The sequence below is a fragment of the Corvus hawaiiensis genome, chromosome Z, assembly GCF_020740725.1.
Source record: "Corvus hawaiiensis isolate bCorHaw1 chromosome Z, bCorHaw1.pri.cur, whole genome shotgun sequence".
Lineage (NCBI taxonomy): Eukaryota > Metazoa > Chordata > Aves > Passeriformes > Corvidae > Corvus > Corvus hawaiiensis.
Window position 1 is genome coordinate 63,054,448 of NC_063255.1, and position 72,089 is coordinate 63,126,536.

Here is a 72,089-nt window from a genome sequence, read left to right on the forward strand (position 1 = left end):
TTCGTCTCTTAGCGCTCTGTTTTCTATCCTGCATTCAAGTGTTAGACTGACGATGCTCAGCAGTGGCTGAATGACTCCATTTTAGAGTTGCGTTGTTCAAAACCTTTCTAATCTGCATCAGATAACACTATTTCAGGATCTTAATTCTAATCTTAGAAAAGCAATCTTGACACATTGTGATACATGTAGACTTACCTTAGTATTTTGATCTGGCCCAAATGATTTCTTTTCAACTCCTACATTGCATATTGCATTTTTTGCATTAGCATCTGTTACTCTATGTACCATCTGTCTTTATCGACACTTAGGTACACAGATGTGCTGTCACTGTGCAAAATGTTAGAGATCAGTTTAACCTTCCTTTTCCTAAAAATTGTCACAATATCAATTATTCCTTGTCAACAGATAACATTTGCTCTTATTTGTTTCAAGTGGGCTTTTGTAGGCTTTTCTTGTTCTAAAAGCTGTGGTTTTAGTGAAAAAAAAAAAAACCAAACCAGCTTATGGCGGTAATGATATCATCTGAGTTCAAGGTTATTTTCTATATCCTTATATTTGTTTTAGTGCCAGTAGGCTATTCTGTAAAGAATCAGAGTTTAAAAAAAAACACCAAAAATGCCCTCATGGAGACTTGCCAAAAAAAGGTAATATAATAGTATCTTAAAATGGATGCAAGTTACTGCAGTGCTTTCCAAACTTATTTCTCATCCTTGCATATAGACTTATGTAGGCATACATGCCATATTTAGAAAGATGAAATTGAAGGAAAGTTTATCATAAATAACTGGCCAAGAATTATGTCAGAGAAATAGGAAAAACTGTTAAATGTTAGCTCTATGTGTAAAAAACATAGTGGTGGGATACGCATGATACTATGGAATAGGGATACAATATGCAATCTCTTTGTCGCACTCAATTTTCAAACTCAAGTTGCTTTAAACAAAAGCCAGTATGAAACTCCTTAAACAAAAGGTATGAATTCAAATTTATTTTAAACTATAATAAATAATTAAATCCTGTTTAGATTCTTGGAGAGCCTGACCTCTGACATTCCTATTATACAAGTCAAGGAGATTGAGATGTACACTTACCTAATATAAATCATAATATGTTATAATTTTATAAACAAATATAAATAGGTTTCCTTGTTAGAACAAATGAGTAATTTTTCACAGAGAATATTTCATTTTGATTTATGACACTGTAAAGGTCTTTTCAGGTAAGTAATCAACAGTAATAAAAGTATGATACTTCACTGACCTGTAAAAATGGCTGTATTGTTCAATATCACAGTATTTCAGAGACAGAAGCATAAAGATCTGCTGGAAAAGAAGAAATTCCTCGAAGGAATTTCACCAAGGAATTTCATGCTTTCTCTTCCCTCTTAGTAAGGTAAAACTGTATTAGCTGTGGCCACATTGGAGAAAAAAAGCCCTACAGATTAAACCACAGTTTATAATATTCATGTTTTTAGCTGAAGAGTGAAGAGAAAACCATAAGGATATTGCTCATGTGAACTTGAACACTAGATCTGACTTCTAATTTAAAGCTACAATATGGCTCACAACAATGTGTTGTTTTTCCAGGCTCCACGCACTTAAAACGTGTGTATGCCTGAACAAACACATAGTTTCTCTAAAAATATATGACAGAATGCTTTCCAAAAGGTAACAGAAAACTTGAACTAAATATTTGTATTCATTCTTCTCTCTTCATCTTTAACATTTCTATACATTGTCTCTCCACTGGCTTTAATGTGGAGACCAAAGAAATAGGAAATAGGCCCATTCTAGTGATGTAAATGTGCTCTGCTGAGAAACACTGCTGGACAAAACCTGATGGAAGTGGACTTGCCACATCTGTGTCCCTAACTGTGCCGCAAAATGCAAGAAAGCATGTTCCAGGAAAAAAGGACATACAGGAAGATAAGAACAAAGCTGTAGAAAAACAGGTATCCATCACTCCAAATTAATCACATGTCCCTAAGTCCAGTCCTATCCAAACTTAAAGGAAGATAACTTTTAAATAGAGGAATTATCTTACATTTAAATTCTTCTAAAAATACTTAAATATTTTTGACCTTGTTGATAATGGATCTTCTGTAATATTTTGCAGAGCTTTTGTCTTGTATAACAGAAAAGAGAAAGCAGACTCTAGAAAGCTTGGACAAATTACAAAACAGAATAGCCAGTGTCTTACCTAAGCTTCTCCCTTTTTGCCTTTTTTAAAAAATTGGCTTTGGTTTATATTTTGGTTGTATCTTATGTACTTATATATTAAATTGCAAAGTTATTATTTTAGAAAATTTGACTGAATATTGAATATTGCCTCAATCCATGAAGCTCCTGTGGCAGTCCCAAAAAAGCATTTTTTTAAGACAATGTGTTCATCTTCTCACCTGGTCTCACTCTCAGCTCAGTCTAATTTCCCTTCCATTCTCCCAGCAATTTGATTCTACAATGGGCTGTGCTTTCCCATTTCTCAAATTTCTGATTTTTTCCCTTTTCTGTGCCAGTCACAGTACTGCTCCTGCATTTGCTCATTCTTGTCCTCATACACACAGCCCCCTTAGGCCTCCTACTGATGAGAAATGAATAGCAAGACATAAAAGCACTGCTTGCTTTTTTTTTTCTTTTTTTTTTCCTGTAGGAAACCTTTCTTTTCCTCACACCCATATTTCTCAGGAAATTAATACCAGCTTGACAGAAGAACAGTTTATAAAGAGATTCAGGGGAATTAAAACTAAAAGTCTCAGTAAACCTCCATACTGTATAAAATTATAACATCTAACCCATTACACAGGCAACCTCTCACACTTAAACCTATGAATCCCTAATAAGAAACTGAATATCCTGATCTTAATCTTGCTTATCTTTCTTAATACTGTGTACATACGTGGATAGATAGCACATAAATTTCTCAAATGTAATTTCTTTTGTACAGTTTTCAGTCTCTTGCTCAGCTGAAAGTCTGAAGTATTTCTGAGATACATCATTTGAATCTGAGGGATCATGTATCTCATCACAGGTGTTCTGTAGAATGATAAGAGACACTGCAAACAATGTTCCTGGGGCCAGACAGAGGAGAAAATAACCCAGGGGAAAGTTTCTGAATAAGTAGTATCAGCATGAACAGAAATAGATGTAAAATGAAGACTGGGAAAGAGTGAAAGAGAAAGCTCCACAGAACAAGTAAGGCATTCCACTGCACATGTAGAATAAGAAATCAGAGGGAAATTATTAGTAATGCACAGAAAGAAGAGAAAAAAATTAGTCCATGGGAAAGCACAACTCTAAAATAACAGAGCTCTGAATTACCTGATAGGTGAACAATATCTTCGCTGATAAAAAAGACGTTGCTATCTCTAGCAGATAGAATTTTATCTTATTTCCCTAAATTTTGAAGGTTTACCTAATAGTCATATGGTAACATTGTTACATGAAGTCTATATACTTAATGAGAAAGGCATCTGCTTATGGAAACCACCTTTCATCGTTTGGGAAGCACATGAAATTTAATTTGCAGAGGAACTTTTAAACCTACCTATTGCTACTATTCTCCATTGTAGCTTAAGTTCATTTTGTAGCATTTACTCTCATTTTGTATTTTCTACTTTCTGTTTTCCTTTTTTTCCCTGAAAAATAGTTTCAGTGCTCAGCCACTGAAAACAAAGAAAGAACCCCATTGTCACTTGTATTATTTGCATTATATGCCAATCTACAGACACCTAGCACTGTAGATGATAAGGCATATAGATTCAAGAGCATAAAATCATAATTAAAATGGGGGGTGGGGGTGGGGAAATCCAAACCAAGAAAAACTTGATCAAGGAAACAAGTAGGAGAAAAAAATCAAAGTATAGAAACAAACAAAAATCCTCCAGAGAATGCTCCAATATGTTCCAACAAAAATATTCCAATAATGCATATTTTCATTTTTAGGTAGAAGACTGGCAGCTGTATTTGCCATTGACCTCAAGAGTCACTGCCATGGTCAATATGTAAGTGGAAGAAAATTTTAAATTTATAATTATTAGGTAAATTTATGCATTGATATTGGAAAATACTTTGCTCCGTAGAGCTGTTGTATAAGGTCCCTACAGCATACTGCAGAATGCACAACCAGTTTACTAAAAGCCATCTTTAGTGCTACAATTTACTAAAAGCTATCTTAAGTTTATTTGCTATCATGTCACTGCTAGTTTTTTGTATCTAAGATGTAGAAAATGAAGCTTATTGCATAATTTAGAATTGTGGGAATAACAGCCACTGTGAGTACATCTGACTATTAAATGTACTCAAGAACGTGTTCAACTTTACATAAGAACATACAGATAATCAGTACACTGTTGTATTTGTAGCAAATTACAGCACAGGATTTCAGGACAGAAATTTTGTCAAATTCTTCTATAGCCACTACTGGATTTCTTTTAGTTCATCTGATGTGCCTGCTGCTATGCCACTGCATTCCACAGGGAAGTTATTCCTCGACATCTTCTGCTACATATGCAGCATATATGTATATATCACCGAATCACAGAATCCATTGGGGTGGAATCAAGTTGGTTGAGATCATCAAGTCCAACCTATGACCAAATTGTCAGCAAGACCATGGCACTGAGTGCCACATCCAGTCTTTTCTTAAACACCTCCTGGGATGGTGACTCCACCACCTTCCTGGGCAGTCTATTCCAATGTCTAATCACCTTTTCTGCAAGAAATTACTCCTTATATCCAGCCTAAACCTCCCCTGACACAGCTTAAGGCTATGTCCTCTTGTCCTGTCTCTATTTGCCGGGGAGAAGAGACTGACCCCCAACTGGCTACAGCCTCCTTTCAGGCAGTTGTAGAGAGTGATAAGGTCACTCCTGAACCTCCTCTTCTCCAGGCTAAACAACCCAAGCTCCCTCAGCTGTTTCTCATAGGACTTACTGTCTAGACCCTTTTCCAGCTTTGTTGCCTTTCTCTGGACCCAGAAAATAGAATATCATAAATCCCAAGGGTCACATTCCTGACCACATATGCCAACGTGAAAAGAAAGGTTGTAATGTTTTGATCAGGATGAAATTAGAATGCTAATGAAAAGGGTTAGGTTGGTTAGTTGCTAGTTTTTTTGTTGCTGGTTTAGTTTAATTTTTTTTTCTTGTTCATGTTTCTTGTGAGGTATATATATGAGACCTTAACTTTGAAACCTAACCTTACTACTAAGCATCAGTTGCTTCACAATTGCTACTACTAAAATATTTGCAAAACAAATGGAGACAAGAAGTCTTTAGAGTAGTGGAAGGAGAACACAGTGGCAATGATATTATTATTATTATCATTATTATTATTATTATTATTATTATTATTATTATTATTATAGTCAAGGCTTATATTCTTTAGAAACTGGTGTGGCTTTCTGTTGCAGAACTGATTATTGGCATTAGCAAGTTCTTTGAGTGAGACCTTGGTATTCACATCCTCTGGAGTGGAATGGGGTTTTTTAAGGACACTTTAGGGTATAGTTAAAGGAAAATGCATAGCTATAATATAACTGAATATAACTGAAAAACAACTAGAACAAATTTACAATATATAATTTGTTTGACATACCTTTGTGTGCATACCTCCACTGTCAGTTATATTTGATCTTTTTTCCAGGCAGAAGACTGAATTTCTATTGTGTATGACTTGTATGTTGCATAGAAAATTGATAGAAAATACAATTCAGCAGTGAAAGCAGATCAACAGTGATCTGATGATGTCTACGCCAATAAATGTTCCAGATGAAATATTTTATATACGACTCTAAATAAAATTGTGTGATAAGGGAATGAACACAGATGATTATGGCTTTTTTCACAGTCCATTAGTACTTCAGGCCTTATTTATTCCTCAATACAATGCAGAAATTATTAAAAGATGGGACTTGAAACATCAAACTTCAAAACTTTACCATGCCAATTTCTCCTGCTTAATGGTACCATTAAGATTACCTGTCAGAAAATAGATGGGCAAGGTAGGGCAGGGCCGGGCAGGGCAGGGCATGGCAGGGCATGGCAAGGCAAGGCAAGACAAGGCAAGGCAAGGCAAGGCAAAAGAGAAAAGATACCAAACATAGCAAACAAATAAAAAAACCCCAGTCTCAAATAAATCACATACATTAATGTGCCAACATGCCATTTTGTATAGGTTTATCTATATGCCCTTGTCTTTTTGGAAACTCAAAATGCACTCACAGTTCGTGGTAGACAAACTGTAGTCTCTTTAAAGCATTATATTTTTTTCTCCTTATCCAGCTTTAGTGCTACTGTAGTGTCTGTAAGGGACTGTTAAAGATGGACTTATTTTGCCATTGCCTGGCTCCATTGATAAGATCTGTAGTTGAAGACCCGATGCAATAATGGGCCATGATCATCTATCAGTAATGGGCCATGACTGTCTGTGGGAGCAGCAATGAACACACCCCTGGCATTGCAAGTGAACAGCCTGCATGTGCAGGACTGAGCATATCCCAGGAATGTCGTGAACCTCGATGCATGTGCCATTCTCATGGCCCCCACACTGCAGTGAAACTGCTGAGTCAGTGCCACAAAACGCCACTTAGCCAAGATAGAAATGAGAGGGCAGCAAGTCCCAGCAGAGTTCTACCCACCAACAGAGGAGAGAAGGATCTTCACAGGATGCTGCAGATACTTGGTGGTGACTACCTTTCTCATTTTTTGTAATTCTTCACTTTTCCCTACTTTTCTATCTTTTCTTCTCGCTCTCCTCTTTTAAAGTGAATAAACGTGAATTATCATTTTGATTACAGACATTTCACCTTGTTTGTGTCTTAATGTGGCTCTGGGAATATTCAAACCATCCCTCTGCTCCATGTTCATGGTTTAGGATACATTCCTGGATTGGGACAATGCTATATAATCTAAAGTAAATATCCCCCATAGCTGCAATCTAGAAATAACAGTCAGCACTTACTTCAGTTATGGACTCTTTGTTTCTCTTTTTCTGAATGCTGAGTAAATACTGATTCTAGCTACAAGAGAATGCTATGGCATTTTGATCAAAACGAGCAGATGTATTCAAGTTCTTCACCTGTAGTGGCATAGCAGCTATTATTGAATTAAAGTTCAGAACTTATGGGACCTAGCAGTGTAATGAAAAAAAGATGAATTCTACTGGCTAACAGCTAGAATCTAAGCAAATTCCACAATTTGGGGATAAATAACAAATACTAACCTGATAGTTTATCTATTAAAAAAAAACCCAAACAAACCAGAAAAACTCTCTCCCTCTAAAGCACATGAAGCTGGGAGATGATGACAGACCTGGTAGGGGGTGATTTTTGGTTGGATTTTGGGGATTTTCTCCCTATGTTTCTCCTAATTTTTTTTTTCCATGCCATTTAGAATGCCAAAACATGTAAGGTCCTTCATTTGCAAAGTAATTCAATTATTGGACAGTGGAAATGTCAGAGTAAAAACATTAGATTTTAATTTTGCCACCATAATTGGCTCTATGAGTGAAGGCAGTGTAGTTGAGGTCCTTGTTAAAGCAGATCCCTTGGAGCAGATTCATAATGAAATGACACTGAATGACCAGTTTTTAAATATCTATCTATCTACCTATCTATCTGTTCATCCATCCATCCATCCATCCATCCATCCATCTATCCATCATCTATTTATCTATACATGACATATATATATATATATATATATATATATATATATATATATACACACACCTTTGGCAGGTTTATTTTAGAACAGTAAGAAAATATATAAGGAAAAGAAAGAAAGGATAAGAGTAGATAGTGTAGAGGAAAGATATCACTACTCACAGATTGAGCAATGAGATTTGATTGTTGCAATTTTGATGTCCATTGGTCAAAGTGATGGTTGAAGTCTCACCCCATCAGGACTGGGTGAAGCCTGTGAAACATAAACGTTAAGATATGCATTCAGGTTCAGAAGCAAATGCCCAGGTACCATCCTTGGTAAGGGAGTGGTTTTGCACTGTCTGATGCAATACTGTGCAATACTGTGGGTTATGCACAGTCCTCTGCTAGAGAGCCCCAGAAATAAGTCCGGGGGCCCTTTGGGGGGTCTTTGATGCTTTATGACCCATTCTAGATATGACAGCTGTTTCTCACGCCACCGTAGTTGAACCACTTGCGCCTTATGAGAAAGGATGAATACCTTCAGGCCTACACACATGACTATTCTAATATCTCCCCTCAGGGGGGAAGTTACACCTGAGCGACTTGTGTTAGGGAGTAAATTGACATGATAAAAAGAATTATCTCATCTTGCAGAATATGCTTGTTTTCAGACTTTCCCCTTAACTGGCTCAAAATCCAGCTTGTTGCTAAGCAAAGGTCAGTTTGTTGTGGTCCTGCTCTGGTGGTGGTGCACAGTCCCTCTGCACCTGGGCTGTTCTTGTACAGGTCTCAGGTTTTGTCATCACAACCCCAAAACCTCTCCTCCTCCCCTTCAGTTTCAGGGGTGCAAACCTGGGTGCAGCAAAGCACCCTGCTGCTTTTGCAAATTGCTGATGGTTGGTGTCATTAAGCTTTAACTTAACCTTTTCATTTAATCTTTCATTTAACCATTTCAGTGTCTCATATATGAGGCAAAAGATACTCAAGAGAAATATTTAGCATGACCATCACTATATTCAAGATCATCAATAAGTAAATCTCAGTCAAAATAATACTTAATATATTCAAATTTACACAAAGCCTAAAACTCTGGGACCTTTACGCTGCCACTATTTTTCAGAAAAGCTGTATTGACACAATTGCAGAATTAAATAAATGAACCATCTTCCTCTTTTCATTCTCTTTCTACTTTAAAACAAAATCAAACCAAGCCAACACCACATAAATCCTCAAAAAAACCCCAAAACCCAAACCTCTCCAAGTGGTAAGTGAGTACATGAGTATTTACATTCCTCGTTCCTAAATCTGGAACCAGTGATGACATCACAGAAGGTCAGGTGCAGTAGCAATCTTTTATAAGGGGAGAAAGAATATAGGGATCTATGATATTTTATAGATTAATTTGACAATTTTTTAAACTATTGTGCACAGGAATCATACAGTATTTTGACTGGGAAATTAATGCATGCTTTCTTTATAAGTATCAATATTCTATCCCAATTCAGACACAATAACACTGGCAATATCCACCAATCATTAGTGAAGTTTCCCTTTTCAGATTCATAAGACAGTAATAAGTCACTGCTAGTGGGGGGAAATAAAACAACCAGAAAGTAGAACAAAACAAAACCCACAAACTGAAACTGAACAAAAAAGAGAACAACCCCAAAAAAAGAAAAATCCAAGGAACCAAGAAACCATTCTCCTGCTACTTTCCATTTTTCTGTAGGCATTATATTCTGAACACCAGTATAACCTAGCAGGTTTTACAATAGTCCTATTGTAAATATTTTCTTGTTTGCTATGATAGAGTATTACAAGGAAAATTTCCTTGTCAGGTTTTCTAGCAAAATCACAGAAATTTATCACCAAAAAATTTTTTTTCAAAATGTTATGTGCAGTAAGGAGTATGAGTCTTTCTTCTCAGTAACAACATTATAAAGAAAATTTATAAATAGCTTTACAAATAGTCAGGTGAGACTGACTATGGGTACTGCATTGAAAAACTTAAACAGGTTTTTTTATATCTGTATGGTGATTCACTATTTTGAAGCATTAAAGAAAGGCATAATAGTAATAAAATTCCTTCTCTTTTATTAAACAAGAAAGGGCCTTGCAAGGAAAAGAGATTGGAAAAGGGGAAGGGAGATTAAACCCTGAAATTTTAATAAGAGAAAAAATACCTATAAAGGAGGAAAGAGGGAAAACTAAGGGGATAGAAAAAGTAGAAAAATTGATAACTGGGGAAGCAAGACGAAATATTTTTAAGCTCTTGGAAAAGCACAGTATGAAGTCTCTCTATATCTTGGATAGTGTCACTTCATGTTGTATTTTTCAAAATTGTATTGTTTTTCTAACATTCTCAACTTCATTAACCATTCTATTTGAAATGGATGAGAAGTCCAGGAATGAACTTTCCCTCCTTCCCCATCAGAAACATGTATAACAACTCTTAAGCATCAAAATGGGATTATCTTGTTTTCCTTTTTTTTCTTTTCCTTTCAAGGAAAACTCAAAAAAACCTGCATGTTCACAGACAGATAATCTACCAATCTAAGTTGCCTAAAACACCCTACGTTATCTTGGGCAACTCTCTTGGTAACATTCTCAACCAATTTGTGCAGGAAGCTCTGGTGCTGAAACACAAGAATCACTTTTCAGCTCTCAAATCTTCTAATGTCTTCTGGTACACACTGTGAGTAAATTGTTATCTTGTGCTTTGGCAGGTCGTCATTTCCTGTGTGGGTGGTTACGCTACAACTAAGCCCTTCGTTCATTCAAATGACATTTCTTCAATTACTATTTTATTAAGTAACATTAATAAAACAATAATAAATGTTAGTAAACAATGCTTCTTAAATGTCAAGAGCAACAGCTATTAGCATAAGACATACACCCTCTCCACTCACACACAAGCTCTCACTCTTAAACATATCTACAACCCTGCATGGCTGTCCAGCAGAAGTCAATCTCCAGCTGTGCCAGTTTGGTCAAATTTAGAGATGCATCCTCTGAGAGAAGGCACAACCACCCCTCCCCCACCAGGTTTGGGAAAAATAAATTTTCCTCGAAGGAAAGTGAAAGAGATAAAATCTATTTATTTAACAAACACATGGGAAAAGGATAATAATGCTAAATAATAAAACCTCTCACTCTGCTGAGAGAAACCTGGGAAAATTTCAGAGTCCTTCCATAGATCTCTCTCTCCCCCTTCTTGGAGCTGGGACAGGATGCTGGGCCCACCTCCAGGGCCAAGGCCTCAGTGGAAAGTCCTCCCAATGTATCCTGATGTTGAAACCGTCCAGCAGAGAGAAAAGGAAAAAAAGGAAGTCCCAGGAAAACAAAAGTTTAGCTCTCCGAAGGAAAAAGAGCTGAGGCAAAAAACTGCAGAAAGCTGGCTGGAAAGAAAAGCAAGCCGAGTGCTTCCCTTCCCTCTCGCTCTCCTGCTACAGATGAAAAAAAGTCTCTATCTCTGGGTGACCTTGAACAAGCTGCAAACTGCTTTGAAAAAGTTTTGCTCAGTTTTTCCTTCTCAGGCTCAATTTAAAGGCATAGAAAGGTAAAAAAATTAATTTCTGGGCATAGGGCAGTGATAAGGGATACACATCATAAAGTCACCCCAAGACACCAACACACATTCCCCAATGGATGACAGGCCCAGATCAACTGTAAGGATGAGGTCATAGAGCCACTGCCTAAATCTGTGCACTATATTTTTCTTATGATCTCCAGGCTGCAGGGAAGCCAAGGATGTGGCTCTGCTGTCACACCACAGCCAAGCCTGTTGGCAGGTGATGCCAACAAACCCTGGGGTCTTTGGTGCATCTTCCCTATCAATCAACCCCAAAGATTTACCACATAAAGTTTGTGATGCCTGATCTCCTTTCTGTGGCTGTCCAGCCAAGCATTTGTCTGATGTCATCCAATCATTCGCCATGTCACTCACTCTTCCTGGTATTTAATTGGTTTTCCGTTTTTATGCTCAAAATCCTGTTATGAGTAAACATACTCTATAGCCAAAAAAAAATTATTAGTAAGACTGAAATGTAGATTTGAGAGTTATTATTATTCCAGATCTCGGTAAAATAAGAAAGAAAAATGAAAAAAAAAAAAAAAGAAAGGTATGCTACTATATAGGAAAATATCTACAACAACAACAAAATTTATTATTATTATTATTATTATTATTATTATTATTACACCTCCTACCAACTCTCAGTGTTGCTAGTGTCACATTCACTTTTCAACTGCTCTTCTGTGATGCTCAGGTTCATGGAATCACACTGGTGTTGTGAGAAGTGGAACAAGAGAAGAGCTGAGCAACAAGAAGTCATCGACCCGAGTTCTTCAACCAGAAAGATGATGTTGCTATGGATAGTTTCTCCTTCCCCAATTTAGGATGTGATTGAAGTCACCTTAATATGTTTGCTAATATATTTTAAGATCTTATTTTTCTTCTCTGACCTTTAGGTTCTTGTTATATTCAATTTTATTGTATATGGTATATGTATATGTCTTTTGCATATGTCAGACATATTTATTTTTCCTTTTTGTTTCTACCTGAACTTGATTTTTTCCAGTCCTGATCTGAAATTATTTAATGGCAAAATAGAAAACTGTAACAGTAAAATCTCTATTGCCAGTCCTGGACCCTTTGCTCAACAGCCTGTGCTTGTTCACGTTTATCCTGTATTTCAAATTCTCAGAGCCATAGCCCCTGAAATGTGGTCTAGATGCAGCTAAGTTTGACCTCTTTTGTTCTAATTACTGGCTCAAGAAATATAGAGGATCAGATATATATCTTTTTGCCAGTGCAGTAGATGGGCTTAATGATCATTTACCCTTATATATTAATGTAACAGGAGTTAATAAATTCCTGTATAAAACCTTCAGGTGTATCAAATACCATAGCTCTTGAATTGCCTTACGATATTAGAATCCTTATGTAATCTAATGCTACACAGAAAACCTAGAGACGCTTATATAGGGGAAAGTAATTTGTTTTCAAGGGGCAAAAATTATACTGGTTTAAAATTTCATCAATTCCTTATAGATTTTTATTATTTTTTAATTACTTTCATGGGATGTAACAAAAGTCTTCAATTTTTTTACTAGTCTCCCAAGTCTACAGCAGTGTTAACTTAGGACTACACACTGATTTTTTTGCAATGCCTGTACAAAAAGCATATTCTTGATCCCTTTCAATCACTTTCATTCCACTTGAGCATATTTACTGTGCCAGCCTTGCAAAAAAGTGCATCACAGCCAGCATCCTAATTGTTTACCACATGGTGATGAAGCTGGCATTCTATTTTCTTCTCTTTTTATTCATATTAAACTGTTTCCATGCAGCTCCTTACAGTGAGATAAAATTTTAAATTTACATGGACTTTATGTTAGTTTCAGTTATTTTGTGCAAAGATAAAATTTTAAAGATGTAGATGTTTTCTATGTTCAGTCGGTGACATCCAAGATATTGGGCAATCCAGTCGGAATAGTCATTATCTGTTTATTTTCTCAACAGAATTTCTGGGATAGCTGAGAAGTGAAAGCAAGACAGGTGCTGCTCACATTTTTTAGACTAAGCAGTGTAGATACCATCATTTGGCCATATGACAGTGATATTTCTTGCCAGCATCTCAAATGATTCTCTGCCTAAATAATTAATAAGTTTACTATTTCTTGGGTGCAGGATGTGGACACTAAACATTTAATAACAAATGCATTTGCAGGCTATTAAATTAAAGAATAAAAAATCTTTGTGTTTTACTTAAGCTAAAGGAGCATGTGTTTTTGCAAAATCACAGAGGAAAAAGTACTATAACCTTCAAAAGTAATAAAGATGTAAAACCTCAAGGACCAATAATAAAAAAATCCTATGCAATTTGACAATATAAATAGGATACTAGCAAAAGCTATATCCTTCTATAAATTTTAGTCTACTGCTTTTAGTGCACAACTTTTAGTAGAGAATATTATTTCTCCTTCTATGCGTTTATGATTAAGTTTTTCCATACTACAAATTTTGCTGTGCTTAACAAATTAAAAACTCGTAGGTGCTGACACAAACTGTGCCTGTGAAAAAAAAATCTATACGCCAGCTATTATGGACATTTACACAGTGCTTGAACTTTCAAGTATTAACCTCAGTGCCATTGTCATGTGAATTTCCATTAAGTAAGTCAAAAAAACTCCTAAAAATGAGAAATTAAAAAAAAATTAAGCAAAGGAAATAATGTGAGGAGGAGCCAAGGTAAGGCATGCTGACAATATTTAAATCAGATGAGGAACTGTCTTACTGCAAGATCCTTATCTGACACAACAATTCCAGGAAGCTGTCCAAAATGGATACATGTTTTACTGAGTCCGTAATAGGACTTCTCACTCAGTTTGGTCAATTCATTTGAGTGTTTGTGTCAACAGAATTGCAGAAGTGCATTGCCACTCATCCATGCAGTGATAGCACATATTCACCAAAATAAAACCACACAATCTAACAGACATAGACCTCTTTCAATAGAATAACATACCCATTCATTTTCAAAAAAATCCATGTTGCTGATGCAATAATCTTATTTTAGAACTATCAGCTGTAGATAAAATGGAGACACGAAGAAGTATCCTGCATAATCCGTTATGATTCAAATAGTAATTTTTACGTAATAATAATGTTCAACCATCACCCTGACTCTTAAAATGCTTCTTAAAACTTTAGTGACTAATATAAGAAGCGTGTTTGGCTAATGCAGTAGTTGGCAGACATATGCCTGAATTTAAAGTATGTACTATAATATTGGCAGCTGTTCAACAATTTGGAATCAGCATTATAAACAGGGGTATAAAATATGGTGTAGTGATGGTTACTGAGTCAATTTTTAATTTTTACAAGCTACCATGCATGTAGGTTGCTTCACTTTTTTCCAAATGCAATAGTCGTGTTCTGTCCTTCTTGCATGAATTTTTGCATGCATAAATTAATCATTTGAAATTGTCTGTAAGAATGCAATGTTGCCTTGCTAGAAATCCTACAGAGGAGAGAAGAGAAAGAACCAAATACTATAAAAAACACTAACTGATTTGGAAAGAGAAATGGCTATAATAGTTCTATGCATATCAAATCACTAAATGTCCTCCATTTACTGGAGGACAAAAATAAGGACTCAAAAATACTGGACCTAGTAGTGTAGCAGTGGTGGTTGTCTTAAATAGAATCATAGAGTCATCAAGATTCAAGGACACCTTCAAGATGACCCAGTCCAACTATGCAGCCAGCACTGCCACTATAACCACTAAACCACTAAACTACATCACTATGTGTCAGATCCAGGTGTCTACCTACAGGGATGGTGACTCCACCACCTCCCTGGGCAACCTATTCCAATGCCTGACCCCTCTAACATTGAAAAATTTTCTTCTTATATCTAATCTGAGTCTTCCATCTCAGGTTAAGACCATTTCCTTTTGTCCTTTCATCATAGGCATGATAAAAGAGATTGGCCTCCACCTCACTTAAACCTCCTTTCAGGTAGTTGCTGAGAGACATGAGGTCTCTCCTGAGTTTCCTCTTCTTGAGACTAAACACACTCTGCTTCCTCACCCATTCCTTATAAGAACATGATATGAAAGGCCCAAAACTGAACACACTGTGCTCAAGGTGTGGCCTTACCAATGCTGAGTAGAGGAGAATGATAATTTCCCTATTTCTGCTGGCTACACTATTCCTGATGCTGGCCACTATGCCACTGACCTTCTTGGCCATCTTGGCACTCTGTTGTCTCCTGTTCAGCTGCCTGTTGAGCAGCACTCCCAAGTCTGTTTCTGCAAACAGTTCTCAAGCCATTTTTATCAAAGCCTGTAGCATTGCCTGGGGCTGTTGCAGCTCAAGTGCCAGACCTGGCACTTCACCTTACTGAATTTCATGCAGTTGTTCTTAGTCCATTGCTCTAGTCTGTCAAGATCTCTTCGTAGAACCTTCTTACCCTCAAGCAGATCAACACTCCCAGCCAACTTGGTGTCATCTGCAAATTTACTGAGGATGCAGTACTGATCCCCACATGAATAAAGATGTTAAACAGGACTAGCCCCAAAACTGAGCTCTGGGGAACACTGCTAGCGACCAGACACCAACTGGATTTAGCTCCCTTTACAACCACTCCCTGGGCCTGATTATCCAGAGATAGCCTATTTTTTACCTTGTTTGTTGCAGGTTCGGTTTGTAACCGGGAGGAAACACCAATTTAGTGTAGTGGTTTGGTCCAACATACTCATTACTGTTTATCTTCTGTGAGATAAGAATTAGGAGAAATGCAAAACAGGCACCAAACTTGAAAGAATATAAAGAAGTTTATTAACAGACTTAAAAGAGGGAAAAAATTATACCATACCTTCAGAACTCTCCTCCTCCCCCCACCTTTCTCCCTTCTCCCACTGCCAATGTAAAAAGACAACTCTTAAGATGTTCAGGCTGTTTACCACTTCCATAATAACCTTGTTCAGTCCATTTAGAAAGAGAAGTCTCTTCTTGCTCGTGCTATGAAAACATTATCACAACGAGCCAGCCACCCACTTCCAAATATTGTTCAGTCCACTTAGGAAGAGGAGTCTCTCTGCCTGCATGTGAGTCCCTTCCCCCAACTTGCAGCTTTTCCCACAACTGATTTCGGGGGTCCACTCTTGAAGTTTTTTGGGGTACAATTTTAAGGTTGAGCCATTCAGAAACAAAAGTTCTTTCCACCCATCTCTGGGAGCATTTCATCTCTAAGAACAGAGGCCCTCTGCCTTCCCTGGGAGCAAAGGGTCCTCCTCATCTTCATCTTTAGGACTATCTCTGGGAGCATCTCTAGGAACTGAGGTTTTCTCCTTTCCCATTTGGAGCAAAAGTCCTCATCTGGTCCATCTCTCCCTGTCCAAACTTCTCATGAAATTACAGCTGCGTCAGCATCTGCCTATCTCAGCACAGGTGCTTTTGCTTGCGAGTTGAACACTCCACCCCCCCATATCTTCATGAAATTACAACGGGATACTCTGATATATCATAGCTTCACAACAGACTTTCAGCTTTAAGCATCTCCTCTCTCTCTTCCCACAGGTTTTCAGCTCTTCACAGCAATAAAGGGTTAATCTCACCTTGGCCTTGCAGCTGTGTGTCTTATCACTGTTGGTCACCTGGCCTCTGCCGGACAGCGGTGCCGCTTTGCTGAAATCTTGGCCGCAGTGGAGGGGGGGGGAGGTTCTGATCCGCTCTGGCTGCCCACAGCCCTGCTGGGGGGGTCGTCCTGGAGCCGTGGCCCGGCCCGGCCTGGCCTCAGCAGGGCCTGGCCGGGCCCACTGGCCCCCGCTTGGGCCCCGCAGCCACCTGTGCCAGCACCGGAAATGAGAGAGAGCTTGGGGGGGAGTTTGTCTGTTCTTAAGTGTGGATCACAGAGGTGGTCACAACTTTAGGTGGCTTAGAGAATTGTCCATATTCAAACTGGCCAGCTGATAGGTTCTATCAGGTCCCAGAGGAAGCTGTAAGCACCCCTTAGCAAGGACATCCCTTCCGGGACTATGCTTGCTAACCCATGACAATCACCCAAACAAGCCTCAAGCAACCAGCCTATTTAAAAGGATGCTTGAGGAGACTTCACTTTACGGAAATCTATACAGACAACAGTGACAATCTTTACCTCATCTACTAAGCTGGTAACTTTGCTGTAGAATAAGACCAGGTTGGTCAAGCAGGACCTTCGTACATCAGTGTTGGCTGGGCCTAATGCCCTGGTTGTCCTGAATATGCCATGTAATGGCATTCAGAATGGTATCTTCAATAACCTTGCTTGGAACCAAGGTAATGCTGACAGTCCTGTAGTTTCCCAGATCGTCTTTCTGACCCTTCTTGCAGATGAGTGTTACATTTGTTATGTTCCAGTCCTTTGGAACTTCTCCAGTTAACCAGCACTGCTGGTATTCACCACATGATTCAGAGTGGTTTGGCAAGTTTTTAACCCATTCTCTCATTACTGGGGTGGGTCCCATCAGGGTCCATAGACCTTCTGAGTGTCTAAATGGCATAGCAGGTCACTAACAATGTCCTCCTCGATTACAAAGGCTTCACCCAGCTCTCTGTTCCTTACTTCCACCTCTCAGGGCTGGGTATCCTGAGGACAACTGGTTTTGGTATTAAAGACTGAGACAAAGGCATTAAGTTAAGTATATCTGTCTTTTCCTCATCCCTGACACTACACTACCCTTAACATTCAACAAACAATGGAGACTCTCCTTGACTATATTTCTGCTGTCAATGTATTTTTAGAAAAACTTCTTTTGTTATCTTTAAGTGCAGTGGACAAATTAAGTTTCAGTTGGGCTTTCACCTTTCCAATCTTCTCCTGACATGATCTCACAACATCCTTATAGTCCTCCCAAGTTATCTCCCCTTCCAGAGATTATAGATTGTCTTTTTTTCCCCTGAATTTCAGCCTAACTTCTCTGTTTAACCAGGCTGGTTCTTGTCCCCGATGACTTGTCTTTCTACGTATGGGGACAGCCTGCTCCTGAATATTTAAAAATTCCTTTTTAAAACACATCCAGCCTTCCTGGACTCCTTTGCCCTCCAGGCCTGGCTCCAAAGGGACTTTGTCAATCAATCTCCTAAACAGGCCAGAGTCTGCTCATCTGAAGTCTAAGGTGGAAGTTCTGCTCATTGTCCTCCTTACTTCACCCAACATAGATAACACCAACATTTCATAGTCATCTTGCCCAAGACAGCCACCAACCACCACATCACCTACAAGTCCTCCTCTGTTCACAAACAACAAGTCTAGCAGGGCGCCTCATCTTGAAGGCTTATTTACCAGTTGTGTTAGGAAGCTGTCTCCCACACACTCCAGGAACCTCCTAGATTGCTTCCTCTCTCTTATGTTGTATTTCCAGCAGACATCAGGCAAGTTGAAGTCACCCACAAGTACAAGGGCTGGCGACTGTGAGACTTCTGCCAGCCACTTGTAGAGCACCTCATCTGCCTGTTCATCCTGGTTGGTAGTCTACTACAGATTCCCACTATGACGTCCACCCTGCTAAACTTTCCCAGTCTCTACTAAACCTTGTCATCTTCATCATCATCATCAATTTTAATAAAATCAAAACACTCCCTAACACAGAGTACTACCCTCCCATCCATTGCTCTGCCTGTTTCTCCTGAAGAGCTTATAGCCGTACATTGTAACACTGCAGTGGTGAGAATCATCCACCACATTTCTACATCACAAATTTCCTGCTGTACAATGGCTTCCAGCTCCTCCTACTTGTTGCCTAGACTGCATGCATTGGTGTAGAAGCACTTCAGCTGGGCTAACACAGGCATGTCATCCCTAGGCTCATCTCTAATGAGCCTCATTTTTTTCCCCATTTGAACCTAGTTTAAAGACTGCTCAGTCAGCTCTCCTAACTCCCGGGACATAATCCTTTTCCCACTCTGAGTCAGGTGTACCCCATCCAACATAAGGAGGGCTGGTGCCATATGTGCTGACCCATGCATGTACAAAAATGCTGTTAGTGAGGATTTTTTGTTATTTTCTAAGTCCGTGAGAGACTTTTCTCTCTCACAGAAGAGGTAGTAGGGAATGTAAGCAACCAAGCCACCTGCAACCTTGAAAAGTCTTGTTTATGGTATAGTAGAAAAATATTTTGATAATGGATGTTTTAGGATTTTGGCCAATCACCCCCAAGGGGTGGCTGGTCCTTTGTCCAATTAGACTATGAAGAAAAAATCTATAAAAGGTTTGTAAAATAATTAAATAAATCAATCTTGCTGCACACTTCCTGCCTGCTGGATCTTCTCCTCCTCCTCCTCCCTATGGCTGCAGGACACAGTGATATACCATAGGAACCAGGCCTGCGGTAATAGACCCATGGTAGAAAACCCCTATGGCACCTATAGCACCAGCCTCTTAGCCATCAAGTAATCAGTCAAGTATTCCTATTCCTTTCAATATTTTCCCCTAACGCTGAAGGAATTTTGAGGAGAATGCTACCTGTGCACCTATTCCTTTAACCAAATATCCCTGTGCCCTGAAGTCCCTTTTGATTACCCTGGGAGCTCTTCCTTCAATCTTGTCTCTACCCACCCAGAACACTAACAGAGAGTAGTAGTCAGAAGGCTGCACTAAGCTTTCCCTTACCTGGGCCCCAGAGACAAAGAACACTTCCCTGTGGGTTGGGTCTGTTCCACATATCGGACCCTCCCAGGGAGTCTTCTACAACAATTACCCTTTGTTTTTTGCTTTTCAGAGCTTGTTGCAAAATATTTGGTTGCCTGAACCTGCTTAGGCAACCTATTAGATGGCCCTTCATCTAGATTGTTATTTTTCTGGCCCTCAGTTTCCAGAATCTCATACCTGTTCTGGGGGGATGTGGGGAGGCAAGCCAGGAGTGGATTCATCTGCCACTCCAAGAAGGGACCTACCTCCATTCTGCCCCATCTCCTAGGTTCCCTCCTGCCTGCTGTGGAGAGAAGATAGGATCCTCCACTTCATGAGATGTGTTTGGCCAGTACATTTGCCTCAGAGCAAGTAAGGAACAGCTCCACCAGGCAATCTCTTCAGATCCTCTAATGCTCCTTAACCTTTCCACCTCCTCTTTGGGTTGTACCACCAAATTCAGTAGATTCTCTACCTGCTCTCACCTCACACAAGTGTTACCTCTATTGCGCTCTGATGCCAGTGCCAGGCTCTTGGACTCACTGCAGCCTGATACCTGGACCCTGCATGTTTCCACAACAGCTCTGTTTTCATTGTCACGTCCTTTCTGGTACATACAGATGGCTTAGCACCCAGCAGAATAGGAGTCATTTTTGAACTCTGCTCTTGAGCTGATGGGAGGGAGACCACACTGTGCTGCTTGTCCTGCCAGTGTGAAGTGCCATGCCCCCCCCCCCCCCCAGAATGACACTCCCACTCTGTTCACTGTGATCCCTGGAGCCATTTAAGTCTCCTTCCATGCTCCTGGCACTGACCACCACTCACCTGATTGTCTGCTGTGAACTTCCAGGTCCTGACAGGGCTCTGGGCTGCTGCTTGACTGCCCCTGAACTCAGAAACAGCCCTGTAGGGCCCAATCTAAAACTTAACCCTGGACTTTCCTCAGTCACTGCTGCTGCTGGTGTTTCTGTATATATCGTAGGAGAGAAAAAAACCCACAGTGCTTCTTCATTAAAACACCTGACTGTTTTTGAGGATTCTACTAGAACTGTGGAAACAGAACCAGCAGATTTTCTGTTATACAACGGTAAACCCAGGAAGTCTCTAATATGTGGAGTAGTTTTGCATTAAATATGCAAATTGCACTACATTAATCCACATAATTTGGAAATGTCACAAAAGACATTTTCTAGAACACAGATACAATTAAATTTCTTCCAGAATTTATAAAGAAAATACAGTAATGGAAAACATACAGACCTTTCAGTATATTTTTCTTATTAAGTGTAACTCTTCTGGTGAACTATATTTAATATAATTTCACAGTATTGTGAAAAGCATATGAATACAAATGTTTATTCCTGCCTCCTTAAGGATAATTGAATATCATCCTCTCTTTTTTTTTCAATTTTAAATTTTTTTTCTTAATATGAGGGCATAAGAAATTAAGATATTGTCTAAGGATGCAGGAAATCTGATTAACAGATCAAAAAGACCATCTGTGGAGACTGAATTTAACGCCGGGGGTGATTCTCCTTTCTATAATGCTTATGTAAATCAATTTAATCCAGAAGGCTGAATGAATTACTCTGAAAGATGGCTTTTCTTATTTGTAAATATGTATTTTCAAAAAGTGTGCTGTTGAATATTATTCAAGGCTGTGATTCAGAATTACCATAAATATATAAAACATCACACAGGTAGAGAATGAGTCATGCTTCCAAACACAAGGGAGAACTATGTCAGATCTACTACAAAATTACATTTTCTTTCTGAAAGATCTTGTAATTTGATCTGTCAGTAACACTTCTGATAAGAGCATTTTGCTTTCAATTTTTTTTTTCCAGTTTAGTGATCTTTTTTCAGCTTGAGTCTGACTGCTGTAGATCTTGATGGAGATGCCTCCTTAAAGCCACTAGCTAGCAGTCATTGCAAGTTTCATATTAGTACATTGTTCTGTGGAGTCACCAACAATACTTCAACTTGATAAACTAATACTTCTTTCTTGAGCCATTATAATGTATTCATATTAAAGAACAGTATGACTTGTCAATCAGTTATTACATTATGCATTAGATTTATGTATGTCATGCAAGTATTTTCCCTACTTGACTAAATTACCTTAGTGTAGTGGTTTTGGTTCAAAATATTCATTACTTACTTATTTTCCTTCTGTGAGATAAGAATTTGGAGAAAAGCAAAGCAGGCACAAACCTAAACAGTTGTAGTACAATGAAAGAGTTTTATTACTAATAGAATTAAAAGTAAAGAGAAAATTTAAAAAAAAAATTAAAGCAAATCCCCCCCCACCCCCCCTTTCCAGCACTTCTCTCCTTTTACCCAGCTCGCACAAGGATAACAGAACATGGGATGTTAGTCAGTGTTCCAGTTCTTGAAAAGTCTCTCTCTTATGCTTAAGGAAAAAAGGGTTTTTCTTCAGTTGCACGTGGTTCCCAAACTGCCACCAACAGCAGACCCGCCCAGAAACAATCAATCTGCTGTGTGTAAAACATCTCTCCCATGAAAAATCTCACAGTTCCTTCACACTGCAAAACATGGGCCATCACATGGGGTTATTAATTTTTTTAAGGATAAGTTAATTTGGCCTGCACACAAAGGCTTTTCTTTGCCACAAGTCTCTAAAAGCCTCTCACTGCTTCTACATAGCCTGGCATAGGCATTCTTCACAATCTTCAGAGGCCACACGAGGATTCTCCATCCCCCCATGTACTTCAAATGGATTAAAGAGACAAACAGCTTGTGGTATTACAGTTTCTTACCACGGCATGCAAGAAGGTTTTTAAGCTACGTGCCAGAGTCGCGGCACCGCCCTCTTTTCTCCTGTCGCCATGCTCAGCTCCGTCCCACGTGACTCACTTCTCTTTCTCTCTGACTCTGAAGCCGCCATGTTGAAGGGTGTTCTTGTTCAGGCTTTACGGTGGAGAAAGCCTCGCTCCCTCTGTGCTGCTGGCTGCGTGGTGTCCTCTTCAGTTCAGCATGAAGTGTGCTGGTTGCAGACAGGAGGCTCTGCCGGCTCCCGTTGACTCCGCCGGCTCCGCATGGAGAGGAGAGGGACCCGCCTGTCCCCAGAAGCCGCGCTGGATGGGTTTAGCTGTGAGCAGTCCATGGCTGGTTTTAGCTGCCTGCGGCTCTGGGACAGTCCCCCCCAGCGACCCAGGGTCCGTGCCGCAGCGATGGGAAAGGGGGGAAGGGGCAGTGGCCCCAGCCCGGCCCAGCGGGGCCGGGAGGCTCGGAGCCCCCCCACCTTCCAGCAGGCGAGCTCCGACAAAAAAAGGGAAGTCCCACCTTTCCGTGCGGTTTAAATATGTAAATTGTGAGAAGCGTCATTGGTCTAAAAGACTGTCCATCAACTCAGGTTAAACCCAATACACTTAGTAATAGTTCAAATGCATTTCTGATTTACAAACTGTAGAGTTTTCCTCAACATTCCTAGTGAATGGATGGCTTTCCTAGGAAATATATGGTGTCCAGCTCCAGGTCAATGCTCTTATAGAGTGTTTTTACCTCTCTGTTATTCATATTAAGTATTTGGTTAAGACTTGCAAAGCTACAAACTGAGGACACATATATACAGACATAAGGAAAATTAAAAATAAGGTCTTTGTTATCTCTTGAGCAACAGTAGATTTTTTTAACTTGTGCTCTTACCATCTGAGTTAATAGAGCCTCCAACAAAACCAGATCTTTTAGATCTTGTACTGAGGCCTACATTACATAGGATGTGAGAAGAGGAGGTAGTTCTGAAAACATCTATAGGACTATAATTGTTTTGGATCACCTGCCTTTCATTTGATACTCTTTCATAATTTATTCAAGCAAGTTTAGTCACTACCCAGTAAATGACAGATGCTTTGAAATTCTCACATGTTTAACCTACAAAAAGCTAGAAACGTGACTAGCCATAGTTTCACAAGGAGCTCTGTTGTATTCCACTGAAGCTACTCAAATGTGTAAAGATTAACAGAATTAGAGATTGAAACAGAATTTCTTTTGGACCTTCATAAGTTTGTTTAATATTAAGGGGACAAAGGAAGTGTTGTGTGTTTAAAAGTGTGTGTAGTTCTGCTGCTTGCTGCATCTTTTGTATCAACAATGGAATTACTTTAGTGTTTAGCTTTTACTCATTTATCTGTTTACTTCTGTGTCCTGTTTAGCAGTGAAGATGAATAGAATCTTTCAACTGCAACCAATGAACAAATGTGTGCTTATTTACAAGGTGGTTCTTGCTTCTTGGCCAAATAATGCACCAGGAAGAGGAGACTGTTCAAAAGAAGGTCATGGGAATTCAGATAAACTAGCTGTCTGGCCTTATGTCTTCTCAGCTTGCAGTGCTGACTTTGCCTCTTTTCCCTTCTCTCTCTCTCTTTCTCTGGAAGTGGTTCCTCTCGCCTTTAAGAGAAACAGTTAATCTTGGAGTAATAATCTTCATGGGTGTCTAATATAAGGTTATTAACAGTAGTGACCAGAAGCCCCATGTCTTGATAAGAACAAAGCCACAGGGCAGTATTTTGAACTGAATTTTCATACAGAAAGAAATATTAGAAAATCTGATTTGTTTAGTAGGTTTGATGGAATAGCCAGGCATTGAAAGGCTTACACTGGAATGTGTACTGAAATTCAGTGTTTTCAGTAGGAATGTTTGTTACAGTCCTCATAATTTTATTTGAAGGAAGCAACAGAAAGCAAGAAAGAGTTTGTGCTTCAATGAGTTTGCAGTCAAAATACAAGACACAAGAAATGGTAGCAAGAGAGAGAGAGACAGAAGATGCAATATGACATGATTACATGGGTGATAACAGAGCTAAGTACCTACTGTAGTTTTCCTACTAACTACTATAGCCACTCACCCATTTTCTTTATTTTCTTTATTTTCTTGTTGTCACTTAAAAACAGACAAGAAAATATTTTACTCATCTGCTACAGTACCCTGTGTACAACACACTGCCATCACAGTCATCATCAAAATATATGTCAATATATTTAGAAATAAAGAGACAGCATCACTACACACGCAGAGTATTCATATATAAATGTGGGTGCATTATTCAGCATGAACCACTAGATCCTTGATAGGAAAGATATTGCAAATATAATAAGCAAGTTTCACCTATTTGCAAAACTGGTAAATGTTTCAAAATTAAAATCTCTTCTACTCTTGTGCAGAAATTATTATCAACATATCTGAAAGGCTTATCCAGTAATGTGTCAGATGCCAAGTGATTTTGCACTGTATCTCCTCTGTATGTGTGTTGCAATGCTGGGAAGACTGCTTATTTTTACATCTGTTAACTTGAAGTCAATTGACATGGTAACTTTTCAGTGTAATTTGGTGGTTTCAGAAAAAAATACGCAGTATCTCTAACTTGGGGTAGAGAGAGATATTACCGAACGATTTTTTTTCTCTGATTTAATTCACTGCATCATAGATCCTAGTTGCTGTTCATGATGATAATGATGAAGACTAGAATACCACATCTCAAAAATGCCAAGAAAAAGAAAGACTCACTATGGTAATTTGTTTCATCCACTGTTAAAAAGGGAGCCTTCTGTGTTAGGAACCTTCATTGTCAATAACAGAGGCAATGAATTGTAGAGTTTAGTCTTGAAAATACAAATGCATTATATCCAGAAAATAGTTATAATCCAAAATATGACCAAATAGATTGTAAAAAATAGTCTCTCTCTTTTTCTTAAAAAAAATCACAATTTATTGAGTATCTAGATATATTTGTACCATAATGGAACAGCTTGCACTACTCATTAGATTTAGTGAACACTCCATAAATGCACTTTATATGTTGGAAAGAGTTCTAGAAGTTCACTTTGTTCTTGTTACATAATAAAACTCTAAACTGCATTTTTAGTAAGCTTGTTATTATCTTCTTCTAGAAAGTCTAAATTACTTATAAAAATGAGACTAGGATTTTTACACCATTGAGGCAGTCTCAAAATATTAGCCCTGTACTACAGGGGTTTTATGTGTATATTTATAAGTGGACCATTAATTTTTTTATATCTCAATATCACAAATTGAATCAGTACTCTGGTAACTAGGAGAAATGCCCTTGTACTGGATATGGTTGCCACCCTTGTCTTTAACTGTATTAATCACACCACATCAGAAATTCTATGTGAAATTTTATGTGAAAGAGCTATAACAAATTGTATTAGAGCAGCCTGTAGATCATAGCTTGAATCTTGGAAGTTAATGGAAAAGGGTTAGCACTCCATTAGAATACATGTGCGCTCAAACAAAAACTAGTCTCATCTCTTCAAAATATAATTTAAAACAAAAGTTAATAGGGGCGGCATTTTCCCCCCTCAAAAATAATTGCATAGCTATTCCCACTCCTTGTGAGCATTTAAATTACTATATTCTAATGATTAAAATTAGAATTACCATAAGTTATACAAGACCTTGAGGATGTTTTCTTGAAGCCTACATTAACTATACAATATGGATATGAACTCATGTTTTCATAGGAATCTGTAATATTGACAGGCTATGGACATGAAGACCAAGTGAAAGGTATCTCTCTGAGAAATTAAGATATAGTGTAGGAGAAATAAATAGGTAGTGGTGACTATAAAAATGGATTTTACACTTTCAAATGATTCATATATGCAGTTTCATTTGTATATCTCTTCTTCCAGATTAGATTTTTAAGAAGTCTTGCATCAATTGAGTAGAAGGATGTCATAATAGCAAAAAACTTTTCTAAATGAATGTAGGGACATGTTTATCCTTACATGTGCAGGTGACAGATTCATGTTCATATGGGCAGATGCAGGTGTCTTACAGAAACAATGATCACTGACATGTAGCAGCTGCAAAGAAAACATATATCACCTTTGCCTATTTTAAGAGTATTACATCTAGATATTGTAGCTTTATTCATGTATCACTGATGAAGTAGAGATTTATGGAGTTCATAACTGAAATTAGCTAGTTTCTTTTCCTATCTGCAGGTAGGTTAAGTTGTTGCTTGGGGTTTTTAGTTTTTTGGGAGTTCCCCCCTCAGATTTATTCTTCACTTTTTCCCAAATTTATAGATGTATATTTTTATATATTATATATTTATATAATATTTCTATTATTATATTTATATATGCATTCAGGTATTAACAATCTGTAAAAAGCTGACTGTGAGCACTAAGATCTGCTGAGTACAGATTTTTTTCTTGAAGGAATAACCCTGTGCACCAGTACAGGTTGGGGGCCACCCTTCTGGAAAGCAGCTCTGTGGAGAAAGACCTGGTTGTCCTGGTGGACAACAACCTGCTCCTGGAGAGGGTCTAGTAGAGGGCAAGAAAGATGATTAGGGACTGGAGCATCTCTCTTATGAGGAAAGGCTGACAGAGATGAGCCTGTTCGTCCTCAAGAAGAGACAACTTAGAGGCGTCCTCATCAAGTGCAAAAGTACTTGAAGGGATGGTTTCAAGACGATGGACCCAGGCTCTTCTCAGTGGAGCCAGAAAATATGACAAGAGGCAATGGGAAGAAATGGATTGTGAAGTCTCTCTCACTGGAGTTGTTCAAGAACAGTCTGGATACAATCCTGTGCAATGTTTTCTGTGATGACCCTGCTAAAGCGGGGAGGTTGGGCTGGATGACCCACCGCTGTCCCTTACGACCCAACCCATTCTGTGATTCCATGATTCAGTTTTTAATCCATTTCCACATGAACATCTACCCTCCCCTGTTCCAGTTTATCCTGCTTTGAACTTACTCTCTCTTAAAACCATAGGGGAAAATTCTGTCAGACTGAACTTTACATCTGTAGAATCCTGATGATTGCAAGGAGTATAATTTTATCATAAATCATACAGGTTAAGCCATTATATTTTACCACAATGTGTCATGAAAAATTATTTTGACAATAGTTGATATTGAAAGGGTCATTTGCTTTTTTGGTTCTTTAGCCTGCATCTAGTCTATATGTAGATACTGAAATATAGAGTTCCTCCCCAGAAAAAAAAAAATTGTTCTGACCGAATTTATCACTTTACTCAAGTTACTGAGAATTCTATTTATGTCATTTTAAATTTCACCTTTACATCCAGGATGCTAGGGTTAAACTAAAAGAGAAAACTACAAGTGTTTTTTCTTGATTCTATTCAGTTTCTTCTAGTCATTAAAATTCCGTCTTCCTCTATTCATTAAAATTACATCTATAACACATGCCCTTGTTATTCACATCTTCTAATATTATTCACAACACCCACCCAATTACCCATACTTAGCAAATCTAAATGAAATCAATATCTATCAAATGGAATCATGCTCTTCCTGCACTTTATTTCTCAGTCTTAATCAAATTTCTTTTATTCCTCCTGTAAGAGCAACATTATTATGCACTTTCAGTACCATTATTAACAGTAGTTCTGAACCTACAGAAATTTCTTCCTACATGTGCATTCTAAAAATGTTCTTAGTAAGTTCAGATTATTCAAGTGTCACCTAAACCCACTTCTTCATACTAAAGCAGATAGCTGATGTCCCATGGATGTACACTGGTGAACCTCTATCTATAGACCTGATCGATCCTGTTTCTATCCTTTTTGCAGAAATTTATTTTGTGTGAATGAGCACTCCTACTGTGCTTGCAAGAATCATCAGGAAAAAGATCCTTTTATGCTCTCTGCTGTGTTACTATGCCAGGTGATTTCAAAAGAAAGAGGGTGAAAGAATCAGTCCCCTAATCCTGCATAACACAGCAGGATCTCTGCTGTGTTTTATGCTCAGTAGCATACCTTCTAATCTAGCCAACCTGCATCAGCAAGATGGTTTTATTGCCAGAGAAGTGTCTGGAACCACTTGCTTTGCGTTCTCTCACCACACCATCCAAATGGACACATCTGTTAAGAGCAGGATTTCCCCCAATAACTGTTGTAATTAATCTTATGCTTCATTTATCTGCCTAAAATTCCCATTTACCAATTTGGCATTTTTTAATAACAAAAATATTCAGAAATATTATCTTCCTCTCTTATTTTTATTAGCCTCTCTTAACTGATACTTCACTTCCTACAAAACAGAAAATAGGAACATACTGTTTCAAAGTAGGTGATGGTTACATGGTAACAGCTGATCACCAAAAAACTCTCAAAAGATCTTGCTGTGGAAAGGGAACAAAAATGTGCATAAATGTGAAAAGAGAAGAGGAACTTATATATTCACTTCTGATACATTTCCACACACAGCACTCATTTAAATGAGATAAATTTCCTTCTTACTCCTGCCTATAAAGCAATATATAAAGGTGAGTACTTCATTTATAGAAAGCTAATTTTTACTGTCTTTGTTTTATTTTGTGGGATTTTTTTTTTTTCAAATGTGATATACAGAATGGGTAGAATGATAAAGTAGATGGAATAGACTTGACTGTTAAGGTTCTTACTTCAGCAAAGCAATTGAGGCTATGTTTACTCTTTACTTTCACAGCAGAAAAAATCATATGGACAGTAAGAATTAAGCTTTCTAAGGCAAAGAGTACCTTATTACTGCTTTCATACATGTATAACTGACAAACAAATTGGGCTCAGGAGACTGAAGTTATGCTCTCGGATGGCTTTATTTTAGGACGTACTAATGACTCATCTGTTCATTATTGAACAGCTGTCTCAAGAAACTTGGGTTCCTGACTGTATCCGTTTGCAGCTGCAAGAATATTTTTTTGCTTGGCTCTAGGATCTCAAGAAAATTCAGACTGAGAGGGAGGTCTGTTGGGGAGGTCTGCAGTCTCAGAGTAGGCTCAGCCATGGCGTCAGACCAGGCTGCTCAGTACTTTGCACAGTCAGGATGTTGAACCACCCACTTTCAGAGATAACCAGCCTTCCTTGGCCTTTCCCTATGGATAGGCTGCCTTTGTTGGGAAAAGATTTCTCCTTACCTCCAGCCTGAACTTCTTTTGTTTCAGTTTGTGGTACTGCGTCTTGCCTTCCCTTCACACACAACTGTGAAGAACCCAGCTTGCCTGCTCCACGCCCAACCACCTGTGCTGGGGATGCTGTTTGATCTCTCAAACAGTCTCTTATCATGGCTGAGCCAGCCACAGCCCCACAGCTACACTGAACAGTCCAGGGCACCCAGACCCACTTTTTCAGTAGCTTCTGCTCAACACAGTCATATTTGTTGTCATTCTTCCTCTATTGAAGGCCTGAAACTGGAAATTTGTGATTTCTCCAAATGGACTTGAACGTGGTAAGGGATGTCAATGACAAAAAGAAAGGCTTATGTAAGTAGGTCACAAGATGACAAAATTATTAGGCAGATTTTCCAAGATTAGGGAAAAGGAGGTTCTTCTGATAAATAAGGTCAGGAACCCATTTACCCACAGGTAAATGGACATGGAAGAAGCTGAGTTGCAAAATGTCTTCTGTGCTTCATTCTTCAGTCTAGGAAGACTGGTCTTCAAGAATGACAAGCTCACACACATTTGCATACATTCTTCATGCTTACATACATTTACTTTCAAAGTACATAAGCATACAAGACATTATAAAACTGAAAAGCACCAGTGCTCTGAATGCTTGATGTTGTAAAAATATTTCAAGTATTGTAAAGTGACAATGCTTACGTAAATCAAACTATGTTTCTCTATCTTGCATACACAGCACAATAAAACAACCATCTAAATTATTTTTTTTTCTCCAGAAAGTATCTAGCTGAGATTTGGATAGAAAACATTTTTAAACCCTTTTCTTTCCAGATGAAAATATTAGCTGCCAGAGCAGAGGGGTATGAAGGCTTGGTGAAGGGAGGGTTCAGGAGCCTTTTATAACATTATGTTTGTCTTTAGATGTTAAAAAATATTCTACAGATGCAACAGGAGGGACTGCATGCAGAAATGGTCTTCTCTGGCAGTTCCAGGCCTGTCAAGAACACCTGCCCAACAGCCTTAGTGATGTGGCTTACCACTAGAAGAACTAGGAGTTTTACTTGTTGCTGAACAAGTAAACGATGCTTTCTAAAAGATGCAGATGCGTCTGTAGGTGTGTCAGAGAGAGAAATGCATCCATAACAGAAGTTTCCCAATGGAGTCTCAAGGGAAGTAGAAGAACAAAGTTACAGTTTATAGCAATTAACCATGTATGCATCCTACTACATGCCTCTCTTTAATAGCATGCTAGAGATATTCTTTTTCCTGTTAGTATGGAAGGAAATTACATGTAAAAATAAGGAGTTCATTAACATACAACATCTTAACTAAACAGGGCTTTAAAATCACAGACAAGATTTCCCATCTATTTGCTGTTGAAACTGGTTGAAAAATACAGATAAAATGTGATTAAACTATTACAGCTATTGAGAAGTACTTTACAGAACAGTAGAAATGAAGCTAAAATTTACTGCCTATAGGCAAAAAATGTAAATACTACACGTTAATATAATTACTTAACATACTCTTGTAATAGATCAGTTTCAATGGATATTGGAATTGTCCACTTCTTTATTTTTATTGCCAATGAAGTATTAATTTGTATAGGTTATGTTCTGGCAGAGGAAAAAAATTTAAAATTTAACAACAAAGGAAATATGATCTGATGATTCGACTTTCTAGTATAGACTAAAAATATCTATCATTCTAAATTGTTTTATATTAAAGGAATTAAAATTATTCCTCTAATTAGAATCCTGAACATTTACTTGAACACACAAGTAAGGAGCTTTGTTTTTACTTTCACTAGAGCTGTTGGGAGTTCTTTTAAATGTCAAGAATTTGGGTGTTTTTATCTCCTATAAATTGCATTAGAACTGAATTATTTATATATATCCATATATATATGTATGTATAATATATTTATTCCATTTCCTTGATTTTTCCTGTATTAGAGCAATGATTCAAGATTTAGCAGATGCAAGAGTAAATGACTGTTAGCCATAACTTCTGATTAGTATTGCAGTTTTCACATGGAGCATTTGCTCATCCTTGTGATATTATGCTTGCTAAAATACATCACCATTAAAAGACCCCAAACCCTACCCTCTTGATCTGAGACAATTACTGTAGCATACTAAATATTAAAATTATTTGGATGAATGTAGCACTTGTTTTTGGAGTTAGGTTCCTTTGTTAATTTTTTTTTTTCCCCCACAGCAAGAGGCCTGCCACTGTACTGGAATGCAAGAACTAATTGAAAAACAAAACCTATATTTGTTTGAGCTAAATGGAGTCTGTTTCTGTCCCTCTCCCCCTCTTTCTCTGTGCCAGTTAAAATGCAAATACACAAATAACAAGCACTTTCACCCACACAACATAGATAAAGAATAATGCCACTTGCATTCTTAAGTTTTGTGGTTCTTGAAAGGTTGCCAATTGTTGTCCCTTATTCTCTTACAAATAAAACTAAAGGACATGTTCTATTTGTTGATGTTACTTTAATTATTTTTATTTGTACTAATACTCCTACTCACCCCTTAACTATTAGATTTCCACTGTTGTTGTCTCATGGCAACTTCAATAAATGGACATCTGTTAATGATTACTCAAAAAAATAAAGCATTTCTGCAACAACGAGTCTATAGGATAATAACTAGTAACTAGTTAAAGAACAATTCTTCATTTAGGCAAAGAAAGAGAGGGAAGGCTATACCAAAACCATTTAAAGGGTAACGCTCCAAAGAGGTATGGACATGATTCTGACCTTGCTTACACTGAAGTTGATGAGGCTGTTAGACATGCTGTTTTTATCTGTCTCTTGCAATTTCAGCCAACAAAAGCTAGTTCATTCAGATCACTAGTGATGCCTGAGGTGGCCACCTAAAACACAGAGACTGGACAAGAATAAGGGAATAAAAGTAGATGTATATTTGAAGGGCCCTCAAAGGTACACCCTGGGCAGGCCAAAGGCTCCGCCCAAGATGGACCCCGAGCCACGGGTTCTTCACACTTTTGTAAATTTGGTTCATTTGCATATCAGGGTTAATTCTCCAATTATAACCTCAGTTCATGATGTAATTACCCCAAGTTTGCCCCCCATTTAGGGGCTTTTAGTTTACACGTTTTGGGCCTGGTGTCCTTGAGGTGGAAACCTAGAAAGGTTTCTTATGTCTAACCAGCATGAGAGAACAACAGCTAACAGGCCACAAGAAACTTCAGAGTTACACACTAGGCAGTACAGGATTTTTAAAATATAAAAGTTAAAACTTAAGGCATCACTAGGACACAGAGAACTTAAAAGTCTCTTATTAAATGTGTGCGTGGTCCACTGGGCTTTGCTCAGTAAAGCCCTTTATAGCCCCTGTAGCTACTGCTTGTACTAAACCCCATTTTTAACAGACAGTGAACTCCAGTAGTCAAACTCCAAGTCAAGTGTTGAAGAAATTACCCTACCACTTTGTAGCCATTTTAGCAGATAATTTATCTTTCTATGGAGGCTCTGAGTCAGATTCAGATCCTGCATGCTAAAGTATCTTTTAAATGGATGCTGTATTATATTTGCTTTCAAGGAGATGTATCCATATGGGCTCCTCTGCTATTTTGCAATAAATGGGTACCAAATCACTACCTTAACCTGCAGCAAACAGAAAAGGTCCATTTTTTTCCTGAGCAAAGAATCAACAGGTTCTGAGCAGTCCTGGAAGGATGAAACCTATCTTTAAACTAAAAGCTTTTACCATGAAAACAGTGATGGAAGACATCAAAATTAGGAGTTGTCATGGCAACTGGCATGCTGAGGATAAGTATGTTGATAACAAATTACAAACAGATACAAAAAAATGAAGGAATAAATTGGATTGCTAATTAGGAATTCAGTCATACAGTTGCACATTTTGAAGGGTGTGAAGTATTTCCCCAGCGAACATCAACTATTTGGCTGGTGCACACTGACAGAGGTGTTACTGCCTGTTTCCTCCCCAAAAGGCATAGAGGGAATATTATATTGTGTTCTGAATTGCATTTAGTCAGGGACCTGTCTCTGACATTAAAAAGCAAAGCTCTTTGCTTTCCTTTCCTGTTTCTTCATGAGACATAGGGAACTCTGGGCAGCAAACCTAAAGGTCATACCTTCACATCCAGGGCCCTGAGGAGCATGAATAGAACAGTTCTGTCACCCAATAATCTATTATTTATTTATCTTTTTCTCACATCTTCCTATAAGACATTATTTCTTCTTCAACTATTTTTTTTATTAGTGCCAGTGTTCCAGGTGTTTGTCAAGAATTTCCATAGCCTTTTTTTGCATATGACATTGAAATACATAGTCTGTGCATTACAAAGGAGCTTACTAAAGTTGCAGAGCTAATAAAAGAAAAGTAGAAAGCACCAGAATTAAAATGGTAATACCACATCTGCCCTCTCTGCAGTGCAAATCTGGTTTTCCTCACTTGGCCACCACTTTTGGAGTGATGTGGCTAAGGAATGTGGCTAAGACTACACTGTGAGGGAGGCACAACAAAATTTTATAGATATAGTCCTGTTTTAAGCCTAGCAGCACACAGCTGCTTATCTACCTATTGTTCTGTAACAGAGTTACACAGGAGTTTTGCTGGTTCATCCAGGTTCTTGATAGAAAGAAAACAGCAAAGGAATAAATATTTAAAGTATAAAATTTGAAAGAAAAATAATAGAAACTTGGTATTAGAGGAACATCAGTCAGTTATCTTAACTGTTGGGCAAGGCTTCTCTGTGGACTGTGTAGATTTTAGTACCAGTCTTCTCTTTTCTGATATGTCCAGAAGCCTATTTTCTAACAATGATGATTATGTTTGATCCTGTAGTCACAGAAGACAATAAGAATTATATACAGGTCTTGAAGTTTATGTCTTTCACTTCTTTTAGTCATAATAAATAATTCTTAAGAAAATGGAATAGGACTATCATATTAAATCTCACCAAACAAAACTTACTTTGGAAGTTTCTGCTAGAAGGTGTTCCATTACCTATAAGTATTTCCTCATCTTCAGTACTGTATTAATTAATGGCTTTTTTAGCTTTCCTTAGTCTCATCAGACTTTTCTTTTTCATAAAATCATAGGATATCCTGAGTTGGATCAAGTCCCACTCCTGGCCCTGCACAGGACATCACACCAACATCACACCTTGTGCCAGAGAGCATTGTACAAATGCTCTGTTGAATGCTGTCAGGCTGGTGCTGTGACCACTTCTCTGGGAAGCCTGTTCCAGTTCCCAACCACTCTCTCGGGGAAGAACCTTTTTCTAATATCAAAATTAAACTTCCCCTGACATGGCTTCATGTCATTTCCTCTCACTGGTCAGCAGAAATAAAAGATCAGTGTCTGCCTCATCTCTTCCCCTCGTGAAGAAGTTGTAGACTGTGGTACGGTCTCATTTCAAGTCTCCACTTTCCTACTCTGAATAGATCAAGTGATCTCAGCCACTACTCATATGACTTCCCCTCTATGCATTTCACCATCTTTGTGGCCCTTCTTTGGATGTTCTCTAATAGCTTTTTGTCTTTCTTGTATGGAAGTGATCAAAATCATCCTCAGCACTCGAGGTGAGGCTGCCCCAGTGCAGAGCAGAGTGGGACAATCCCCTCCCTTGCCAGGCTGGCAATGCTGTGCCTGATACCCCCCAGGACAGGGCTGGCCCTCCTGGCTGCCAGGGCACTGCTGACTCATGTTCAACTTGCCATCGACCAGGACTGCCAGCTCCCTCTCCACAGGGCTGCTCTCATTCCCCAGTCTGTCCATACATACAGAGTTCCCTGAGTCTGACACTTGTTCTTTGTTAAGCTTCATACAGTTGGCGATTGCCCGACCCTCTGATTTGTGAAGGTCTCTGTGGAGGGCCTCTCCTTCTTCATGGGAGTCAACAGCTCCTCCCAGTTTAATGTAATTGGCAAATTTACTTAGTATACCTTCAAGTCCTTCATCCAAGTTGTTTATAAAGATGTGGAGGAGCACTTTTTTATTTTATTTAATTTGTATTAAATCTATTTGCTTTCAGCTTAACCTGACTTTCACAGACAGTTGATCTGGGCTTTTTTTGTGTTTGGCAGTATTAGGTATCATATATCAGAAGATATCAGCTTTGTCTTGTTATGTTCCCTTGTAACAGAAAACAACTTAGTGGGACAAGCTTTCTAGGACTTACTCATTGAAAAGTTGGCTTGATTTCTAATGTATAGTGCTCCTAACAGTCTGCCAGTCTTCCTTTTATAGTTAAGAATTTCTGTTGGTAAAACTGTTTACAGCCACTATTAAAAATGCCCTAGGGTATATTACTGTGTCCCGCAGCTGTAGGGAGGAGGAGAGAAGATCCAGCAGGCAGGAATCGTGCAGCAAGATTGATTTATTTAATTATTTCACAAACTCTTTTATAGACTTCTTTCGTCATAGTCCAATTGGACAAAGGATCAGCCACCCCTTGGGGTGATTGGTTAAAATCCTAAAACATCCATTGTCAAAATATTTTCCTACTATACCATAAACAAGACTTTTCAAGGTTGCAGTGTTTCATTGTTTACAGAACTCTGCTACCTCTTCTGTGAGAGAGAAAAGTCTCTCACAGACTTAGAAAACAGCAAGAAAATCCTTGCTAGCAGCATTTTTGTATCCACAAGCCACCAGCTTCTTTCATATTGTATCCACAAACCCTCTTTTGTTATCTCAGTCCTCCTCATCCATCTTTAAACTTGAACCTTGAATCCTGTGTTCACTTTTGGAACCCTCACTACAAAAAAGACATCAAGGTGCTGGAGTGTGTCCAAAGAAAAGTACCAGAGCCAGTGAAGGGTTCTAGAGAATAAGTCTTATGAGGAGCAGCTGAGGGAGCTGGGTTCTTTCATCTGGAGAAAAGGAAGCACAGGGGACACCTTATTGCTTTCTATAACAACCTGAAAGAGAGTTGCAGTGAAGTGAGGGTTAGCCTCTTCTCCCAGCAGCAAGCTATAAGACAAGGGGAAATAGCCTCAAGTTCTGTCAAGGGAGATTTAGATTGGATATTAGGAAAAATTTCTTCATGGAAAGGTTGGTCAGGCATTGAAACAAGCTGTGCAGGAAAGTGTTAGAGTCACCATCCCTGAAGGTATTTATAAGACAGGTAGATATGGTATTTAGGGACATGATTTAATGGTAGTCTTAGCAATACTAGGTTAACCGTTCCAGTTGGACTCAATGATCTTAAGAATCTCTACACAAACTGTTCCAGTGCCTAACCACTCCCATTGTGAATATGTAATCTAAACCTAGGCTCTTTCTATTTAAAATATTATGCTTTGTCCTAGCACTACATGCTTTTGTAAAAAGTCCTTCTAAGGATTTCTTGTATGCTCCACTTAGGTACTGAAAGGCTCCTACAAGGTATCCCTGAAGGCTTTTCTGCTCTGGGCTGAACAGCCTGAAATGTTTTAGCCTGTCCTTATGAGTGAGGTGCTCCAGCCTTCTGCTTACCTTGGTGATCCTCCTCTGGACATCCCCCAATATGTCCATGTCCTTCTTGTGTTGGGGGCCACACAAGTGAATGATATACTCCAGGTGAGGTCTGACAAGAGAGGGTAGAATTGATTGTGTGTCTGTCACAGCCCACTGGCTTTCTTTGCTCTCTTCACCATAAACAGATCAAACCCAGACTGTCCCAGAAAGTTTATGGATTGTTTATGGATTGATGTGAGGAAAACAACAGTGGTGTCATGCACCCAGCAAACATAATATGTTTGCTGAGGAACTCATAAGTGCCTAGCTCTGTGAAGAGTTTCAAGCACCATGTCAACAACTTGCAGCAGTTTCATTAACTGCAGTCAAACTGAGTCTCAAATCACTGGCTTTTGGTGGCTAAATACCCATATATGAAGATTTGTCAGAGACTGGAATGACTGATGTCTCGAGACATTTTGGGATGCATGTGTGTGTATGAGAGGGACAGGCAAGGCCTTGCCCTGGCAAGACACTGAACTGCCATCCCCCTCTCCCAGCCGTAGAGCCTGTATCCCAGCCCTGCAGTGCCAATCATTGGCACACAGGAGACAGGGCTCCACTCTTCCCTAGACCAGCTCCTGCGTGGCCAAATGACCAGAAGTCCCACCTGGGGGGCAGGACCCCAAAAGCCAATGGATATTTAAAGCTGAATATGAGACCTGCACATCCTGAACCTACCTTCCTCTTAATCTGAGCACAGCTGGAAACAGGAGCTGGTGTGTTTTTCTGTATCTTGTCTTTCTGTCTTTCTTCTTCTTCTAATTCCCTCTTCTTGGAACATTTTGAGTAAAATTGCATGGGTTTAAAGTGACCTCTTGAGAACATCTGGTGGGTATTTCTCCTGTGTGTTTTACTGAAATTACTAGAACCATTGTAAACCCCTGGGTTTTTGGGCCTTACAAGCTTTTTCTCTCAAAGAGAAAATACAAGATGTGATTCCTTTTATAAATATGATACTTACTATCTAAAATGTAAGAGAAACACAACTCACTGCTTTTCCACTGTTCTTGTTACTGAACCCACGTATAGTGAGCCAGTAGCTTGCAGGGGTATTGTGTTGTAGAGATGGTCTTTTTCAACTGTGGTCTAGGTTTCCTCAGCTCTCTTTGTCTGCTGCACGGCAAAGATTTTGCTAGCAGTTATCAACATATTTTAGGAGATTTGCTGTGAGAAATTCAAGTCCAACTTTGATTTCAAATACACAGACACTTATGATCTTATGAACAGCTAGTGATTCCAAAATGATGTAGAGAGCTAGTCCTGCTGAGGACTTTGTGAAGATGATCAACCATAGGCATGCAGCAACCTACCCACATTAGCCTTAAAAATAAACAAATAGATCACTGTCAAAACTAATGAGGAAATAAATCACTTTTTTGTCAGTTTCTATAAAAGCAAGACAGTTTGTGGTCTTTCTTCCTCCACTCTCTCTGTTGTTTTCCAGAAAAAAGAAGGAAACATATGGTGATCATTGCAGAAAACAAATGTGTAGAGAATAATTTTGATACAATCTCGGGTGCAATTTAATTATCCATGCAGAAGAACTATGTTCTTTGGTTAAAATGTATGCTCTTAATTTCAAGGAGAACCAGGCCTGCATATTAACAGATTTAAAATTGTCTGTTTCCACAGGTTTCATTCTGGTCTTTATGTCAAGATTTCTCTGTCTCTTTTTAAGTACACGCATAAAGCCTGGCCTCTCTTTATTGGAACACTTCAGAAATTTCTAGGGTGCTTGGAACGATGTACTTTTTAGCCAATAGTTCCTCATGGAAAGTACAGTTCTGTGGTTTTGCCTGAGGAAATTTAGTTACCCAACAATGTATTTATTACCCAAAAGTGACACTTAGAGGTACATTGGTTTGTGGCAACTTGACTATAAACAATGTTAGGTCTTGACTCCATGTTCTGTAAGTTCTTACATGTGTATACAGGGGAGGTGGGTTTGAGGGTGTCTGTGTGTGTGTGCATTTATATTTATGCATATTGGTTTTGCTGTATGGATACAAAGTAAAACACTTTCAGCTTCTTCTCAATCCACTTTATTGCACTAACAACATCTCAATATTAGGCAAACATGATAATGAATAAAGGGAAAACTTCCTAAGAAGAATTTTAAGTCAGCCAGAATTGGGAAAGCGATATTAGGAACATTAAGTGATGTATGACATGAAGGTCTAGTTTAACTATATTATATAAACAAGGTTGTTTTCCAGATGCTTTCAGATTCTTTCCCTATAACCGCAGCAGAAATCAACAAGGCTGGGTCACCGATAAATCAGCACATTGGCTTGGTGCCAGCCACTCCATTAACACTGGGTAGGCTTCCTTTTTCCTTTATGGGACAATGAACTATTGCTAACTTACTTTGTGCGTAGAGAAGCAGACCTTTTTTATCTGAGCAATTTCTTCTCTTGCTCTTTCCACCTTATCTTCTTAAAGGATGTATATTTATTTTAACTGCAACAATCTCTTCTTTGTACTGATGCAAAATATACACTATTTGAAATCTTAGCAATTATTTAAGTTCAAATATGATATATTATCCAAGATGTTTGCTGTATGTGAATTTTGATAAGTTTTTGTCCTGTGGCACTAAATAAAACGTAAAACCAATACAGTTGATTGACCTTGAGACACAGTGTAGTTGATTTGGGTATTTCAGTGCCCCTATGGCAGAATTTTAAAAGTTGATAGTTGGACACATAGTTGTACACAGTTACACTTAATTTTATATTTTTACAGATCTCAAAATATTTCTGATTTTTGTGCAACAATAACAAACTTATATGCCAATGTCTCATGAATTTTGACCCCTCTCCTGCTTTGATGTGTTAATTAATCCTCCTATTTTGATTATAACCACACTGCAAAGGAAACAATTCTACAGAAAAATAACAGATGGATTTCAGACTCCCGAATCCCTGTGACTACCCAGTAGAAGCTGAGTACCTAATTCATAATACTGCTTTGAGAAATCTTTCCAAACATCACCCAGAGTAAGCCATATGTTTTCAATTATAACAGCAGCGCAGGCTAAGTTTGTTCAGACTTCTCATAGATATGGTTTTGAGATGAGGCTGCATTTCAAAGATGTGAAATCCTCAAACCTCTACATATAATGCATGCTATGGACCTTATAAAATTACCAGATACATTACAGGTGCAAAAAGTTTATTCTACTAGAACTAGGGAAGAAGGAAAAGAGTAGGATCAGAAAGATTTAGTCTTTTTAGTGAAAATTACAGAAGAACTGCTGGTAAAATCTGCTTGACAAAACCAACTCTTATTGTTGAACATAATCCCATATGTTAATGGAATACCCCAGTGGTCAGTTGAGGTTGGGTGTCCCAGCTGTGTCCCCTCCTAGCTTCTTGAGCACCCCCAGCCTATTCACTGTGAGAAGCAGAAAAGACCTTAACATTGTGTAAGCACAGCTCAGCAGTAACTGAAGCATCAGTGTGATCATGAGTTTTGGTCACAAATCAATACATAACTCCACACAAGTAACTATAATGAAAATTAACTGTATCCCAGCAAAACTAATACAAAATGCCTAGAAGATCTGTGTTTCAAGGAAATAGAGGTCAGGAAACAAAAAATAACTTCTAACCATTTTTTTATAAACAACTGTTATTTTAATACCAGTCCATTTAGAAATATACAAGGAATTAAAATCATTGTTTTCTACAACTGTGGGTTTTATAATTGCAACCATGTGATTTGGTTATAGCTTTGACAACTATTTCCACAGCTGAATTTGGCCACGGAAAGGAGTTGATTCTTCTCTAACTAGATGAAGCTGAAAAATGCAAAATACAGCTGGACATTTGCAATCCATCTTTGAGAAGTGTATTTTGGTTTATATTAATTACATTACTCTCTTAAGATGTAATGGAGAGCTGTTCTGCTTAAGCATCAGTTTGGAGGGAGGTTGTAAGCTTTTTTATAAATTAATGAATCTAAGTTATGTTCTATGTAACTCAAAGGAATTCTGCAAGGGAAAGAAAATAACAAAATTAAAAAGCTTCTTAATGTTTGTCTGCTTTTTAAATTCTAAATTGAGTCAAACAACTAAATTCTAATTTTTTTTAGGAAGGGGAAGAGGAACACGAGGGAGAAGGAGGAGGAGAAGGAAGGATGTTGCATTAGTGGCATAAACTTAGGAACAAATTTCTGTACAATGAATTCCAAATTACATTTTAGCCTTTTTTTCCCCCTGGCCTAGAATAAAAAGGACATTCTTGGCTTCATTTTGGAACATTAGACCCAGAAGTATTATATTCATTGGTAAAGTATCTTACTTCCAATGTAACAGTGAATCTACGTATTTTAGGAAAGTACCCCAATATAAAATGATAAAACAGTCTCTTTTTCTCAACTATTCTTTTTTTTTTGCTTGCTTCCTTGCTTCTTTCATCCCTTTCCTCTTTCCTTCCTCTTTTCTGAGAAAAGTAATATTAAAAAATAATTTGTCATTTGAAACTGAGTATTACAGAAGTTTGTAAAATCTGCTTTTCAAGTTCTCTAATGACACAAACTCCACCAAAATCTTGGAGAGGTTCTCCCATTTTGTCTCTGACATGAAAATACTGTTGAAGTTTTATTTCCATGCTACCATTCTGTTCTTACTGAAATTCATAATTTATTTTCTGTGATAAGAGATAATTTAAGGGAACATAGGTATGTGATTCTGTGTGTGTTAAACTAGGAGTTTCTTAAGCAAAACATAAAAAAAATAGTTTTACCTTCCAAGCTGTAACCTTAGAAGTATTATTATAAAGGAGTCTGAGTCTTCACAAAACTGTCACAGAATCACAGAATTAACTAGGTTGGAAAAGACCTTTTAGATCACCAAGTCCAACCTATGACCTAAAAGCAATCTTGCTAGTATCCAGACTATCAACAGATATTTAAGCCTAACAAATAACTTGTTTTATTCTATGGTGCAAGCTCACGTAGTCTTTTGGAAGAGGGTTCTCAGGGATAACTTTGTTGATTGCTGGCGAGATAAGCCCTTTTTGTATATTCTTAGTCATTCTTCAGACATACTGTTTCTCTTCCTTTAGAACCTCATCCACCCAAATCAAAAAGTGTTAAAAAATACCTTTAAAGTGTATCTCTGTGCACTGCTGTCTGCTAAGTAGTGGTGAATAGGTTATGAACTTTAGCTAAATTCATTCTTATTACTTCATATTTGTGTCTGCTTACTACTCAGTGTCATGGTTTAAGCCCGCCTGGAAATCAAAGCGCCATGCAACCTCTCACTCAAACACCCCCTTCTTTCCCCACTTCATCCTCTCACTCACACACCCCTTTCTTTCTCCACTTCACCCAGTGGAATGAGAAGGAGAATCAAAGTAAAATTTACAGGTTGAGATAAAAACAGTTTATTAATTTAAAATAAAGTAAAATACACTAGTAATTGTAAATGATAATAATAGTAATGATAATAATAAAGGAAAAACAAGTGATAAAAAATGCAATCGCTCATCACCCACTACTGATGCCAGAAGCCACTTCTCAAACCAGGATCTGCCCCTTCTGGATATCTGCCTCCAGTTTATATACTGGGCATGACATTCTGTGATATCATATATGTCCTTTCAGACAATTTGAGTCACCTTCCCAGCTGTGCTCCCTGCCTCACTGGCAGAGCATGAGATGAGGAAAGTTCCTTCACTTAGGATAAACACAACTTAACAAAATAACCAAACACCATTCTCATTCCAAATCCAAAACACAGCACTGTAACAGCTCTGTGAAGAAATTAACTCTATGCTAGCTGAAACCAGGACACTGAGTCACAGAAGAAAGCTAATGCCCGTCTAAAAAATTTGAAAGAAGAAATGCATCATGACCAAACATTTTGATAGCTCAATTCCCTACAGAACAAGGGGGAGGGGAAAGAAAAAGAAACTGGCACAAGAATTCTCCACACAAAGCAAAGCTCAAGACAGAAGTCTCATTTGTGACTAACTCCAGGATACTGATTATGAAATTAAAAGATGATCTAGTCTTTTCAACGGTACAAAAATATGACATGTAAAGCAACAGAAACTTTGAGCCATTATAAGGTATTAGGTATGAGATATTAGTTTGTCACATTTCACATGTTGCTTTAGCAGATGTTCTGTACCTCTTCAGAGGCCACCAAAAAGACATAGGGTTAATGGCAATAATTAAATTCTAGGGTTAATGACAAAATGATTAAATTCTAGTAATGTTTGTCTGCAGAGGCTGAAAGAAGAGAACCATACCTCAAGGTGATAAAATTCTCAAACTGGAAAGAAAAAAATCCCACAATTGAATAAAACTCTGAGGTGAAAAAAGCTTCTCTAGCTTTTCTGGTGAAAAAGTAGCACATGTCAGATTTGCTACACTTCCAAGATACCTCATGGTCCTAAAACATATTGGAAGTTCAATAAAAAATTAATATGGATGCTTTTCTCTCTGACTTGCATCCTGACAATGTCACGTAGTAATTGTGAGTATGGGGAATAAGTGACTCCTCTGAAGAACAAAATTAACTTAAAAAATTTACATTACAACTAGCTGCTAGAAAGTTCAGCACTTTAATGTGCTGCTCTGTACTGTGAATCTAATTCGTCTTCACCTTTAAACCCTGCAAGTATCAAAATTTAGTCTCATATATTCTTCTGGTACAAATCCTTATAGCTCTGCTCTATCTAAGACTCTTGGTCAATTTACAATATCGGCTTCAGAAACATGTTCTGAAGGTTGGTGTAACTCCTGTAAGCCTCATTTTACCTTTATGAGATGATTTTCTAATGATGCTGAAACTGTGCTCCACTAACCTCAAACAAGTCTTGCACCAAAAACTCAGAAGCACAGGGGAGACACAATAAAAAGGCATCTAAAGAAAAATCTGAACAATTGACCACAGTTCATCAAAATTATGCGTACTTCTTCCCAGAAAGTAGATGGTATATGAAAAGTAATTTTTTAGAAATAAAATGGGAGAAACAACAAAGAGATCTTCAGAACTTTGATAAGAAATAAATGTGTTAAACCTTATGTCTATAATCAAACATATGTGTGTGCACAATCACACACACATACACTCTTAAATAAATACATAAATAAATAAACCTATGTGATGTACTGCATTTTAATTATGTCATGTCTTGAAAGAACACGATTGCTAATACTTGCTTGATGTGTCCTGTCTGTTGGTGGGATCTAAACCAGACAATGCAGATTCTTAAATGCCAAATGCCTTTAAAAGGCTCTCTTATTCCCACTCACAGGGTTATTTTTAAATCTGAATGAGTGTATTTTATGTTTTTCCGTGTTCCTGAAGAGGAAATCACTTTTTAATATACTTTGCCTCTCCAAACAGGATATATAGTTTAAAAAATCAACTTGTTATGTTAGCAATGTATACAGAATGTATGCAGACTATATAGAGCAAGAAATATCAAGGTATTATTTGTGGGGAACTGTATAAAGATATAAATAAATACAATATAAAAATATAAATAAGATACATATGCATTTTCCCTAAGACTTTCTTTGCTTGTTCTTTGAAAATTCTGTCATTTCCTTTTGCGAATCCATGCTTGCTATTTTTAATCAAATTATAGTTTTATATCTGTCCCACATGTCTTGGCTGACTAGCATTTCCAGCAGTTTTAGCCTTTACTGAATTTAATTTTATGGCTTTGTCGATTAAGGTATCACCCATAGATCCTTTCTCAAACATGGTGTAATATTGGCTTCTTGTCTCATGCCTCCTCTGCTTTCAATTAGCTATCCTATACAAGCAGCAGATTGAATTAATGCTTTAAAAAGATGAAGGTAAAAATCCAGTACTATTGATATAGCCTATTCTTGGAATGTTTTAGTGATCTGATAGACTATGTAGCTGCTGGAAGAAACCCTAGCTGTCTCTCATGTCAGGTTGCCTGTCAGACATGAAAAAGTGTCATTTTGGGGCATAATTCTGTGAGTTTTGCTTTCATCTATCTATCTATGCCATGAATTTAAGATATCCAAGCTTTGTAAGAGGTGACATTTGACAGTGTGCAATTGTTGCAGGTTATGTGGGAATGCACAGAAACTACAAAGAAAGCACACCAATGGCGATCGTCTTGGCTATTTTGCCAAATGCCTTGGCATTTTTGAAAGACCTATGTTATGCAGCTTTTTCAGAGACTTTAATTTGTTTTTTACTCTTTGTTAATGTGTTTATTTTGGGTGCTGTTAATGTTTTGGGGTTTTTTATGTAAAGTATGAAATTATACAGTTTGTACACATTTCTGTACATTTGTTGTTTTCAAATGTGTGGAGGAGATGTTTGCTACTTTCTGAAACTCTCCTGGAGAAGTAAAAACAGATTTCACATTTTAAAACCTATCCAAAAAACCAAACAAGAAAGCAAGGAACAAGGGAAAAGCTAGCAATTGTTATTCTTCTTCATAAAGTGTTTTCAAAATGATCAGAATGCAACTCATAAGAAGAAATCTACTTGGTTTTGCAAAGAACCTGCAATTTTTCTAGAGTATGACATACTTTGTTTAGTTTTGAAAAACCTTGACTCATACTTCAGGGAAGGTTTCTAAACTTTAACAGTGTTAATTGTCCCATCAACCATGGCAAAATGAAGAATCATAAAAATTCTGTCTTACTGGAACTGAATTGTCACTCAAGTTCCTTAACATATTAGCATTATTTAAAAATACGTTTAGCTATCAAAACACAGATTTAATCCACTTGATCAGAACTTGGAATTTATATAAAGGCTTGTGTGAAATAAGAAGAATGCTGTATAATTTCATTATCAGTAAATAAATGTAAAATATGCTCTGGCTACAAAATGGGGTGGAAATATTTGTTCTACATCATGAGGTTTTGCTCACAATGTACCACTAAAATAAAAAGAGAAAGAAACAAACAAAAAACCAAGTAGTTTTGAAGTCAGTATCTGCTTTAAATGAGAATTTGATAAAAGTGTCATGACATGTCAGTGTTCTCATTGGACAAAGTTAAATCTAATCAATGTTTTGGGTATTTCCCCCCTCCCATTCCACAATGGAATAATCTGGATAAACTGTGTAGTCCTCCTTTTCAATACAACACTGTTGTTTACTAAGAATGTGTCTAATTTAGCATCGTGATATTGGTATTCTGGGTTCCGTTTTCTTTGCTTTTTTAAAATCAAAGTTTCTCAAGCTAGTATTTGTGGAAATTATTTTGGAAGTGTAGAATCATACGTATACTAGTGTCCTGGACAAAACCTGAAGCAGTCATCTATTTCATTCTTATTCCCAATGTTAGTGTGTGTCTACACCTGGGAAACTGCTTTTTTTTTTTTTTTTTCTGAAAGCATTAAAACTGGATGTTAAACAAAGTTTTCCTTTAAATAAACCTTATATGGTTTTGATTTTGGTTTTTTTCTTTTTGCTGTTGCTCTCTAGAGCCTCTTTTTGACATTACTGCTGACTTCTTTTCTTTTAGTACTTTAAACAAAAGAAAACAAAATATTCTCACTCAAACTTATTGAACTGTTTATTGCTTGCTTTGTTTTTCCCATCTTGTATGTTAAGGAACTAGAATAGCTACACTCTAGAAAGCTGCATATTCTACTGCTGTTGTTGTTGAAAACAAGAAACATAAGTGATGGCAAACTCTCCTAAATTTAAATATTCAAATATAGGATATGAAAAATCTAATATTTAGTTAAACTTCCCCTGGTTATCTGATGTAGCATAAATGAAAGTGATTAGGTTGGTGGTTTGCACTGAAAATTAGTTTTATCCAGGTGTAAGTGTACTGCAGGATCAATCAGATTACATAACATACTTCAGCCAAAAGTTGGCAGAATTTTACTGTATTTTCAATTCAGTGTTGTATTGTTAGGTAAATATGTAAATGATGTACTTTGGAATTCCTGTGAGATTGCACAGGATTCAATTATGATTCAACACTGAACTGTAATATCTTATTTGCTTCGAGGAGCAAGACATTTCATATGTGTATACTGTTGTTATGATTATTAAGCTGTTAAAGAATTAGTTGCTACAAATTCATATATACCTTTTATAGACCAAGGGAAACTTCAATGAAAAATACATGTGTCTCACAATCTTGCTTTTTTATTCCTCCTGAAATGCTTCTAAAATCCCTGTTGTGATATTAGTGTCTGAAACCTGACTTCATCTTGCCTGGAAGAGGTGAGAAAGAGGTCTCTTAGTTTGCAGAAATTTTGATTAGAGTTAGGTTCTAGAGCTAACAATCTGAAAAGAGTAGGTTTGGCAGCTTAAGGTTGTATCTAAGAAGTTTCCTCAATGTTTGGGGTTTTTTTCTGTCATGTGTTCCCCTGGATAGCTCTTTTATTCCTCTTTGACATACTTCCATGGGTAGCTGCTGCATTATAGACCTTTTCTATGGTTGGAGAGTTAAAAAACTTCTTCCTTTGCCCCATCAAAACTACTTTTAAGTAGCCTACAATGAATCTGTCAAAGCACCAGAAAGCAGTGCCCTGCCACCACCATTTCCAGAGAAACAGAGGTAGGTGAATATGAAGTTGAGTTCATTGCACAGAATTTTGTCTGTCATCACAAAAGAAGAGTAGTTCTCTAAACTAAATATAAATTATCAATTTACTCTAGGATGTTGGAATTACAATAGGAATGCTATTTGTGGACCACAGTTTTAAGAATGCTTAATATTTGTTACAGTGCATTTGATGGATGTTCATTCTGCTTTTTCCTGAAATTATTGCCTAAAAGTTAAAATATCCGGAATTCAAAAAACTGAACAAGCTATAGATTCTCCAAAAACTCATTACTACCTGTAAAGTATTGTCAATGACTGTGTTTTGAAAGAATTTAATGGAACATGTAAACCTTACCTAAACCACATTCTTAAATGGAATTTCAGATTTTTCACCCTGCATTGTCTAAGATTGCTTATTCAAATGCATTTGGGGAGGAGGGGAAAAGAAAAGACTAACAAAATCCCAGATCACAGATGGGGTGTTTTTTATTCTTTATCTTTTGCATCCTTTTGTAGTGCATGATGCAGAGAAGAGATGACCATTTGAACCTCTTACAGGTCTGTAGAGTAGTTCCTTTCCAACTTTTTGTTAAAAGGAAATGACTAGTGTGATTTATGTTACATTTCACTGAAGTTCCTTAGCACTCGCCCCTGCCCTGCCTCTCATAAACCTGAGATGTACAGCCTCTGCATACACCTAAGTAGAGAAGCTTAGGCTGTCTCATATTTGGTACTAACTTTGAACAGACAGGCTCTCCATATATTTTTCTATCTGTTTGCACTTTACCAAAAAATTCGTCAATGTTTCAAACCTAACTTGTTAAAGAAAAGCTTTCCTATATCTGTTTTAAGCCATATAGAATTAGGAAAATTAAAATGTTAGCACTTTTTTTTTTCCTTTCTTTTTGAGATAGATATTAAAACCCTGTCTAACTTGGATGTCTCAGTCACCAGAGGGAAATGAGGGAAACAGAATGATGTCACTGAAATGAAGGCATTGTCAGGTAGCCACTTGGCTGGTTTGTTGAAAGCAGCCTAAAAAGGTGAACTGTTTAAGACATGTTATTCTTACCTTGGTGTCAGTGGTCAGCATGAGTCCTGAGCCTGAACTGGGATTATAAATGTTGCTTATGTTTATAGACATTTTTTTTGTCTCTAAAACATGGTCAATTTAATGATTTGTATTATAAAGTGCTGTAAATTTAATGGTTGATTCATCACTCTGAAGAAATATGTATTAACTTGTACAATAAATGATTCAGCTTCTTTCTTCCTCTTCTTTCAGTATGCTCCACATATCATTTATCCAAGACACCAGGGGACACCAGAGTTTAAATCCATCTCTTAAAATCAAATGTGGATGGGAAAACAATTCAAGCAAAAATACTCCCTTCATTTTACTCATTTTTGTATGTTAAAAAAAAAAGGAAAAAAAAGCAACAATGGCACAATAAAAAGTTATCTCAAACTTTCCATCTAAATATAACTCAGTAGGTCATGTTAAGGAAGACCATATTGAGTCATAAAGAGATCCCTCAGATAAATTCAATGTCTGGCAATAGTTGGTTCCAAGGATAATCAAATGCCACCTCACCTAAAATGGAATTGGAATGGATATACTAGTACTTTAGATCATCAGAAAAGAATAAATTACTGGCTCAGTGGCCACTGAAGAAACCAGGTGCTGAATTATACCCTCCTACATGGGTGACTTACTGTACAATCATCTGTTTTGCAGAAAGTATTAGACAACCATAAAACCTAACAAACAAGCAAGCTAAAACATCTAAAACAAACAAGCAAACAAACAAAAGAAACCCCCACAAGAAACCCCTCTGGCAAGTATTTCTCACTGTTCAGTGCTAAATTATGAATTACCTATCTCCAGTCCAAAAGGCTGCATTTCAACAGTGAAAAAAATAGAATGAGATAAGGAAAACAGGGAATACCTGGAATTAGGCACCAGTTCTTAAGATGTTGAAAACCAATCAGCTGTAATCTGCACACAAATAAAACTAAAATGTTTGGACAAGATGCTAACAGTCACACATGTGGAAACAAACTTTTTTTTCTTTTATCTTTTTTTTTTTTAAATGGAAGTTGATAGTAAAGGCTGAAACCAGGATGAAGTGCTGGAGCAACAACCACTGTTACAATTCCTCACATATGTAGCTATTACTCTAAATATTCTGAAAGAAATAGAAGGAACATTTGTATGGTTATTGGTCTTGTAACCAAGCTAGACTTTGGAAGGTCCTGAATTCAACAAATGCATTGCATAACCCTTGTTTTTCTTTGTAATTTGCCAATAAAGCTACAGAAATAGAAAAGGCATATGGTGCTCATGGGAAAAAAAAATTGTAGGAAATTCTGTACAGTCGTCTGCTATAAGTATTTCATCAGGGCTGTTCCTCATGCAATTCACTCTCTTCTGACAGAAATTGTATTATATTATGGAAGAGAAAAACTCAACAGGATAAGAAGTTAGAATGACAGGCAAACTTGGAACCTCACAATGGCTCCTAGATTAATTTTAATCAGATTTCTTCCACTTCCTATCAACTTTCAGCCTTTCAAATGCTGTATGGGTTTTGGAAGTCAAACGTTATTTCTAGATCCTTTATTTCCATTGATACTGAAAATTTCTAATCGAAATTATGACAGGAAATACGTTTAATGCAGAAGAGTCCAATTTCATCTCAGGATTGTATTGGCTGTGCAAATATAACAGTACTTTCTGAGTGGAAAGTGCATACCTCCAGAAGTTTTACATTTGCTAAACAGCTAAGTCATATGGGAATTTGACAAACTAAATCTGACTCAGTTTTATGCAAACACTGAGACAGTGTTTGGTCTAAACTTAATGAGAAGTTTTTCAGAGCATCCAAAAGCAGAAATTTAACTCCCAAACTCCTGCTCAAACATCTTCTCTTCTTAACTGTTAAAAATATGTATTAGTAATAATAATAATAATAATATATATATATATAAAAGTATTAGCAGCTGTAAAGAGCTCAATTCTCTATCAGCATTTGATCTAACACAGCTTAATTACACCTTAATTGCAAAGAGCACGTAAAGTCCAAAGAGATTTTACAGATCTTGTCCATATGCCAGGCACTTTATTCACTCTCTCACAATGCCAGGAAGAATGCTTTTGTGAAGACAGAGTAAAAGCCAGCTTTTATAACCTGCACTTCAGAGAAATAAATGGTGTATCTTGCTCCTTTGCCTCTGAAACCACTATTGCATGCCACTGCGACAAGATATTGGATTCAATGAACCACAGATCTGGTTTGCTATGCCTATTTCTATGTGATTTATTATAGCATTTAAGTTTAGAAGAACCTTTTGCCCCATGAACACTGGCCTCAGCAGTACTGCAGTTACTTGAAGGTCAAAGGAGACGTCATCCAACAGACTCCACCATTCCCTAAGAGTCTGTAAAGTACAGAAATGCGTGAGTAGTATCTAAGTCATCCTACCCAACCTAGATTTCATAGGCTTCATCCCTAGAAAATATGATGTCTCTTCTATTTAGTGAAAAAAACCACACTAGAAAATTCACAATTTGTTAATCAAAAAAGAAAATCTGAAATTTGCTAAATTATGTTGCTAAATTTCCATAGTCCTTCAACAGGCTACAAATCAATTTACTTGTCCACAAAACACATTCAATATGGCCAATTGCACCATCCTCATGCATTTACAACCTTAATTAATTGCTTGTGTTCTGTCTGTCTTATAATGAAAGCTGTTTCTAGTGTGTCTGATTACTTCTTTAATCCCCAAAGGACTAATGAAAATCGCTTCCTCTTTTTCAAATCTACTGTCAGACCTAGATGTAATGCAAAATGAAAGAAACCCTAAGAAGTCTGTTATAATTCACATTTCTTCCATAAGACATGAAGAATTAGGAGATACGTGGGACAGAAATGTTTGTGTTACAAATCTTGCCTTTTTCATAGTTCTGCTTCAAAATTAGTGAACTGAGTTTTGAACAAAACTTCACAGTTAAAATCCATCCATTTATAGATTTACTTGAACAACAGATAACAATGTTCATTTCTGGCACTGATATTCTATGAATTAATTGGTTTGAATAAGTGGTAGAAAGCTAATGAAAATTTCTGCAAACCAATAAAGTACAAAGATAAAATGTATGTTGGCACAGATTGGCTTTATCTTCACATTTTCAGCAGTTCAATGTGTCATTTATAATTGTTTCTGTCTCTGTAAACATCTGATGATAGTAAGTGGTAAAATATAACCCTATGTTCCGGTTTGGTCAAATTTAGAGATACATCCTCTGAGAGAAGGCACAACCACCCCTCCCCCCACCAGGTTCAGGAAAAATAAATTTTCCTCGAAGGAAAGTGAAAGAGATAAAAACTATTTATTTAACAAACACACGGGAAAAGGAAAATAATGCTAAATAAGAAAATCTTTCACTGTGGAGAAAAAACCTGGGAAAGTGTTAGAGTCCTCCCTTTGGTCTCCTCGGAGCTGGGGCTTGGTCCAGGGCCAGGCCCTTTGTGCCCGGTGGAAAGTCCTCCCAATGTGCTCTGATATTGAAGCAGTCCAGCAGAAAAGGGAGAACATCTGAAATTCCAGGGAAGGAAAAAAAAAGTTCAACACTCAGTCTCTCTCCGGAGAAAAAGAAGCTGAAACTGGCCAAAAGCTGACTGGAAAGCAGCAAGCCGGGTGCTTCCTCGCTCCCCTGCCACAGCTGGAAAAAAGTCGCTATCTCTGTGTGATCTTGAACAAGCTGCAAACTGCTTTGAAAAAGTTTTGCTCAGTTTTTCCTTCCTCCTCTCAGGCTCAGTTTAAAGGCATAGAAAGGCACAAGAATTAATTTCTGGGCATAGGGCAGCGATATGGGATACACATCGTAAAGTCACCCCAAGACACCCTATTACTAATCCTGTGTAATTCTGATCTCTTGCTGAAGGTATGTAGCACCTTGCCTCATGAATAGATACAGTTAATGGCATAATGTATTCACTGTGAGGTTCTTGGAGAGAAATTTATATGCAAAAAATCCTGTTCCTTCATGTGATCATGAAAATTATCATGTGATAATTTTGATCTTGAATGCTAATCAAGCTAAAGGGAGAACATAGTTATTTGAGAAAAATGCTATGGAATTATAACCTACATTTTAAATACAGCTTCACATGGTGAGCTGTCTTCAGAAATAGGTACAATTTATCAAAACATTTTAAAAGAGGTAATAATGACATTTGATAGAAATGTTTTTGCCGCTTAAGAACCTAGACTTTTTATTAAATATATAACGTGCCTGTTCTTCATGTTATCAGTGTGCACTTCCGTCTTTACTCAAAAACAGAATTATGGTGAACTATCTTATTTTCCCTAGTGCCTACAGGAGTTGAAAAGTTAACTGCATAGGATTAAAAAAAAACCCAACCAAACAAACAAAAAAACCCCCAAAATACCCCAAACCAAAATAACTGTAAAGCTGGCATAAACATATTCTTAACTATTGATTATCTGGTTTATTTAGCTAGAATGTGAAGTGGGTTTTAGTTAAAGAAGCATGATCTGAGAGATTTCTCAATGAAATTAGTAGGTAATCTCTCTAAATACAAAGGATTAATTAATTTTTCACTGACAGTGGTATTAGTGCTCCTTACATTAAGCTAATTTTTTTTAACTGGTAAATAACAGATATGAATTGAAATAGGGTATAAATTTGTATAGAGGTAGGCAAAAAAATAGTTTGCACATAATGTCAGATTTTTATTCAGATTATTATTTCATACTTGCAATTTTTGTGCCAAATCAGTGAATAATTCTATTGAAATCTTCCAGGAAATACAAACCAACTTGCAGTATTAATAAAGCTACTTTTAAACAGCTTAACAAAATTTGCATTTGAAAATTTGCCAAAGTGTAGTTAATGTTGATTACAAACACACTCATTACACATGTTCACATAGGATACAAAGGTGGTGGATCATGGCGTGTTCACATGCAATTCGTTACAGCTATATTCTGCCTTACATTTTGCTTGACTTTTTTACACTGAAAGAATTTAAAACAGCCCATCAAAATGTCTAACAATATCTTCAAAACATTTCAAAGCCAATTTTTTCTTCTCTTGAGATCTGATTAGTGAGAGATGCCTCTGCCCGTACTAAGGGGAAAACAAGAGCATTTGCCAATGTCAATGATATGGATTTTATTTAAGGATGAATATGAGGTAGAGAAATAGAAAGAAATAGAAAAGACTGGGGGATGGAAGGGAAGAGAAAGCAGAAAATAGTCACCACCTTGTTATCTTAGTGGATCCAGCAGCATCCCATTTGTCCTGCACCCTGGGCCGCTTGGTGGTGGGTGTCCCAATACCATTAAAAACTTTTCATTATTTATACATTTTAGCTAACAAAGGAATTAATGCTCACTGGCTGCACAGTTCTCTTATTCTATTGGCCAAATGATTTCCTCATTTCTCATGTTAATTAGTCCCATGCTTAGTCTTTCTCTTCCATTGAGTTAGTGGGTTTCTTGAGTAGGTGAGCTGTGACTCAGCAGTTGTGATCTTCCCCCTGCTGGAATTATGTTTTGCCCAGTAGGAGCTGATTTCAGCAAATTTGTTGAATTTACTTTCCAGGTAGCCCATAAATTCTGGATTCTTTATGTCCATTATCACTGATACATTCTTCTCCCCCAGCTTTGTAAACCTCCTGCTAGGTCTGAGATAACACCTATAATATGTAAACCTCTAAATTACTAGCTTTTCTGGGAGTAATTCAATATTTGTCTACATGTCTCTGCTTGGTAAAAAAAAAATAATGATCTTGCTTCCCCTAACTTCATCAGTATCAATAACGAAAACTGTTGAAACAGTTTTCATGTCATGAAACATGAAACTGTTGAGAATTTATAGGCAGATTTGGCAGGAAATTTTTATTTACTCATATTATAAAATATAGTTAGAAATTTGCAGTCTTTATCAATATGCTGATTTTCATTTAAATTAATATTTGTTCACTAATCCAGAAATAGGTAAATTCTTATTAGAGAAATTTATCATATTTTTTATTTGTAATATCTTTCAATTAATTTTTGATTTAAATCATGCTTCCTTGAATTCTCTTGTAACTCTGCTACATTGAAATTATTTCAAAATTAGGGTGAATTTAAGACGTTTTTTCATATTGTCTCCTCCTCTTTGCTGGAGGTGTGCTTTCTCAGACCATTTCCTTATATTTTATACAATAGATAATCCCCTCTTTTAAGGGGTTTATTAAGAGAAATTTAAATTCTGTGTAACATTTGAAAACCTAAAGAGCTTCAGGATTTCTCAGTCACATAAGGGAGGAACTGCAAGTGTTCTGTCAAACATGACAGTGTTAAACTTCTGGGGTTTACAGGAAAAAGATTTTTCAAATTGCTTTAAAATCTGTACCTTAATTAGAGATTTGATTTATATATTTCATGCAGTGACTTTCTACAGGTCTGCATGGGCCTTTGTATTTGAGCAACTGCATCCTAAGTTCTGTGTAAACTTCACTGGAATGTGAAAAAGAGAGTTCTGCAATAAGGAATGCTATGGCAGAACATTGGGAACAGATATGCTATCCTTGCTAACTACCACAGCTCAAATGAAGTTAATTTTTTGCAGCTGTGAATGTAATCTGAGGTTTTGGTTTTAATCAGCATTAACTGACATTGAAATGGCATGAAGCTAGTTACTAGGCCTTTCAATTTCAAGAATATTGTCTGCCCTTTCAATGTCTCTTTTTTTACTATGCTTACTTATCCTTTTTTGCTGTTATTTTACCGTGTGATGTCAGGGGAGAAATTGGGGTTTTGCCTTCTATCAATTTACCTCATCATTAAATCAATTCAGTATCTTATTATTTTATTATTTTAAGGCCATCAGAAGCCTTGCATCTCTTGTTAATTTTAATTGTAATGGAAAAAATGTTCCAACAGGTTTTTCATGACTGAAAAACATGTTCATGTTTTGCCGCTCCCGTTCTCTTGCTAATCTACGTAAAACACAGGTATTCCCCAATAAATATGTGATTTTATTATTTTTAGTTATTACTAGACATTTTACTTCTCTTTGGGACCTTTCACTCTATCTCCTTCCACATAAATTCACTGAAACCTGTTTGAAAATAAGGTGAATAACAATGACAAAATCTCATGTTTCTAACTCTATCACACAAGAAATGGAAAATTTCGTAATTTGATTTGGGTTCTTGTCTGTTGCTTGTTTTATCTTTCGAGAACTGAAAAATCTGTAGCTTGCTCTTCATATGAGCTTCTAATCTATTTTGAAGACAAAGAATATGCTGCTTCTACCAATGAAGTAGAAATTGCTGATTTCCAGATTGAACATACACGTTAAAAACTTGCTGTTTATCCAGCTGTTCTGTTGCACCATTCTTATGTGTGCACTATATACACTACTCTTGATGAGTCAATGTACCTTCTTCACATGGCTTGCAATTTAAATATTGTGTGAAGGAAAATTGTCTTTACAGAATTTTTGTCAGTACTGGCATAATGTTCAAGATTATCAGAGGAATATTCTGAAATGTCTCCGATATTCAAGAATATCAGAGAAAAAAATGCAAACAAACAAAAAAGTAATAAACATGAGAATTTGTCATGGTGCCAGGGCCTGGGAACAGAGGGGGCTCCTTGGGAGGATAGATGAAGTGAGGGTAGTGGATCTTGATTTGTCACTGTCTTGTCACTGTCTTGTCACCTTGACTTGTCACTGTCTCTCACAACATCCTCATAGGCAAACTCAGGCTGGATGAGTGGACAGTGAGGTGGAGAGAGGACTGAGTGAATAGCTGATCCCATAGGGTTGTAATCAGTGGCACGGAATCTAATTGGAGGCTTGTCACTAGTGCTGTCCCAAAAGATACAACACTGGGCTCAGTATTGTTTAACTTCTTCATCAGTGACTTGGATGAAGGGGCAGATACTTCCTCAGCGAGTTCACTGACGATACAAAGCTGGGAGGAGCGGCTGATACCCCAGGGGGCTGTGCAGACCTTCAGAAGGGCCTCGAAAGGGCGGAGAGATGGACAGAGAGGAACCTTCTGAAATTCAACAAAGGAAAATGCAGGGTCCTGCATGTGGGGAAGAATAACCCTGGGCACCGCAACAGGCTGGGGGCTGATCTGCTGGGAAGCAGCTCTGTGGGAAAGAAAAACCTGGGAGTCCTGGTGGACAACACTGAGCCAGCAGTGTGTCCTTGTGACCAAGACAGCCAATGGTGTCCTGGGGTGCATTAGGGAAGGCATTTCCAGCAGGTTGAGGGAGGTGATCCTGCCCCTCTACTCAGCACAGGTGAGATTTTACCTGGACTGCTATGTCCAGTTTGGGGCTTCTCAGTTCAAGAGAGATACGATGCTCCTGGAGCAGGTCCAGTGGAGTGTGACAAAGGTAGTTAAGGGATTGAAATACCTCCCTCTTACAAGGAAAGGCAGAGGGAGATGGACCTGTTCAGTCTTGAGAAAAGGTGACTGAAAGGGGACCTCATCAATGTATGTAAGTACCTGAAGGGAGGGTGTCAGATGATGGAGCCAGGCTCTTGGTGGTAGTGAGCCATAGGACAAGAGGCAATAGGCAGAAAATGATGCACAGGGAGTTCCACCAGAACATGAGGAGGAATTTCTTTACTGTGCGGGTCACCACCCACTGGAACAAGTTGTGCCAAGAGGTTGTGGAATGTCTCTCACTGGGGTTATTCAAGAACTGTATGGAAGCAAACCTGTGCAACGTGCTGTGGGATGACCCTGCTTGAGCAGGGAGGTTGGACCAGCTGACCCACTGTGGTTTCTTCCAACCTGACCCGTTCTGTGGTTCTGTGATTTTCTGATTTTGTGAGGGTGACAGGGAAGGACTTCGACAGCCAGAGCTCATCCTATTGCCCCCAGCCATGGAGTAGGGCAGAATGAAAGGCATCCAGGGACAGCCCAAGTCCAGGTTATCAGACACCTCCCTGGGGACTGGGATAAGCCAAGGCCAGTGGGGCCCATGGCTGGGCAGGGCAGGGCTGTTAAGACAGACATCCTGTGGCATCAGTGGGGCAGGCAGTGGTGGCCTTACTGGTACTACGAATTCTTGTCCCAGCAATATCTAAACAAATAAACAAATATAATAAAAAATGCAACAGTAAAAAAGTGCAGTGTTAAAGCTGAGCAGCTGGGAAGGTTTGCTTTTCATATAGCCATAGAGTAATGATACATAATGGACTTAAGTCCCAAACTGACCAAAGTTGAGGTGTGGTTAAGATCCACCCCATGGAGGGAGGAGTAACCCAGGTTAATGCATCCCTTGGGGTGTATTAGAGTGAAATGACACTGAGTGATCAGTGTTAGTAACTATATATATGTAGGGTTTAATTTAGAACAATTTGGGTGCAATGGAAAGCAGATATGTATCTGTTTCAGTTATTATTAAATATAGTAATATAACAATATGAAAGTGTAAAAATATTACTTAAGAAAATTTAAAAGGGAAAACAAAGAAAGAAAGAGAGAGAAAAAATAAGAGTAGAAACATCACCATCTGTAGATCTTGTGAAGATCTTGATCGTTGCAGCTTAGATGTCTGTTGGTCAAAGTCATGGTCACAGTCTTGATCCACAGGGGGAAAAAGCCTGCAAAACACAAAGTCTGATGTTTCAAAATATGCCTAGGTACCTGTCTTGGTGGGGGAGCCTCCAGTCCTCTGACGGAAGGCCTCAGAAATGAGTCTGGGTGCTCTTCAGTGGTTTTTGATTGTTTATGACCTTCTGAGACATGGCAGCTGCTTCACATCAGTGCAGTCAAGTTGAGCCAGTAAAGCCCTATCACACCTTTGTGAAGAGGAGGGAGGGAGTTTTACAACTGAATGAGTTGTGTAAGGGAGGGCAATTAGGATGCTAAGAGGCACCATCATGCCTTGCAGAATTTGCCTATTATCAGCCTCAAGGCTTTGTTTGCAGCCTTTAGGGAGTAATAGCTCAACTCCTCTGTGTATGCAGACAAGCCATTACACACCCCAAAACACCCCCTCGAGGGATGCAAACCTGGCCTCAGCAAAGCACCCTGGAGCCTCCACAAATGGCTTAGAGTCATTAATCATTAATAGTCTCCTCTCTCAGGGGTGCCAAGGTATCCCATGTATACCTATATGAGCCCTATAAGTGTGTGAGTCCACTGATCAGTGGCCACTCCAGAAGTTATCTAGAGAAATGAGCCACCTAAAGCAAGCTGGTGAATTCTACAGATATTTTAAAATGTAGTTTCAAAGTTTTTTCTGCATAAGAAAAAGGAAAAGAAAAAAAAAGTAAAATCACATTCATAAAGAAGCTTATAATACTTCCTTAAATATAGTTTAACTGTCCAAAGTCTCATGAGTTTCTCAGTTAACTTGAAAACATAAGCCATACCCTTGGAAATAGTTTGGGAACTTTTCTAGCCACATAGTGTTCTGAAAGTATACACTGAATGCATTAATTCCTCAGTTATTTGATATTTCTGTATCTTTGGTTTAATTTATTTAATTTTCATCTATATTTTATTTAGTAGGTTTTGGCACACTAAGTCTTACAGCTCTTCCAAGTATATACTTGATTGACCTAAATTCTCTTTTTTTGGGTCGTTTGCTGTTTCTGCACAACCTTGAAAACTAAAGTATAGGATGAAATAGAATAATCAAAGCATTATTAAAAATACTCCTGAGAATTTCATGTCTTTAATTTACAGACTGCAAGTGTTACTGTGAGGAAGTGTTTGAAACATTTGATGCTTGTTAGTTTGCATAACAACATAGAAATGACTGTATAGGCAAAGGTAGGCCTCTACAGTACTTTGTATTTAATTGAATTTTAAAAGGAGGTAAATGAAGTTCCTGCAGAAGCATAGAGTCTTGAATAAAATAAAAAAAAATTTAAAAAGGAAAACTAGTAGATTTTTCAGTAATCTGCTTCTTTAGTAAAGATGTCCTAGCAATAAGAATCAGACACATTAATATTTCAAGACTTTCAGAATTTAATAAAACATTTAAAACCTGTCTAAAACTTTACGTGTACATTTTAGAACATCCTAATATTTTTGTACTTACAACCTCACCTTGTGACTCTCTGCATCAGTAAACTCTGCAGATTTTTAAACTAATCTAGAGTTTCAAGAGCTACAGAAAACTGCTTGAAGAAATCTTTTCCTAAGTTGAATCTTGAAAAACTTAACACTTGAAGGCATATTAGTTGATCAATTTTCAAGGACGAATCAAGCAGTAAAATGAAGCTATGCCCAGTACCCAGTATCGTACCAAAAGGTAGGGTGTTTTAAATCTGGATTACAAAATCATCTCCTTAGCCATAGTGGGTAACCTTGCATCACCGTTTACTAGTAGGTTTCCTACTTCTCCAAAGAACACTCTCAAGTATCAAACATTATTTCCTATTCTGCCAGTCACTTTTCATTCTGATGAAGTTCTTTCATTTTTAAATAATCCATGTTCCAAGAGGAAAATGAAGAGTCTCAGGTTTACAGGTGATACTTATTCTTCTACAGGAACCCTTTGTAGTTTACTGGTCATTGTTGCTACTGTACACAAAGTAAGCTACTTTCAAGGGATAGAGTAGCAATCAGTTAAAGAATAATCCAGAGTACTTGAATACTGGATACTACATAGAGGTTCAATTTATTTTATAGCTGCTTTTGAAATTTCACTGTTCTTAATTTAAAGCACTTGAGTAGGGTTTAGGGGAAGAATTTTGCATACTGATAGAATCTTTCCTAAAACAAAATCTTCTTTTCTTAAAAGGCTAGTTTCAGAAGTTTTTCTCTGTTGAAGTTTTACACTTCCTGCCAACTCAAATCAGATCTTGGGTGACTTGGTAGAGGAAGTCTGACAGGAGTAAAGGCTCATAGACTTCATTTTTATAAACCCTCAAGTTTCTAAGAGACAAGAATTAGTGGGTACATTTATGAAAGTAAAAAAAGTGGGGCAGGCGAGAAATCGACTGATTCAACTTCTCATAAATATTATTTCCATTGTCAGAATACTCTTATATTTTTAAAGAAGTTCTCGAGTGGTCTTTAAGAACACATTCTATTCTTTCTTGTTCTGTGTGATACTCTTGAATTCATGTTCCCAGAGGCAGTCATTGACCAATACTCCATTTAAAAAAGCACCAAAAACCTGAACACCGACCCCCCTGACCAAAACAACCAAAGACACATTAATATTAGCATTACACTCACAGAAGGTAAATGTTAATCTGGTAGACTCCAGAGATCATCAGTCTGTAGAGCACTGGCTCTGATTTTTGTTATTCTTACATGAAGAGATGTGAGAAAAGTAAATTGTTGGTTTTAAATATTGCAGTAAATGGGAAGCAAAATCTGTGTTGAAATGAAAAGATTTTTTTTTCCAAATCAAGTTTTCAATGAAATATTTGCTTGAAAGTACTGAACCTGTATAATGAAATGGTACAACATGATAAATCAAGTACTCTAAAAGTTAATTATGTATACAGGAGTCTAAATGGCTAACACAGAAAGTGGACGGGAATCCACCTTATGGGGTCAGCCTCAATATTATTCCAAACACCAGTAAGTAGAACACATTTTTTTAAAGTGGATCAGCTGTTTTCTAATGTGTCAACAAAAGAAAAGGGAATGTAAATATGTATAATGTCGTATCACCTGAAATAATGCTAAAAACCCACAATACCTCTTTTTTGAAGGTGTATGCATAGTGCTGAAGATACGAAAAGTTCTGATGAATTGTCCTGTTTTATGTTAAACCTAAAAACAACAAAACCTGTGAAAAAAACAAATGGGAAATCTTTCCAAATGAGGTCAATTACAGAGTAGCAGGGAGCCTAAGAAGTGTAAACCCAATAATTGCTCAGGTTTTTACCCAGCAAGGTAGAACAGACCACTCTAGGGCTCATATACATGTGTCTGTGTCTGTGATAACAGCACACCTGATCCTTTGCTTAAATTGCTTTCCTGCTTATTGCTGTAGTTTACTTTTGATCCCTAATGGAAGAGGCACATTTAGTGTTCTCTTGTGTTAGAGATGTTAAACTGAAACATTCTTTTTAATTGCACAGACATGAGTGGTTACTGCTCGAACACAAAGTAAAATGATTCTCCTCATCAAGGTGAAATCTTCGTGGGGAAGTTTTTCATAAATAATTGAAGTACAAACGATTGTAATACTAACTAATGGGAATTAGGGGACATGGGCTTACAAAAATGGTAATATGTTTTGCAGAGCTAGGAAAAACTGGAGTAAGGTTATGGAATAAGATGACAAAATGTTTTCTTTTTCACTTGTAAGCATTTTAAATGTCTCCTTCTTTTGATGTCTTATCTCAAAGTACATTTTAATGACAAGAATTTTGAGAATTTATTTGAAACCTGCATCAATAAGTAGAAAATTCAATTATATCTTTTTAGTACTCATTCATACTGGTAAATAATCTACCTTGTTATAGTTAGGTTAGACTAGGGTTAAATAAACTGCCAAGCCCTGTTTTCTTGATCCTTTCATACCTTTGACTTCCAGGAGAGACAGACGTATTCAAAAAGTAGAATTAAAAAGCTTGAATTAAGTGATCAGAATTAATTTCAGATTTTTTTAGTATTGTAATAATAGAGCAGTCTCAAGGGATTTAATAAATTTTAAAGAAGTACATCTTCAATTTGTAAGACTATTCAGATGTTCAAGACTTACTGTTTTCAAATGGGGCTTACTGAAGCGTTACATGCATGCTTCTCTGAGCTTCCTTATTTATGTTTGGGGTTTTTTAAGTAGTAGTAGTAATACTACTAAGAAGAAGAAGAAGAAACAAAGATGTTCTATGAGCTATTTTATATTATTAAAATATAACATGACACTGAAGAGAAGAATGTATTTGATAAATAAATAAAACATTTGAATGAAAGAAAGGGTGGGTAGAAAAGAGAAAAAAGTTTTTCTATTCTGATATTATCTGAGAACAATTTATACACTCTTAAAAATAAAAGAAACATCTGATTCCATAAAACAAGGGGATTATCTTACCAAATAACACACACAATTTGTCTGTACCTATGTACTTCTCTGATACCAGATGCATACAAAAACCTTTAAAATGGTAAAATTGTACTGATGTGCTTTATGTAGTAAAATAAGGTTTCAGAGGGATTTTTTTACATTAAGCCCAGATAAGGAGCTAATTTCTATTTTAAACATAGGTTTGAGATTCTTTTAAATTTATATATGCATGCTGTACTTGATTCACTGTTGTCTCTCAGCCTTTAACACAAGAAGAATTTCACTTCTCTGTTAACTTCTGAGCCAATTAATTGTCCAGGTCATTTACGAATGGTTATTGATCATTTTGAGCACCTCACATACAACTATCAATGTAATTATACAATGGAAGTATGTTTTGTGTGACATTTAAGGACCGGACTTCAGAATTTAATGTTACACTAAAACCATTGTCGTGGACAAAAAGAAACGGGATATATAGAACCAAGAGTATGATGTTAATCAGTGACGTTTCAATAGAAAAACACTATACAAAATTAACTCAGTAAAATGGGGAAATCTCACTAAGAATACAATCACCATTGCCATACAGAAACTTTGTTACTTTCTACCTTTCGGCTCTGGTGTTGGGTTCACCTTTCCAACTACTCTCCGAGTCCTAATACCAGAAATTCACACTTTCAGGGGAAGAACAGGGGAAGTTCAAGCCTCTTGAGATCTTCACTGGGAGAATGATTGGTGTGTATTCTGGGGTTTCATCTCAGTCCCAGATGGACTGGTTTTTTGTATTTCCATGTTACGGTCTTCTTACTTCTCATTGCTTCTCATCTGAAGCCTGGGAGGTTAACCATTGCTCCCACATCTGGGGATATAGAAGGAGTTACTGGTCGCACTGGGCCTCCCTGGGAGACTCAGATCTTGCTCAGATACAGTCATTTTAGAGCTGCATCCCCAGCATGTTTGGCAATGGCCACCAAATGCTTGTTAAGAAAAACTAAAAGCAGGACATGGGCCAAGGCCAGTAATGCTAGGCCCTGAGTCCCTGAACTGCCAGACCAGTACAAAACTTAAGGCTTTTTACTAATGACATTAAAAACACATGCCTTGTGATACACTAAATGATCATTAACTGATTTTTTTTGACATTATTACAAATACCATGGCAGTCTCATAGCTGAGACTGTTCCAGGAAGTGCAGGAGTAAGCAGAAGCAAAATGAACTGTTTGCTCTGAAGGGGGTTTATGTTTTCACTGGGGCTCTTATTTGCATTTTACCTTGTGTGCCTAAAATCATGTTTGTAAATGCAGACAAGATACTTCATTTTACTGCTATATTCTACATTTGGCACTGGAAGCTAAGTGAATGAAATACAGTCACCAATTTTTAATGCTTATTTTAGTCACTGCTTTCAGGTCCCTGGGTTGCAGTAAGAAACTTGTCTGCAGTAAGAAAATCTTTTGTTGCAGTTTTTTTGATTGGAATAAATTTCTGGTATTTTGGTGTTTTCTTGTATTTTTAAAAGAGAAAACCCACTGCTGACTTCCAGGCAACATTTTTCCTGAAGTGGTATAGGTTTACATAGTAAGGGATGTCTTATCTGTACTGAATTTCTTCAAGTTTATCAATCATTCCTTTACATCTAGGTAAGTATTTTGAGAATAAATATCAACATGTATTAAAAACAAAAAAAAATGTTCTTTTGGTAAAAATGCAAGCTATTAAGTCATCTATGAGTATCACTATTGAATACATGCATCTACATACAAATACATACATTTAGTACTCAGACTTGCACATCCTATGGCTATTTGTATGTGTGGCTAAGAGATAAGTCATGCTTGGTCAAGACAAGGCTGCTTAATTGTTGTGCATCATGTTCTCTTATGTTGTGGTTTAGGAATGGTATTCTTCAATTCCATGCTCCCATTGAAACCATGCACTGCTCCCTCATTTCCCTCCTTCCCACATCTCCCCTGCTGCGGGCTCGAGAGGAGAATTAGAGGTACAAGAGGTAGAAGTCACGGGTTGAGATAGGAACAACTTATTGGAAACAGCAATGACATAAGAAGAACAAACACTAACAGCAACAATGTTAGTAACAAAAATGTACAAAAAAAAGAGAGTGATTCAGATGTAAAATGCTCACCACAAAGCCCAGTTCAACTGCTGTCATACTACAGCAGGGGCCACTTCCTCTACTCCCAGAAGATGATGCATAGAATAACCTCCAGGTCCTAGCCATTCCCACTCCTGGCTGCTGCAAAAATTAACCCAATCCTGGCCAGAACCAAGCTTTCAGTACTATCTTTCTCAGTATCCATCTGAACAAAGCATCTAGCACAGACCTGGATAAACACATCATGCAGTGGGTGAGCAGCTGGCTCCCAAGATGGGCTATAGATGAGTTATAGGTAATGGGGTTACATGAGACTGGTGACCTGCCACTAGTGGGACTCCACAGGGCTGCATCTTAAAATCTTCTTAAATGACTTGGACTGGAAGGGATACTGAGCATGTTTGCAGGTGACACAAAACTGGGAGGAGCTGTTGACTCCCTGGAGGGCAGAGAGGCCCTGCAGAGAGACCTTGACAAATCAGAGGCTGGGCAATCACCAACCATACAAAGTTCAACAAGAGAAAGTGCCAGATGCTGTACCTGGGTCAGCCCTCGATGTTGGAAAGATTGGGGAATGAGATGCTGGAGAGCAGTGCCATGGAAAGAGACCAGTGGGTCCTGGTCAATGGCAAGTTGAACAGGAGTCAGCAGTGCCCTGGCAGCCAGGAGGGCCAACCCTGTCCTGGGGGGCATCAGGCACAGCATTGCCAGCCTGGCAAGGGAGGGGATTGTCCCGCTCTGCTCTGTACTGGGGCAGCCTCACCTCGAGTGCTGGGGGCAGTTTTGATCACCTCCATACAAGAAAGATATTGAGCTATTAGAGAACATCCAGAGGAGGGTAATGAAGATGGTGAAGAGCCTTGACGGGAACCCTTATGAGAAGTGGCTAAAGTCAGTTGATCTGTCCAGCCTGGAAAAGAGGAGCCTGAGGGGAGACCTCATTGCAATCTGCAACTTCCTCATGAGGAGAAGAGGAGGGGCAGACAGTTATCTCTTCTCTCTGCTGACAAATGGCAGGACTTGAGGGAATGGCATGAAGTTGTGTCAAGGGAGGTTTAGGTTGTATATTAGGGAAAGGTTCTTCACCCAGAGGGTGGCTGGGCACTGGAACAGCTTCCCAGGAAAGCAGCCACAGCAACAAGCCTGTTCAAGAGAGAGTTAAAGAAGCATTTGGACAATGCCCTCAGGCACATGGTGTAACTCTTGGGAGTGGTCCTGTGTAGGGCTAAGAGTTGGACTCAATGATCCTTTTGGATGCCTTCCAACTCAGCACATTCTGTGATTTTGTGATCTTAAAACCAGGGCTTGAAAATGAACTTTCAGGGGACATTAAAGCTTAAAGTTTCACTGACTAAAGTCTGAATGACTACATGATGCTGCTTAACTGCAAAAGCATTGTTAATTCAGTTACTCAAAGTTGTGTCCTGCTACACGCAGTCAGAGGAAAATTAAATTCTATCATATATGAAAAAATCTTGATGTGTTCACCTTTATTGAGGTATGGGGGTCAAAACGTACGGTGTCTAAATGCTGATTAAAGAGGGAACTCCTGTGCTCCAACTGATGCCTTCTCAGACCTTATTTCCTCTTAGGTGCCTGGCCCTGCTAAGAACCCATGGCTATGCCCCAGTGCCAGTCCCTTTTGGCTCTTTTCCCCCACTGGACTTCCTCTATTCCATGTACATCTCAGTTGAGATGTCCTTTCTTGGGTTGAAGTCTTCTATTTTTGTTTCACTAAAGTAATTTAGTGGTTTCATTTTGGTCTAAAATTTAATTTCATGATTATTCCTGTAGTGAACATTTTGATGGGAGTAAAGTCAAAAGGCTCATCCCGTGTGCTTTCTTGTTTACTTACTACAGGTAAGTACTTACTAATTACAGAGCTCCTATCAGTTCTTTTAAGGACGTAATAACGTTACCAAATTAGATAGATATTTTCTGATATATTTCTGTAGCTTAAAAGAGTGGGGTTTTTTTTCTTATTCAACTAACTGGAACTAAAAATCACCTGACTCCAGTAAATTGCTGGAATACTTCTTTTGTCCTCCACTTCTTGAATACTGCTGCCAGGAGAGAAAATATGCAGGTATTTCTAACAATGGATATTCAAGAAACAGACTTTCCAAAGGGCAGATGAAAACTAGACCACAGTCATAATCATAGCACTGAAGACCTGTTCAATTTCTTATTATTGCTTTTACTTGGTACCTGCTGTGTTCATACTGTGCTGTTTTGAGAACATATTATCTCCACGCACTGGTACAAACTGCAGTCAGGTTAACAACATATTTCAGTTACCAGCAACCCTCAATGCTCAGCAGATAGTGTTAATAATCTACAGTTGCCAAGAAGGAGTAGTAGATGAAAACTTGTCTGTCACTAGAAAATCCACAGACCAATTTGTTACATATGCCTCATCAAAATGGTTTCCAGTTTCAGCTGTCTGTGAATATTTTTTTTTAATCCTAATCTACAAAATGAATAGCATTTTGGGGCTTGCTTTTAATCTGTGTGAGATTAATCTCTAATTTTTTTGGCAAACACACCAGCAGGACATTGTCTCATTCTTCAAAGTAGGAAGCAGGAAGGCTGCAAGGTCCACAAAGTTATAGTGGCCTGGGAAGAGATTTTAAATAGTTCTTAAACTGATCCATGAGTTGAGGAATTAGACATAGGACATCATTTCATGAGTAGTATTAAACCAAGAGTAGGTCTGACTTGCTAGTGAAAATTATTACTTTGAACACTGTATTTTTTTTCAATATGATAGAGAAGTTCAATTCTAACACTAAGAATTTTGTTTTAACAAAAGAGAACAAACTGAATACATGGAACCAAGAATATGCAGTTGGTCACATTAATGTTTCAAGAGCACAATATCATCCTAAATTATGTCAGCAAAACATAAAACTCTCATTAGTACAATTTGTGTTGGTTTTATTTTTCTCTACTTGGCAATGGTACCAAAACACTTAATGTAATAAGCATGGTGAATGGACATATGCAACATGTTTTGCACTTTATTTTGTAAATGAGTTTTCACATGGTAACTGGCTTTTGTTTTCCAAAAATATGATGAAGACTGCATTGAAAGTAGTACAGAGGTCACTTGTGTGATTGTCTCTGAAATAAACTGTTTCAGGCTATACTGTATTTTGCATCAACTGTTTTCCTCCATCTCCTGTAAGCCAACCAAATAAAGCTTCTTACCTCATTTTTTGGCTTATCCTAGAGCTTATTATCCATCTTTTTCAGTCTATGTCTCCCTGGTCTACAGTTTATGAGCACTGAAGATTAATAGAATACTCAGTGTTGGAAAAGGGAAAAATGTGCAGCATGAGGGCCGAAAACTGTCATTTAAATGAGTTGTTGTCTCTTGGATATCCATTCTTTCAAGAATAATGAGGTACCCTGCTCTTTCTTGTATAAGATTGTTTATTATAAAAAGTAAACTACTTTAACTTTACTGTTAAAATAATTTTCTTGAACAATTACTTGCTTTACATCAGAAAGTGAAAACAACTAGTGTTTGAAGATTGCTATGTCTGTTTTGGTGCCCCTACACATCTGCATATGTCTGTCAAAAGTGAGTTTCAAACCATATTCCTTAATCAGCCAGCTCTGTATAGTTAGAAAGGAAGCACTTAAAACTGATCGGAGGAGAGAATGTCACTACAACTTCCGGTTTGCCTCATCCATCATCTCTCTCTGTTTAGTTTTTAGGAAGCAGATGTGTCCATTTGACAGAGATGTCTAACTTTTTCCCTTCCACGTTTTTAATCTCATTCAGAATATGTCTTACCTGAAATCTCTCCATATTCCAGCAGCTGGCTCTGGGAATAAAACAAAGGACTTCTAATACGAGAGGCAGAATTTACTCTCTGCCAATGTTTAATTTTACTGCCATGTCCTTTGCTAATCTCATTGTTTGCAGTTTTTCCATATTGCCTCCATTTCCTGTTCTAATATCTTTGGATATAAACATCACACAGTTTCATAGCTTGTTATATTAGGCCTTCAAATCATGTAAATATTAATCAGAGTTTCTAAAAAGACCTGAATACTATACTTATACTGGAATGTAAAGTTAGTTCTCTTAGATACCTTGCCACAACAAGAAAACTGAGAAAACGTCTGTCTTTCATGATGCTACTAGTTCTGTTCTGCCTAACCAAACTGTTAGGGCTTCATTTTGATTGCGTCATCTTTTGTGACTTCCACCTTTAACCTTGCTGTGTTAAAATTTAAACTTAACGTTACTTTCTGAGACTCTGGTCTTGCAAACAGTCTTAGAACTATGTTCCCACAACATTTCCTCTTCTTTTATTTTCTGTTAGTTCTCATTGCCTAGTAATCCATCTCAGTCAATTCTTCCTCTTCCTAGTCTACATATCTCCACAGGGTGATTCAGTGTTGTGCAGAAAAGAGGTGGAAAAACTTCTGAGTCTGGGAGCTACTCACCTATTTCACTACACCCCATATTAAAAACATGCAGCTCCTGTTATCACACCAGCTACAAGACATTAATAAATGTAGCCCATTAATTTACTTACCCTGGATAATGAGAACGCTTGCTGTCTGAAACAATATGTCATTTGCATCCTAAACGTGCACCCTGTGTCTGAATTAGGAGTACTGGCTCACAATGACTCACAAAGAATAAAGACCAGTTACACGCATAAAGGAAAAAGCCTTGTGAAGCAGGCTTTACTTCTACCTTCTTTGAACTCAATCATAGGCACAATAATGTAGTATAACTATTTAAAGTATTTTTTTGCCAGTGGCACAGTAATAATTGTAATTGCTCTTAGCAGGCCACAGTTATGATGGTTTTAACTGCCCTATGATAATGGTGCAGGGAGCATGGCCACCAGGTCAAAAGAGGTGATTCTTCCCCTCTATTCCATTCTCATGACACCACATCCAAAGTGCTGCAGCCAGCTCTGAGTTCCCAGTACAACAAAGATGTTGACCTGTTAGAGTGGGTCCAGAGGAGGGCAACAAAAATGGTCAGATGGCTGGAACACCTCTGCTGTGAAGAAAAGGTGTGAGAGCTGAGGCTGGTCAGCCTTGAGAAGGGAATGCTTCAGGGACACCTTATTGGAGCTTTTCAATATATAATGGGAGCTTATAAAATAGACAGAGAGAGACTTCTCACCGGGGTCTTTAATGACGGACAAAAGGCTACTTGGATTGGACCATAGGATAGAAATTTCTACTATAAGTGTACTAGTTTGAAAACAAACCAGTGGGAAGCACTAAGTCAGAATAACAATTTAATGGGGAAATTAAAGAAAAGGAAAAAATAAAAGAAAACACTGGTTCAAACTGACAGAGTCAAGATACAACCTGACTCCCTGTTAGTCAGGGTGGTGGTAGCAGTCTGGTAGAATGGTGGCTGCAGTCCTCTGAAGCGGTGATCCTGTAGAAAGGGTCTGCTCTTCCTCAGAAGGTCCAGTGGTGGCTGTGTAGCTCCTGTCCTCTGGGAATCCAGTGGAAAGGTTGTCTCTGGTGTTCAGCATCTCAGATTATATCCAGGACGGAATGCTTGGTTCCTCCCTCTGGGTGGAGCGTCTCACAATGGGGTAATGAGTCATGAGACCAAGTGTTGATTAGGCTCATTTACAGAAGATAGTCCGGAGGGAATTATCTCTGAGTCAGGTGGCTGGACAATGATGGGCCATTAACAGAAAGATAGTCTGGGGGGAGGAGGCAAGGAAACACTGCCCCACCTGATTTCAACAGCTCATGAAGATGGTAATAGAATACACTGCAACCCAGGACAATAAGAGGGTGAGATACTGGGAGTTGTGGTCAGAGATTTGTGCATGCTTGGCCACTGGAGGTGGTCAAGTCCAGGCTGGACAGGCTATGAGCAACCTGACCTAGTGAAAGAGATTCCTGTGCATGACAGGGGTGTAGCCAACCCAACCCAAAACATCCTATGGCTCTATGAGTCTATGATATATAGTTTAAATGGAATATAATAACAAAGACCTTGAAGGTATGGTTACATTTTGAATACAGTTGACCATTAAAAATTCACTGATGATTAATTCCAGCTCATTAAAAAAAACATAGCCACTGAGGATCAGGGGGAAAAAAGTGGTTTTTCTCTAAGAAAACAACACACAGCAAAATGCTGAAGAAACACAGTAGAGCAAGAGGATAAGACACCTGCTGCTGGCTTCTAAAGTAATGGCTCTTTTAGGCATCCTGCAGCATGAGGCAGACCAATCCTTGACATCTAAGACCATCAAGGACCCCTTCAGTAAACAGGATGGTTTTACTTATATGGTGGTGTCCACTAGCTGATGCAGAATATGATTGTTAGGGAGTCATTGCTTTAGTGGTCATGACGGATTGGGTACAAGAACAAACTATTAGTACCAAGTACCCTGTTCATGTGGTAATCCACTGAGGCTTAACTTGGAGGCTTAGTTTCAAACACACATAAGTACACTGAATTGAAACAAAAACAATTAATAGTCTGTCTTTTCCAAATCATTCACATATATTTGTGGGATTTCTGATTTTTGGGATATGACACTTCAAAACAACAAAGAAGAAGCAAGGTTTTTTCATAGAGTAACATGATTTTCAGGAGTATGGAAAAGTTTCAATGACCTACTGATCCTGATCTGATTTGATTGGATTTTTGAGCATACTTTTCAAAAAATATTGTGATGTCTATTTTTAAATCCATATCATTAGATAACTAAATAACTTTGCCACGATTTTTAATTTGCATTTTTTTCATTTCACATAAAGATATTTTAAACTATAAATGTGATCATATATCTCCTCTCCCCCGTTTTTATTTTGTGCTCAAATAAAAATGATGAAGAAGGAAGAGGTCAGTAGAAAAGGCATCAACAAAGTGTGAGAATTTTCCTGGGTTCAAGGGTAAACCTACCAGGGAATAATTTTTTTTACTCTGTGTTAATAAGAGTTATTTACTGTCTTTACCTAGTCTTTTAAAACCAGATACTGTTCTTCGTTAGTACAAGTTTTGCAGAATACAGTGCTGAGGTTCATGCAAATCCAATTCTCTCTTTTTTCCCATATAGCTCTCCATAAATAAAACTGATTTTTCAATTATCATTGTCATTAATGCGCTTTAAAAATATGGCCATAATCAAAGAGTTGCAAAAATATATTAAATTCAGGAAGATTACATGTTTTCCC